The sequence below is a fragment of the Malus domestica genome, chromosome 11, assembly GCF_042453785.1.
Source record: "Malus domestica chromosome 11, GDT2T_hap1".
NCBI classification, from domain to species: Eukaryota; Viridiplantae; Streptophyta; class Magnoliopsida; order Rosales; family Rosaceae; genus Malus; species Malus domestica.
This window is the reverse complement of record NC_091671.1, coordinates 7575191-7635673: the sequence shown is the minus strand read 5'-3', so window position 1 is coordinate 7635673 and position 60483 is coordinate 7575191. Positions and strand designations below refer to the sequence as shown.

General features: G+C 36.0%; 5 protein-coding genes across 10 annotated transcripts; all 5 read left to right on the top strand.

Annotated features, from left to right (window-relative positions):
• The first annotated feature begins 15493 nt into the window (after positions 1–15493).
• LOC103449528 (tropinone reductase homolog At1g07440-like) lies at positions 15494–17988 on the top strand. 2 transcript variants are annotated; one of them, XM_070807755.1, is made up of 5 exons: positions 15494–15674; positions 15858–16065; positions 16308–16524; positions 17110–17216; positions 17661–17988. In XM_070807755.1, the coding sequence occupies exons 1-5, from the start codon at positions 15601–15603 to the stop codon at positions 17847–17849; spliced, it is 795 nt and encodes a 264-aa protein (XP_070663856.1). In that variant the 5' UTR covers positions 15494–15600; the 3' UTR covers positions 17850–17988. The 2 variants fall into 2 exon arrangements, with proteins under 2 accessions (XP_070663856.1, XP_070663858.1); XM_070807757.1 differs by having other exon boundaries at positions 15517–15674; positions 15858–16029.
• Positions 17989–33274: 15286 nt separating this feature from the next.
• On the top strand, positions 33275–36167 carry LOC103412975 (tropinone reductase homolog At1g07440-like). Its single transcript, XM_017326172.3, has 5 exons — positions 33275–33466; positions 33651–33858; positions 34133–34349; positions 35155–35261; positions 35843–36167. The coding sequence occupies exons 1-5, from the start codon at positions 33393–33395 to the stop codon at positions 36029–36031; spliced, it is 795 nt and encodes a 264-aa protein (XP_017181661.1). The 5' UTR covers positions 33275–33392; the 3' UTR covers positions 36032–36167.
• A 4148-nt stretch (positions 36168–40315) lies between these two features.
• On the top strand, positions 40316–42952 carry LOC103422717 (tropinone reductase homolog At2g29330-like). 3 transcript variants are annotated; one of them, XM_008360777.4, is made up of 5 exons: positions 40316–40558; positions 40738–40945; positions 41572–41788; positions 42058–42164; positions 42582–42952. In XM_008360777.4, exons 1-5 carry the CDS (start codon positions 40485–40487, stop codon positions 42768–42770), a joined length of 795 nt encoding a protein of 264 aa, XP_008358999.3. In that variant the 5' UTR covers positions 40316–40484; the 3' UTR covers positions 42771–42952. The 3 variants fall into 3 exon arrangements, with proteins under 3 accessions (XP_008358999.3, XP_070663854.1, XP_070663855.1); XM_070807753.1 differs by having other exon boundaries at positions 40324–40558; positions 40738–40909; XM_070807754.1 differs by having other exon boundaries at positions 40490–40557; positions 40735–40945.
• A 1769-nt stretch (positions 42953–44721) lies between these two features.
• LOC103422716 (tropinone reductase homolog At1g07440-like) lies at positions 44722–46980 on the top strand. 3 transcript variants are annotated; one of them, XM_008360776.4, is made up of 5 exons: positions 44722–44926; positions 45108–45315; positions 45591–45807; positions 46068–46174; positions 46605–46980. In XM_008360776.4, the coding sequence occupies exons 1-5, from the start codon at positions 44853–44855 to the stop codon at positions 46791–46793; spliced, it is 795 nt and encodes a 264-aa protein (XP_008358998.1). In that variant the 5' UTR covers positions 44722–44852; the 3' UTR covers positions 46794–46980. The 3 variants fall into 3 exon arrangements, with proteins under 3 accessions (XP_008358998.1, XP_070663853.1, XP_017184281.1); XM_070807752.1 differs by having other exon boundaries at positions 44771–44926; positions 45108–45279; XM_017328792.2 differs by having other exon boundaries at positions 44824–44925; positions 45105–45315.
• A 5308-nt stretch (positions 46981–52288) lies between these two features.
• LOC103412852 (tropinone reductase homolog At5g06060-like) lies at positions 52289–58775 on the top strand. The gene is made up of 5 exons (XM_070807751.1): positions 52289–52432; positions 52962–53172; positions 56044–56263; positions 57718–57824; positions 58313–58775. The coding sequence occupies exons 1-5, from the start codon at positions 52344–52346 to the stop codon at positions 58499–58501; spliced, it is 816 nt and encodes a 271-aa protein (XP_070663852.1). The 5' UTR covers positions 52289–52343; the 3' UTR covers positions 58502–58775.
• The last annotated feature ends 1708 nt before the right edge of the window (positions 58776–60483 follow it).

The window sequence follows — 60483 nt, the reverse complement described above, 5'->3', positions numbered from 1 at the left end:
AACACTATTTATGAAACTGAACGGTACTATACTATTTGTTGGTTCGGTTTCATAAATAGTGCCTAGTTCTTGGTCCAATTTCATATATAGTGCCTAGTTCTTGGTCATGTTTCATAAATAGTGCCTAGTTATTGGATCCAGTTTCATAAATAGTGTATAGTAATTGGTAAAGTTTCATAAATAATGTCTTTTTCTTAGTCCGGTTTCATAAATAGTGCCTAGTTATTGGTCCACTTTCATCAATAATGCCTAGTTCTTGGTCATGTTTCTTAAATAGTATATAGTTCTTGGTCTGGTCCAATTTCATAAGTAGTTTCCACTTATTGGTTTAGTTTTAGGAAAAATGCCTAATTCTTAGTTTCGTTTCATAAATAATGTCTACTTATTGGTCCAGTTTCATAAATAGCATCTACTTATTGGTCAAGTTTTCTAAATAATGCCTAATTCTTGGTTCAGTTTCATAAGGTTTGAAACTTAGACCTTGCTTGGTCTTATAAAAGCACCCATTGCACTGAAAATGATGACTAACACTATTTTTAAAAATGAACCAAAATAACCCACACTATTTCTAGAACTAGAGCAAAATAACTAATACTATTTCTAAAATTGAACCAAAATAACCACAATCCAAAATAACCACACTATCTTTGGAATGGAACAAAATAAATACTATTTCTAGAAATATAGCAAAATAACTCACACTATTTCTGAAATTAAACTAAAATAACACATTATATTTCTAGAACTACTACAAAATTACTCACTATTTATGAAATAATTGCAAAAAAGATATAATTTGATATAAAATCTCAGCTCAATCCCTGTAGGTCTTTGAATCTTATGAAGCAAGGTCCAAAAGACACAACACTATGTAATAAATTCAAAATTAACTGAACGAGTACGAGGATGGTGCTATAAAGATGACCGTAAATTTACTTGTAACTTATATATAGATGCCTCCCTAGTTTGTAATTGCAAATTTATGGTGGTCAAAATCATAATTGATATATTAGGGTCAAAATCATAGCAATAACTATAATTTGTTAGAAATTCAAAATTTTCATCCAATACACATCAATTGTTAATTTGGGCTGAGATTAAAAACCTTAGTCAAATTTAAAAATTAGGAAATTTGCAAAAATAAAGAACATAAATTAAGAAATTAGGTGGTGGTGAAGGGTTGGTCGGTTGGGATGGAAGGAGAAATGGAATTGGGATAGGAACAAAAGGGGATTTGGACTTAAAAACCTTAGCCGCCGCAGATACTTCTTGTCACAACCCGTCCCGAATTACTTTTATCGATGGCGTGAAATGTCGATTTAGCCCTTGAGCGTTGGGTCGTGAGTGTGTGAAATGGGCCAATCATTTTAAGTCCTAATTGTTTGGACCCAATTAGAACTTAGATTTTGGACCCAATTAGGACTTAGATTTTCCTTGTTTTTAGTTGGTGACCTAAAATCTAGACCACACACACCCACATCACTGCCATTGACCTCTCTATCTTTTATTCTCTCGGAATTCATCCATTTTCCGTACACCTTGTACGGACAACCCTCAAACCCTTCAACCAGTCACAGATCGAAGACTTGAAGGTTGGTTTTGTGTTCCTTGTAAGCCCAAGAACACATTGATACCCTTAGTTGGTCGAGAGGACGTCGGGATCATGAGAACCAAGAACGTCCGATTTGATGCATTGTTCATGCACATGTAAATGTGAAGCTTTCAGTGGATTTTAAGCTCACAATGAGATTTAGAAGGTCTTCACGAAGCTCGGGGTAGCTCGCTTGGTAGTTTTGGACGTCAGGATTGTGAGTTTCAAGTTTGGCCGGTTTCTCTCGAATTTCTCAAGCGAGATCCCGTGATCTTTGAGGATTTAAACAGGTAAGGAAATTTTCTACAAGTTAAGAGCTTCAATTTGGTACTGGTTTCATGAAATTTGGATGAAGAATGACTGAGATATCAAGGTTTAAACATTTTCTAGTTTTTCGGCGATGGCGACATCGACGGCCGGCGAGGTCCACCGGAGAAGACAGAAGAATATTCCGTCAAAGTTGACGAAATATTCTTAACGGAAAGTAACGACGTCAGGTAAAGTTGATGGAATATTCCTTTATTTTGATGAAATATTCCTAACGGCAATTAAGGTTTCCATTAGGGTTCCATACTTATGGCCGCATGTATTGCCGTGCACTTGCCGGCGCGTGGGTGATCAGAAAATTATTTTAAAAATATGGGGATGTTCGTGAGGTTGTGTAGATCACGTTGGTATATTCAAACACCCCATTTGAGCAATGTATGAGAAGTTATTAGTTAGTTTTGGTTATGTGGTTTAAATTAACGTTTTTATAGTTATTTCACATATAGGGGAGACTTATCCCGAGGACGAGCATGGTCAAGGGTGACTCGGGGGCTACGACCCTTCGACATACCAGTGAGTGGGCTTTTGGTTTTTAGTAAATATTTATATACTTGATATTTTCCTAGAAAAATGCATTTAAATGAAGTATGCCTTGAATTACCATGCATATAACTTTATGTCCAGCATGTGAGTTAGTATATGTTGCATAATATATAACTGTGGTGCTGTGGACGCTCAGGTAAGCACAGGTGAGTTATTTAATGTGAATATGAATAACGGTTGTGATTAATTGAGAAACATAGAGCTCATAAACCTGCACCTAGGGTGATTGTGATTTAGCCAGAGATATGACACATGCCTATATATATAATGTCACCTCCTGCACCATATGCTCACATTGGATCCAATTTAGGTGCACAGTCTTGTTGTACAAACCATCATAGATGGTTCCGACTCGTAGGTGACTAGCGATTTATCGCCCAGCTATTATGAGAGCGTAGTATTGAGCATAACTATATTACACCCAGTTTTGTCGTATAGACCCTTTTAGTGGTTCCAACTTGTGTGCAGTGCAGTGTCGTATAGGTCATTGTAGTGACTCTGGCTAGATTGACTAATGAGCTATGAATTTAGCCGTACAGACTTCTACAGGGATTTTTGCTAATATGTTATTTTCTATGAAATTATTCTCACACGAGTTACTTATTCTGCTTATATCTTGGCATGACATACTTATGAATATGATTATGTGAACTATGATTTGAGATATTTATATATACATTTATGCATATGCTTATATTCTATTTCTGGGAAAATTATACATGTTTTACGGCGAGGGGTTATAACTTTTGAGAAATGATATGAATTTGAAAACATTTTTTTTTGCCCACTCACGTTTTTTGTTTTGCACCCCTCCAGGTTTTAGGTTAGCTTGCTGTTGGTGGCGTACGAGGATTTCTGCGGTTCTGACATAATAAAATAATTGTAGGACATCTTCTGGTACTGTATAATTTGTACTTGTCCTACTGGGCTACACCTATACTTTCTAAGCTTTGATTAGGAGTATTTACACTTGTATCTCACTCTTATCACTTCCTGTTTATTAGTGCACTTTAGTAGCTTTTGGTTTTTATTTATTTGTATAATTCTTATTTTTATTGCTTTCGCACTGTGCACATGGCTACTTCACCTTCACATAACGGCCAACATGCCTTAATCTCAGTCGGGGTGTGTCAGTTTGGTATCAGAGCCTAGGTTTAGCAGTCCTATATAGTTCATGAATATTCTATCCTTGTGATGTCTTCAGTCAGAACTATTCCACCTCGTAGAGAGCCCCGTCACTCAGCTGAGCTTAGTTTCCCTGATATTGCTCAATTTGGGGAAGCTATAGCTAATACCATTCAGTCTTCGCTCCGTCCTCCTCAAAGGACACCTTTTGAGACTGTGTATAATCTGAAACTGAATCATTTCATGGGAAATGAAGGACATGAGGGAGCAGAGAAGTGGCTTAATCATATCGAGAAGACTTTCTTGATGATGCAGAGTCAAGGGAACCTTCATCTTGATAGGTGGGTCGAGACAACTACCTGGTTTTTAGGGGAGTAGCTTGCATCCTGGTGGAGACAGAAGTCTTACCAGTTGACCCCAGCGGAGATTGCGGACTGGGAAGTATTTAAGCAGTTTTTTCAGAAAAGGTTTATTCCCCCAGAGTATATTGATCGCAAAAAGCAAGAGTTTACGCATCTGAGACAAGGGAAAATGTTGGTGAATGAGTATTACAAGAGGTTCATTGATTTGTTGTGATATGATCCCGAGGTTGCTGCTAATCCGGTTGAGATGCTCCGTTGCTTCAGGTTGGGTACTAAGAAGAACATGCCCAGTGAAAGTGAGGTTTATGAGGTTTTATGAGGAGTTTTATGAGGTTATACTGCGGATTGAGGACTCAGAGAACATGCCTAGTGAAAGTGAGGATGAAGAAGAAAAGAATGGGAACCAGAGACGAGATGATAAAGGTAAAGGTCAATTATCTCAGGGACCTCGTAAGACCCAGAGTTTTAAGAGAAGCGATGGCAGTTCCAACTCTTCTAGTGGAGGTTTGAGTTCTAATATGCAGATGAGAGGTGGTAGATTTTCTGGAGGCCCGAGATTTCAAAGATAGAAGGACTTTGGTGGTTTAAGTGCTCCTTTATGTTGCAGGTGTAATAATAGGCATTTTGGGGAGTGTAGGAGAGGCAGCAATGCATGCTATACTTGTGGACAGATAGGGCATAAAGCTGCTCATTGCCCTCAGAATCAGCAGAGGCCCCCCCAACAACATTTCTTCCCACCACATGCGCCGACCCAGCAAGCTTCAGGACCTAGTGGTTATGCCCAAATTGAATGAGGAGGTGCTTATCATTATCAGGGCGACGCCATTCCTTATACTTCAGGACAATATCAGTACTCTCAGGATCCTCATTATCAGGGTGGTTACCCTCAGTATCAGGAGATTCTATGCCATATCAGCCACATTCAGCCGGTGGATCCCAGTGGTACCAAGGGGGACAACCCCAGCAGGTAGAGATTGCTGCTAACAGTGCAAGATCTTTGAGGCAGTCCGGTTAGCCAAGACATGGACGAGATGTTCATGCTAACAGAGGTTGTGGGGGACGACAGCAGAATCAGGGACGTATCCATAACATGACACTGCAAGATGCTCAGAACAATCCTGATTTAATCATGGGTACGTTAAATATTCTTGGTCATTTTGCTAGAGTATTGATTGATTGTGGTGCTACGCATTCTGTTGTTTCTCATACATTTACTCAAATGACGCAACCTCATCTTACACCTTTAGGATATGATTTAGAGTTTTATATGCCTAGAGGGGATAGATGTTTTGTGGATCGGGTATATCCAGGATGTCCAGTGATGGTGGAGGATGTTATTATGCCAGCTAATCTTATGTCGTTGGATATTGTGGATTTTGATGTAATTTTGGGCACTAATTGGTTGCACTATAACCGTGCCAAGATAGATTGTTATGGAAAGACAGTCACATTTCATCGTCCTAGATTACTTGAAGTTACCTTTGTAGGAGAGCCTAGCGGGGTGAGACATGGTGTTATTTCAGCCATGAAAGCCAAAAGATTGTTGTCGAAAGGTTGTCAGGCATATTTGACTCATGTGGTGTTGAATGATGATGCTCCTAGCAGTGTGGAGGATGTGCGTGTGGTTAGGCAGTTTTCGAATGTGTTCCCTGATGATTTGCCTGGATTGCCGTTAGATAGAGATGTGGAGTTCGTTATTGATCTACTTCCAGGTACGAATCCTATATCTTTGACTCCCTATAAAATGGCTCCTGCTGAGTTGAGGGAATTGAAAGTTTAGTTACAGGAATTGGTTGATAAAGGATTTATTCAACCTAGTACTTCATCCTGGGGAGCTCCAGTCTTATTTATGAGGAAGAAAGACGGAACCTTGAGGCTGTGCATTGATTACAGGCAATTGAATCGGGTAACAATTAAGAACCGTTATCCATTGCCTCGTATAGATGATTTATTTGATTAACTCCGAGGTGCCTGTGTATTCTCTAAGATTGACTTGAGGTCTGGTTATTACCAGTTGAAGATTAAGAATAAAGATGTCCCTAAAACAGCTTTCAGGACTCGTTATGGTCATTATGAGTTTCTGGTGATGCCATTCGGAATACTCTAAGACTAAAGCAGAACATGTTTGACATCTTACCTTGGTGTTGAAAAGTTTGAGGGAACACCAGTTATATGCTAAGTTTAGCAAATGCCAATTCTGGCTAGCAAGTAGCATTTTTGGGACATGTTATATCAGCTCAAGGTATTCGAGTGGATTCTTAAAAGGTGGCAGCAGTGGAGAATACGGAACAACCTCGAACCATCACCAAGGTACATAGTTTTCTTGGTCTAGCAGGCTATTATAAACGGTTCATTAAGGATTTTTTTAGTGATTGCTTTACCATTAACGAGGTTGACTCAGAAAGATGTTAAGTTTGAGTGGGATAATAATTGTGAACAAAGTTTTCAACAGTTGAAGTATTATCTCACTCATGCACCTGTTTTAACACTCCCAGATAATGGTGGTAATTTTGAGGTCTACAGTGATGCTTTTTTGAATGGTATGGGTTGTGTATTGATGCAACATGGTAGGGTGATTACTTATGCTTCAAGACAGTTGAAACCTTATGAGAAGAATTACCCTACTCATCATTTGGAGTTAGCAGCTATCATTTTTGCTTTGAAGATTTGGAGACATTATCTTTATGGTGAGAAATGTAAGATCTTCACAGATCATAAGAGTCTTTAGTATCTTTTCACTCAGAGGGATCTAAATCTTCGGCAGCGGAGGTGGATTGAGCTACTTAGTGATTATGATTGCACGATTGAGTATCACCTTGGTCGTGCAAATGTAGTGGCGGATGCACTTAGGAAGAAGGCTTCAGCTAGACTTAATGCCATCTATGATTGTCACGTTCCTCTTTTTACAGATTTGAGGTCCACTGGAGTGGAGTTAGGAGTGGAAGATCGAGATGAAGCCTTACTTGCTAATTTTCAAGTTAGGCCAATTTTAATTGATCGTGTGCTCGAGGCCCAAATGAATGATGAAGAGACACATGAAATAATTCAACCAAGGAATCAAGGGAAAAAGAAAGATTTCAGGATTCGAGAAACTGATGGTATGCTTATACAGGAAAGCAGGATGTATGTGCTGAATAATGTAGAGTTAAAGAAAGAAATCCTTGATGAAGCACACATTTTGGCATATGCGATGCATCCAGGAGGCACCAAGATGTATCATACCATTTGACCATTTTATTATTGGCCGGGTATGAAAAGGGAAATTGCTGAATATGTGAGTAGGTGTGCCATTTGCCAATAGGTTAAAGCTAAAAGGAAGAAGCTGTTTGGATTGATGCAGCCGCTTCCCATTCCACAATGAAAATGGGAAAATATTATTATGGATTTCGTGTACAAGCTCCCTCGTACACAAAATGGTTATGACGGCATTTGGGTGATAGTTGATTGGCTTACTAAGTCAGCACATTTTATTCCAGTGAGGGAAAAATATTCATTAAGCCGATTAGCTAATTATTCATATCACAAATTGTGAAGTACCATGGCCTTTTGGTTAATATTATCTCAGATCGGGATTCTAGATTCACTTCTAAGTTTTGGATAGCATTCCAGGAAGCATTTGGTACGAGATTACTTTATAGTACGACATATCATCCTCAGACAGATAGGCAATTTGAGAGGACCATTCAGACATTAGAAGATATGCTGAGATCTTCAGTGTTTCAGTTTGGCGATGGTTGGCATGATTGTTTGGATTTGATAGAATTCGCCTACAACAACAGTTACCATTCGAGCATTGGTATGGCACCATTTAAGGCATTTTACGGGAAATCTTGTCGTACACCTTTATGTTGGTCAGAGGTTGGCGAAAGAGTTTTAGTGGGCCCTGAGATTGTGGACGAGACTACTCAAAATGTTCAGGTAATTAAGTCTAACCTGAAAGCGGCCCAGGATCGACAAAAGAGCTTAGCAGATAGGCATGCCACTGACCGGAGGTATAATGTAAGTGATTGGGTATTTATGAAACTATCACTTTGGAAAGGTGTTGTGCGATTTGGAAAGAAAGGCAAGCTAAGTCCTAGGTACATTGGACCGTATATGATCACCGAGTGAGTCGGTGAGGTTGCTTACAGGCTTGAGTTGCCTCCAGAGTTGTCCAAGGTACATGATGTGTTTCACGTTTTGATGCTTCGTCATTATGTTACAGACCCTTCACATGTGATTCCTCCTCAACCATTGAAAATTAATCCGGATTTGTCTTACGATGAGGAACCAATGACTCTTTTGGATTGGAAGGATAAGGAACTAAGGAATAAGACCGTGCATTTAGTGAAAGTATTATGGAGAAATCATTCAGTGGAAGAAGCTACTTAGGAGACAGAGGATCGGATGAAAGAGATGTATCCATGCTTGTTTTATGACTATTAGTGGATGTAATTGTTGTATATAATTTCAAGGATGAAATTTTATAAGGTGGGTAGATTGTCACAGCCTGTCCCGAATTACTTTTATCGATGGCGTGAAATGTCGATTTTTCCTTTAAACGTTGGGTCGTGAGTGTGTGAAACGGGCCAATCATTTTAAGTCCTAATTGTTTGGACCCAATTAGAACTCAGATTTTCCTTGTTTTTGGTTGGTGACCCAAAATCTAGACCACACACCATTGCCGTTGACCTCTCTCTCTCTCTTCTTCTCTCAGAATTCATCCATTTTCTGTACACCTTGTACGGACACCCCTCAAACCCTTCAACCAGTTATAGATCAAAGACTTGAAGGTTGGTTTTGTGTTCCTTGTAAGCCCAGAAACACATTGATACCCTTAGTTGGTTGAGAGGACGTCGGGATCGTGAGAACCAAGAACCTCCGATTTGATGCATTGTTCATGCACACATAAATGTGAAGGTTTCAATGGATTTTAAGCTCACATGGAGCTTTAGAAGGTCTTCACGAAGCTCGGGGTAGCTCGCTAGGTAGTTTTGGACGTCGGGATTGTGAGTTTCAAGTTTGGCCGGTTTCTTTCGAATTTCTCAGGCGAGATCCCGTGATCTTTGGGGATTTAAATAGGTAAGGAAATGTTCTACAAGTTAAGAGCTTCAATTTGGTACTAGTTTCATGAAATTTGGATGAAAAATGACTGAGATATCAAGGTTTAAACATTTTCCAGTTTTCCGTCGACGGCCGGCGAGGTCCACCGGAGAAGACAGAAGAATATTCCATCAAAGTTGACGGAATATTCTTAACGGAGAGTAACGGCGTCAGGTAAAGTTGACGGAATATTCCTTTATTTTGACGGAATATTCCTAATTGCAATTAGGGTTCCCTGTGCGTGGCCGCGCGTATTGCCGTGCACTTGCCGACGCGTGGATGGTTGGAAAATTATTTTAAAAATATGGGTATGTTTGTGAGGTTGTGTAGATCACGTTGGTATATTCAAACACCCCATTTGAGCAATGTATGAGAACTTATTAGTTAGTTTTGGTTATGTGCTTTAAATTAACTTTTTTATAGTTATTTCACATATAAGGGAGACTTATCCCGAGGATGAGCGCAGTCAAGGGCGACTCGGAGGCTACAACCCTTCGACATACCAGTGAGTGGGCTTTTGGTTTTCAGTATATATTTATATACTTGATATTTTCCCAGAATAATGCATTTAAATGAAGTATGCCTTGAATTGCCATGCATATAACTTTATGTCCAGCATGTGAGTTAGTATATGTTGCATAATATATAATTGTGGTGATGTGGACGCTTAGGTAAGCACAGGTGAGTTATGTATTGTGAATATGAATAACGGTTGTGATTAATTGAGAAGCATAGAGCTCATAAACCTGCACCTAGGGTGATTGTGATTTAGCCAGAGATATGGCACATGCCTATATATATATAATGTCACCTCCCGCACCATATGCTCACATTGGATCCAATTTAGGTGCACAGTCTTATCGTACAAACCATCATAGATGGTTCCGACTCGTAGATGACTAGCGATTTATCGCCCAGCTATTATGAGAGCGTAGTATTGAGCATAACTATTTTACACCCAGTCTTGTCGTATAGACCCTTTTAATGGTTCCGACTTGTGTGCAGTGTAGTGCCGTATAGGTCATTGTAATGACTCCGACTAGATTGACTAATGAGCTATGAATTCAGCAGGGGTTCCGGCTAATATGTTAGTTTCTATGAAATTATTCTCACCTGAGTTACTTATTCTGCTTATATCTTGGCATGGCATACTTATGAATATGATTATGTGAACTATGATTTGAATTGAGATATTTATATATACATTTATGCATATGCTTATATTCTATTTCTGGGAAAATTATACATGTTTTACGGCGAGGGGTTAGAACTTTTAAGAAATGAAATGAATTTGAAAACATTTGTTTTTACCCACTCACGTTTTCTGTTTTGCGCCCCTCCAAGTTTTAGGTTAGCTTGCTGTTGGTGGCGTACGAGGATTTCGGCGATTCTAACATAATAAAATAATTGTAGGACATCTTCTAGTACTGTATTATTAGTACTTGTCCTACTAGGCTGCACCTAGACTTTCTAAGCTTTGATTAGGAGTATTTACACTTGTATCTCACTCTTAGCACTTCCTGTTTATTAGTGCACTTTAGTAGCTTTCGGTTTTTATTTATTCGTATAATTCTTATCTTTATTGCTTCCGCACTGTGCACATGGCTACGTCACCCTCCCGTGACGGCCAGCATGCCTCGATCTCAGTCGGGGTGTGTCACTTCTCCTCCACCACATGCCAGACCGTCGGGTGGTCCTTGAAGGTCCTCACAACCAATTTCTAGACTTTCGGAGGGTGTATAATTTCTCTAAGAGCAGAGAGTAGAAGAGCCACCAAAAGTTATATGATCTTAGTTAACGTGAGGGGCAGGGTTGTAATTATATTGAAGTTTTTAACGGGCTGCATTTTCTTTCTGTTAGGGGTAATTTTGGAACCTTATTTTTGAACATTTTGGGCTTTGTAATTCAGCCCGTATAGAAATTGGGGGCCTGTCCTTATGATATTTTTTTTTTTGTCGAAAGATAAAACTTTATTGAATTAAATACGAATCGTTACATGCTCATCTTCTGCTAGAATATTAAACAAAAATTCAGGTCCTAACTCATCTCAGCCAAATCTCCCGCCATGCTTAACAACATACGCTGCTATCGAATGGGCTGCGCGATTACATTTAAGGTGCTTTTGGTTAAATAAAACTATAGACTGGTTTTTGATTAAAATAGTCTTAGTCCATACCATTTTCATTAAATCTCCCAAGAAATTAATATATGGGTACAAACTAAAACTGAATAGAAAATTGACACAATTTAAAAAAAAAAGGTTGCAAATTAAAATGGGTACAAACTAAAAATAAAAATATATGATACAAAATCTAGCCATAATTATAAATATATCAAATGTAACGTTTCTAACCCTAAATAAATAATTTATAAATAAAATTTAATTATCTTGATATGTAAAATATTTTATTATTGAAATAATTAATGATGTTTATTAAAACTAAGAGGCCTTGATTAAAAATTGAAAAGGAATAAGATTTCAATCAATGTTGTTGAAAAATGAGAGATGAAAACTTAATTCCTCCCCTTAATTGAACTTCTAGCCTCACATCTAATTCAATCTCATTCCATCTACCCTCTTAATTGTCTATTTGTAAACCTGCAAAGCAAAAGAGGAGTGAGCTAGAACAGCTAGGGATGGGCAAAATACTTATGGGTTTGAATAATCGCGGTTACCCGCCCATTTAAAGTTCACTGTTATGGTTATGGGTAACCATTTAGACGAACAAACGGTTATGGGTATAACTGTTTATCCGTGAAATTTAAATTGGCGGTTATGGGTATTACCCGCAGTTATAACGGGTATCTATTGGTTATGGGTATTACCCACGGTTATACGAGTATTTATTTACCCATTTAATTTAATATATGTAAAAATTAAAAAAAAAATTATCGCAAGGATTTTGAGGGGTTTTAGAGAAATTTAAATAGGTGGTTATAACGGGTATTTATCGGTTATGGGTATTACCCACGCTTATATGGGTATCTATTTACCAATTTAATTTAATATATGTAAAAATTAAAAAAAAAATTATCCCAGGGATTTTGAGGGGTTTTAGAAGTAGGCTCTCTCTCTCTCTCCCCCCTCCCTCCTCTAGTCCGGACCCTCTCCTTCCCAGCTCCACTGCAAGGATTTTAATTATCCAAGGGATTTTGGGTATGCTAAAATTCTAAGTACTGGTTCATGGTGTAGGCTCTAGCCATGAACTCTTTCCTGCAAAGTGCAAATGCAATAACAACACACACACACATATATCTATATATATATATATATATTAATACAAATTACACAATATAATTAATCAATTAAAATACACACAATCATCCAGTTGATCTGGTCACCATGTCTGTATGTGCTATCAATAGAACATCTGCGACTTGCAATCTTGATAGTTGATATGATGATATATCACTTTGTGAATATGATCTCGTAAACTATTATTTCAATATTGAAATTGTATGAGGACTTAAATAATTAAAATATAGAAATGCATGATAAAATGTACCTATAATGGTGCTTAATTGTCAGAAAACGAAAATTATGACAAATTTTTTTTTTGTAATTTTCAAGTTGTTAAAAAAAAAAACATGCAAACGGGTGAAAAAAAGGTAAATGGGTAAAAAAAGGATAAACGGGTCCAAAAAAACGGGTAAATGATTATGGTTATGGTTAAATGAGTAAATGTTTATGGTTAAATAGGTACACGGTTATGAGTATGGATAACCGTTTATAAACGGTTATAGTTATGGGAATAACCGTTTATACAATTATCCAACGGGTAAACTATTATGCGGGTATGAACATAAACGGTTATAGGTAAATAACCGCGGTTACCTGCTCGCCATAACTGTTGCCCATCTCTAAGAACAGCTCAGTAAATACATAATCTTTTAACAGTAAATTGACCAATTAGAGTATAAGAGATTAATATATTTTTAAAAGATTAAACGGGTAATAATACAAAGTAAATGAAATTAAAAGCGCTCCTTAACAAATAATTATCATTCAAGTATTTTTTGAAAATTCAGGTGGTCACATGGGAATCTGACGGTGGTGGTGGTTTGATGATTGTGGTTGTTTGATTTTGGTGGAGCTGGGCAGAGTGTGGTGGTGGTCGTCTGTGTCGTATGCGAGAAAGGGAGAGGTGAGGCCGTGGTCCACGATCGTTGAGGAGGAGCTCAGGGGGATGGTCCCGGAGTACATTGTCGAGACGATGTTGCAGGTAGGGGGATCGTCACCTGCATTGGGTGGAGAGGAAGATGAAGATCTGAGCTTCAAATTAAAAATAAAATAAAATATTTAATGATATTGCAAATGATTTCTAATTTTTACATTAATAATAATTAATTTTTTTTTCTTTTAATTTGTTTTAACCATGGGGCACAAATTTGGACTCAAAGTTAATAGAATGTAAGCTCTGCACTTATCACATTATCACTTAACGACTTATTAGACAAATTGATTAACGGTTGTATGGTATTAGTATGAAATTAGAAGTATTTTATTTAATCTTTTAAAAGGAGAGCAGCGAGTGGAATTTCAACATCATCCTGTCACTATTGTATTATTCATCAACGTTGATGAATTGAATTTAAAACATGTTGTGTGGACCTAGAATTCATCTTCATGTGCTGGACTACCCCGTGACAATTGAATCGGAAGTTGTATGAAATTAAAAGACTGTGTACGAATTGCTTAGTTTGCCACATCAAACAAGCAAACAAAAAGTTGCAAGTTGCTGAGGATAAATTATTAGTGGACAGCAGGAAATCTTACTTTTCCCTGGCCACCATAATATCAACTAATAATTGTCGACCTATCTATCTTTTATATAGAAAGCGAGGGCTCCAATATGGAGTCACGTCACGCATACTGATAAAATTTTGGGGTCATGCGGCTTCAACAAAAAATGAATAGGACCAAAATGCCCATCAGCCAAAAACATTCAAAATCAATCCAAAATAATATATCAAATCATGTAAGGGTAATTTGGTAATTCAAAAAAGCCTTATGCACGCGCGTGAGCACGTGCATGGAGGCTAGTTATATATAAAATTGAGATGAACAATGTATGAATAGTGCATGTCACGCATCGGGACAAAATTTTGGGGTCACCCCATTCAACAAAAATATTAGGACAAAATTGCCCCTCATCCAAAAAATCTAAAAGCAACCCAACATAATATATCAAATAATGAAGGGGTAATTTGGTAATTTGGTCATCATAAAATATAATATAAATATAAGTGGGAAGAGAGAAAAGAATAAAAAAAAATGAAAGAATAAGTAAAAGTTGATGGTGCCCATGTGAAGGGGAAAAAAATATAATAAAAAAATAAGAAAAATCATGAATATTGTATTTAAAACATTTTAAGATACGCGTAGTGCTGATGATAAATTAGTAAAGTTTTTTTTTATTTTAAAAATTAATATCTTACAATAGGCTAGCAATAATGTGATTCAATCAGATGTTGTGAATGGTGATTTTGGTGTCACCAAGCCGTTCAAAACATCTTAAGAGGCATGTAATGCCGGTTATAAAAAAAATCTTTCACATGCTGATAATAATAAGATTAAATTACATTAAATTAGTTGCCAAATAATTTTTTTTAAACAAACGATATTATATACACTAAGAGAGAGGGGGTTGGCATAACAAAGGTCTCTCACACGCGAATAATAATGTGATTAACATAGTTGTCAAATGGTTGTTTTTTTTTTAACAAATGACGTTATCTACACTAAAGGGGAGGGGGTGTGCTTAGCCTCACAATTAGCTAGCAATAATGTGATTCAATCAATTGTTTATTAAATATTATTTTCTCTATTCTTAATGTAAATTTTATAGAAACCGATTTTATTATGTGAATTCAGCTGCTTTAATTGGTTCATGAGGGGTTTCTTCTAGCATAATCTAAAATTATTCATTTACTTCAAATATTTAACTTTCCTTTTGAATTAATTTTTTTATGTTTTTTTTAATTAGTACCTCACAATTAGCTAGCAATAATGTAATTCAATCAGTTGTTTATTAAATATTATTTTATCTATTTTTAAACACGTTCAAAACATCTTAAGAGGCATATAATTCTTAAAAGGCATGTAATGCAAGTTATAAAAAAAGTGTTTCGCACGCAGATAATAATGTCATTAAATTAGTTGTCAAATGATTGTTTTTTTTTAACAAACGATATTATCTACACTAAGAGAGAGAGAGGGTGAGTTTAGCCTCACAATGGGCTAGCAATAATGTGATTCAATCAATTTTTTATTAAATATTATTTTCTCTATTCTTAATGTAAATTCTATAGAGACCGATTTTATTATGTGAATTCAGTTGCTTTAATTGGTTTATAAGGGGTTTCTTCTAGCATGATCTAAGATTATTCATTTACTTCAACTATTTGACTTTCGTTTTGTTAATTTACGCATATAAATACATTTAAAATGTCTAAATCACGCGTAGCACATTGTGATTCAAAAAATGCATTCCGCACGCACTCACACGCGTGCATGAAGGCTAGGTTGTATATATATAGGCAGACAGGGAGATTAGACAGCAGATAGAGATGAGCAGCAGAGAAAGGAGATGGTCTCTTCGTGGAATGACAGCTCTTGTCACTGGTGGAACCAAAGGAATTGGGTTAGCTTCTCTAAATTTGGATACTCAAGAACATTAATCTTCTTTTAGTTTCAATTTTCCTATACATGCAATGCAATATTCATTTTATTTCTCCACTTATCCCATGTTTTCTTCTCTTTTAGAATTATGGGTTTGAATTATTTTTTTACTGCTGTTTGTTAAATTAGTTTAGTATTTATTTAGGTATGCGATAGTGGAGGAATTGGCAGGGCTGGGTGCGATTGTGCATACTTGTTCCCGAAATGAAGTTGACCTTAATGACTGCCTGAGTCAGTGGGAGAAGAAGGGTTTTCAAGTCACTGGCTCAGTCTGTGATGTGGTGTCTAAAACCCAAAGAGAGGAGCTTATAAACAAGGTCTCATCACTCTTTGATGGCAAACTTAACATTTTTGTAAGTAAATGACTGATCAATTGAAATAACACATATGCATGAATCATTAATCATCATTACTCTTTCATGGCAAACTTAAGATCCTCGTAAATATTTCTTTTTGTTGTAGACGTTTCAATAATTCGTAAAATTGTAGGTTTGTTAAAACTCAAAGATGTACACGTTTCGTGCATTTTTTAATAATACATATAAGCTAAAATTGTTATATTATGCTAAACCTTTCCAATAATGTCTTGTTATAGATAAACAATGTGGGGACTGTCGTACCGAAAGCAACGCTGGAGTACACAGCTGAAGATTACTCATTCATAATGAGTACCAATCTTGAATCTGCTTACAACTTGTGCCAACTTACACATCCACTTCTCAAAGCTTCAGGAGTTGCTAACATCGTTTTTTTGTCCTCTATTGCTGGTGTGGTCTCAGCAGGTGTTGGATCTATATATTCTGCCACTAAAGGTGCTTAGTTAATTTCCCTATGTAATTTTGACCTTTATAAAATAAAATAAAATAAAATAAAACATATTTTGTTTATTATTTGTAAAAAAAAACTTCATTCAAATCCTTATCACTTTTAGACTAATACCTTATATAAGATTAAAAGCTAATTTTGTGCACAACATGAATTTCGTGTTAACAAAGTAGACACAAAAGGAGCCGATAACACACCAATACAAAATTAATACACTCACGAAGAAATACTCACAAAAAACCTCACCAAGGAGACACTTATCGACAAAAATGCTAAGATGAAAAATAAATAAGCAACAATCGATAAGAAGATGAAGGAGACAGGCTAGAAAAATGAGCAGAGGGCTTGCCACTGCCTCCAGTCGGAGCAAGAGGCTGGCGACTATGAAGTTTGAAGATTTAGGGTTTGGTAAGAGGAGAAAGAGGAGCAGCTAGTTTTTTTTTTATTTTTTTTTATTTTTTTTAAACCATAAGAGGTTGAGACGAGAAACCCCTAAAATTTGATTACATTGTTTGGTGTGTGATTTTTAATGTTTGACAAAAGTGTGGCTTTTCCTTATTGTATCTCATCAGGTGCAATGAATCAGTTAGCAAAAAACTTGGCATGTGAGTGGGCGAAAGATAACATAAGGACCAACAGTGTGGCACCTTGGTTCATCACGACTCCCCTCGTTGAACCTGTAAGATTATCCTGGTCACGTTCTTGTGCATGCTGTTTATTTTCATTTTTTCTAATACAATCGATGTTCTGGAAGGAAAATCGAAATTGAATTTAAGATATATGAGTGAATTCTTTTAACTACTTGTATTACAATCATCTCATAACTTTAAGCCAATCAGTATTTCATTGATGAGACTGCCAAAAGTCCATAGGCAAAATTAGAATAAAAAGTTGGGGTTTGCCAAAAGTCCATGTCTTTTGTTTATTCAAGTATAGGTTCAATTTTAGACCTGACTTGTTTACAGCAAGATTTTTGGTGAAAAGTTGACAGCAAGTTTACATCATACTTCTAGTCTTAATTAATTTGTTTACGAAGAGCTTGACCAATTATTAAGATCATCGGTAATATATGTGTCCTACACATTCATTCTCGTTTCATCCATTATCTCTTCTATGCACGCAGTTTCTCCGAGATGAAAAGAAATTGGAGATGATAAACTCTCGGTGCCCCTTAGGACGTCCTGGAGAGCCAGAGGAGGTGTCTTCCGTGGTAGCATTTCTATGCCTACCTGCAGCCTCTTACATTACTGGGCAAACTATTATCGTCGACGGCGGGGTGACTGTCAATGGCTTGCTCTTCCAAGGAGCATAACTTGGAAACAGTTCTAAAAAAAAAAAATCTCGTATCTAGTAATTCCAAAGTGGTGTGCTTTTATTGTATGTGAAAACTGGTGACATCATTAATGTTCTAATTAAATCAGAAAATAAAAGATTGTCAAACATTTGGTCTATTGACGTTTAGTTTCGCTATATTGGAAGAGCTTTCAAGCCTAGATTTTTTTTAGGGTAAAATTTTTGCCAAGACAACAAAATTACAAAGAAAGAGATCCAATTACATTAAGCACACAGCGTGGATGTAGACCTTCAGAGTAACGCAAAAATGGCCCAAAACAAAGGTTTGAGCTCACCACAAAAGAAAAAACCGCAACAAATCCTAGCAACTTGCTACTCCACCACTGCCAAAACGCCACCAACCCACCATCTCAAACCATCGCCCTCAATAGATGCCTGAGATCGGCCGAAGACAACCCCAAAACGGGATGAAGAGAAGACTCCAACATCCTTCAAACAACACACCAAGATTGCCAGTTCATTGGAAATGATCTACATGTACGATTAGAACAATAAAAAATGCTTCTATAATATGTTCAAACTTCAAGCAGTAGGTAGTACTAGAAGCAGGAAATTCAAATAAATAGATTTTATTGACAAACAACAAAACTCCTCAAGAAGCATCGCACATCCTCGCTTTCCTTACAAAGCCGATCATAAAATTAAGGGAGTTTTAATGAAAAGCCAGTGGTACTATTCACTTTAACGAAAAATCATATTTTTACATTAAAAAGTCAATCCTTGTACTATTCACTTTTTTCTTTATTTTGTCCTTATCTTTAAAACTCAAAGTTTTCAAGCTATTTTCATTAGTTTTCCATAAAATTAATTTTCTGGATTACTGGACGGCATGTCTCTATCAATGGTCAACGATACAAGGTTTTTTTTTTGTTCTTAGAAAAAAAATTAAGATAGGAATCTTATTATGTTTCATGTAATAATATGTCCCTTTTTTTTTCTTTTCATGCAATTAAAAATTAAAAAATAATTATTTTAAGTTGTGAGGTGAACTTAGATGAGAGATGTCAGAAAAACGCTTTAAGCACCATCAACTGAACCCTCCAAAGATTACATAAATGTGGTTTGGACAACTTGCTCATCAAGTATTCTCAAAACTTCATATGTCTAGCTTGTTGTAGGGCCCGTTTCCAATTCAAAATGCTTTTTAAATAACTAAAGCGCTTGCAAACATGACAATGTTAATTAAAAATAGTTTAAAATGTGTTTGGTTTAAAAAGTACTTGAACTGTTTGTGGAAGAATAACATGCTATGCAATTTTTGAGATCTTGTGAGCATTAAACTCATTATGTTACCATTAACAAGATTGCATTAAGAAAATGTAGTATTTGCTAAAAAATTAACCAAAATGACATCGATCTCATTCTGGACGTGGTACTGTAAACACAAAGTTCTCTCCCACTCTCTAATACTTTCCATTTGTTTTCTAGCTCCAAAATTATAGTGTATGATTCACCAGTGTTATGAATCAAATTCAGAACGAGTTTTATCGAATACGAGTTTAGAATTCGTCCTAAACTACTGGACCATCGTGTAATGATTGAATAAGAAGTTGTACGAAATAGAAAGACATTGTACGATGTTGAAAATGGATGAAATATAATTTAGTCAAATTCAAATTGGACAATCAATTTGCATAGTGTGTTTTTTTTTTTTTTTTGAATAATCGGAAAATATCATTCACTAGGGCCAAAGCCAAATAGGAGTACAGAAAGCCACCTTGGGCAAACAACATCAGAAATAAACGGGACTAAGGGAAAAACTACGACACGTATGCACCCCCCCCCCCCCCCCAATGTCACCTTAATCACATCTAACAAAAGCTAAGTTGGAGGGCAGGGTAGACCATCCTTGTTCAGATTCCGAATAAACGAAGATGGGGGTCGTTGAACCCAGACTAAGTCGCATATCTCCGCTCCAACATGCGACACCACAAAATCCGCCGCTCTATTGGCTGATCTCGGTACCCAAGACCATTCACACAAACTGAAATCCGCACCTTCTCAACAAATCTCCCACTTGGTCTGGAAAACCTCCCAGTTGCCTTGGTCAATACTTCCATTCAGCCAAGAGATGAGCTTATAAACAAGGTCCATCGCAACTCCCGAGGCCGGATCTGTCTTCAAGTCAAAAACCCAAAGAGAGGAGCTTATAAACAAGGTCTCATCACTTTCTGATGGCAAACTCAACATCCTTGTAGGTAGAAGACTAATTAGTTAAAATAACATATGTGCATGAATCACGAATCATCATCACACTTCCATAACAAACTTAACATCCCCTCGTAAATAAATTTGTTTGTTGTACACGTTTCAAATTTCATTAATTCGTAAAATTGTATGTTTTTTAAAACTCAAAGATCTACACGTATGTATGTACTTTTTATGTTTAATACACATAATTTTCTTGCATTTTTCAATAATACATATAAGGTAAAATCGTTATGTTATGCTAAACCTTTTCAATAATGTCTTGTTATATATAAACAACGTGGGGATTGTCATACCGAAAGCAACTCTAGAGTACACTGCTGAGGATTACTCATTCATAACCAATCTTGAATCTGCTTACCTCTTGTGCCAACTTTCATCCTCTTCTCAAAGCTGCACGAGCTGCTAACATTGTTTTTTTTTTGTCCCCTACTGCTGGTGTGGTCTCAATAGATGTTGCATCTATATATTCTGCCACTAAGGCCCTGTTTGGCAGATCGGATAAAGGATCGAATAGGACTAGTTATACAGACGTGGGTGTTTGGCGTTCACTCGTACTAAATAAGCGCCAGATTAATTTAACTGGTCTGTTTATTTAACACAGTATACGTCGGATTAATAAAACCAACCAAAATGCTCGGATTATTAGTTGGCCTTCTCTCTCTCTCTCCTTCTCTCGGCGTCATCGTCCTCCCCGTCACCTTCTTTCACCATCGCCGTCCTCCCCGTCGCTTTCTCTCACCGTTGTTTTCTGTCGCCGTCACTTTCTCTCGCCATCTTTGCTCTCCTAGTCCTCGTCTCCTTGTGGCCTTCCTCATTGCCTACTCGTTGTTCTCCCCTGCAACTGGGTCTTGCAAAGAAACATGGTGCGGCGGAGAGATGATTTCAATTTGGGATTCTTCCGCAACTGGCTGTTTGAATTTATTTGGGATTCTTCTGCAATCGGGGAAGAAGAAAGGAGAGAGAGGGAGGGAGTTTGGGGGGGGTGCGACAAAGAGATTTGGGGAACAATTATTTGGGATTCTTCTGTAGTCGGGGAAGAAGAAGAAGGGAGAGAGATTGAGGGAGTTTGAGGGGTGCGGCGGAGAGATCTGGGAACAAAAGTGATGGTTTCTGTTTTGTTTTTTAAGTTTAATTTTTTTTTTTTTAAGTTTGATTCCTCCTATCCGGTATAAAATCAAACACAGTATAAATAATACGGTTATTAGTCTGATACTACACCAAACACTCGACTAATTTACTCAGTACTATCTGGTGGCTATTTATCATATCTAATAGAAATAGTCAGTACAGTCCGAGCTGCCAAATAAGACGGTGCTTATAGTTAATTTCCTTATATAGATTTCGACTTCTATTAAAATTTTGAAAAGTATCATATATTGTTTATAATTAGTTAAAAATTCATTCAAATCTTTAAAAAAAAAAAATATCACTTTTAGACGAACACCTTATAGCAGATTAAAAGCTAATTTTGTGTGCAACACAATCAATGAACCAATTTCAACAAAGTTGCACAGAAGAAGCCAATAACATACGAACACAAAATTAAAATAATCATGAAGAAGGACTGAAAAAATCTCAACAAGGAGATATTTATTGACAAAAATACTTAGACAAAAAATAGATAAGTCACAATCTATGAGAAGATAAAAGAGGGAGGCTAGCAAAATGGGGAGAGGGATTGCCACCGGCCTCCAGTAGGAGGAAGGGCAGCGACTATGGAGTTTGTATGTTTAAAGTATGGTAAAAGGAGAAAGATGAGCGTAGGCAAAACAGTGACCACTAGATACGCACAAAAACATTGAATATAGTCTTTCCCCAAATATAAGTACATATATCTCAAAATCATCTTCATAGCATATAGTCATCCATCATATATACTATAAAGAAGTGTGTAAAAGCATGTTCGTAAGCAGTATACAGTCATCCATCATATATACTACAAAGAACATCAGTTCGATAAAATATGATAATTCAAAATATTCTTAGTAAGCATAATATCTCATAAAACGTTTCATAAAATGAATCATTAAATCATGCTTGTCATGTGTGCATTTCTACTATTAAAACATTCATTTTAAAAAGGGGTCCACTCACAGATACTTCACCGTCGAAAAGCCACGCAAACTAAAGAAGACAAAAACACCACAAATAATTACCCCTAAGCACATAAAGGGTCCAATTAATAAAACTCTATTCAAACGATTGAATTTGGGAAAACAAATGTCAAAAATGGATCCAGGATGTCGAAATTAACCTAGGAGGGTTCCTAAACAAAACCCGAAAAAGTCAACAAAAAGTCCACTTTGACCGGTCAAAGTCAAAGTCAACAGTCAACGGGTCCGGGTCTGTCAACGATTTCGGGTCGAACCGGGTTGGGCTTCAGGCTACCGGGTCGGAGGCCCAAGGGCCTGCCTCTCTTTGGGTTGGGTTTGATTTACACGTGCCCTAAAGGCCCAACTTCCACACGACCCAAAAGCCTGCTTTAAAGGGTTTGGGGCTACAAGGGTTTGGGCTCTGATGCAAAGGCTCAAAGTCCAAATCCCACACGACCCTAAGGCCTAGGTTCGAAAGGATTAAAGGGTTTTCAATTGGGCTGGGCTTGAAGCATGACCCGATTGTTTTTGGATTTTTAAAAGAAAACAAAATAAATAAAAATAAAAAGGGTTTAGGTTTAAAGCTCACGAGCCGAAACCCTTTGGTCATGGGCTAAGGGTTTAGCAAGCCAAAGGCCTTAGATTCCTCGGCCCAAGGGCCTTGGCTACCTGTTCTTGCTAGGGAAGGAGGCCGGAGCTTCCCAAGCTTCGGTCGACATTGTTGCTTACACCTAAGACTCGATCTAGGTACCAAAATGAAATAGAGACGAAAGGGAAAAAATTGTTACCTCTTAATCATCGTGGAATAGTCGGAGGTGGCCAATTCCTTGCTCAAAACAATTGGGTTCGCTGGAGTCTGGGTTTGGGTGCCCTCTAGGTGTCCCGTTTCTTCACAGAGACGAGGGAGAGGGATAATGCTACCATGGTAGATGTGGTGGTGTCGCCGTCGTCGTTGCTTTCCTTGATTTGGGTGTGTTGATGTGTGAGTGAATTAGGGTGAGGGAAATAGTCTGAGGGATAGAGGGTGAGTGTGTGAGAGAGAGTGATAGAGAGCTGAGAGAGTGAGTGCTCGAGGAGAAGATAAAGGAAATGGGTAGGGATCTGCCAAGTGGCAAGTGGGGAAGAAGGGAACCGGGGACAGAAAATTAAGGGTGGTCCCCATTGGTCACACCATTTAAGGTCCAAAACAAACCTCTTTCAAACACATTTTTAAAACCAAAGTGAAATTACGAGACTAACCTTCCGTTCCGTAAAACTCACAAAATAAATTGAGACGGGTTGTCATAATCTACCCCCATTAAATAAAATTTTGTCACGAAATTTAAAATAACTTGCTACACTAAAAAACTTGAAAATAGGGAGAAGAAAATATATATGTATAGAAGAAATCAAGTCAGAGCAGTTGTAGAAAAGGGAAAATGCCACACCATCGTGATCAGGTTGCAATGATTCCATCTTTCGTGCCTCCAGGCTCATACTTTCTTTCCCCATCAGTGTAAAAGTAGAAAACATACTTTATAAAGATATAAAGTCGAAAACATCAAAAATAAGTATGCAAAATATGATAACGTCAAAATAGATAAGTAATAACATAGAGGTCGAATAATTCGTATTGAACTCAACAGTGAAAGTGGAAATAACTCGACCAATTTTTGTTTAACTTCAGAAAACACGTACAACTATAATATGTAAGTTAAAATACTTGTACTAAAAACCAAAACCGAAAATGAAAGTGGGTTTCACCCACGTATATGTAACGTCATGTACCACGAGAAAAATTGTCTTTGGGTCGAGCCCCAACGATGACTACTCAGTAATATCTACCGTAGATGGGTCTACCTGCCCACATGCTTAACGGATCCAACGAATAAGCTATCGATATCACAGTCAGCTCCCCACGATATCAACCACCCATTATTGTCTCAGTAAGCAAGCAGTGATTTCTTAAGGGTGCATAATTTCTCACATCATAAATTCGATCCTCCAGATACAAGTTCGCAAAAATCCCTTTGTCAACAGGTGTTGCCTGTAAAAGTTCTCGTACCATGTCGCCAAAAGTGCCAAAATACCATTTTGCTCAGCAACATGAGAGTGTGAAAAGATCATTTGATTCTCGCCTTGACCGTGATGTGGTACCATTCCAGAGCGCACCAATCAAATCTACTAAAAGTGTTTTGACATCCACGTACTCAAGAACAATAAGGTCTTGGAGTGAAACATTGGAAAGATGCGTTGAAGCGCACACATCTCCTTATCTTGCTACAATTCATAGGCATCATATCATTGGGAAAGAACTACTAAAGTACGATATGATGTTCATGAATTGCAGCAAAATAATGAGTGGTGACTATTCATTTATGCGTGAAGATAATGATTGATGATGCAATTCGCTGACCACCTGCGCTATAATCTTCATCATTCTCTTACTAAAAGACGACTCAAAGCTCACATCTACATGGAAGTCTTTCCGGTAATTCTGGTAAGCTTGTGAAAAGGTTACACTCCTAACATTCCTGTCTGAATCGATATGAAACTGGGCGTACGCATCCACAAAAACACACCTATTAATATAACTTGTCAATCAACTTCGTCCAGCAACTCGTGAAATAATTTGATGTTTTGAACCTCCTGACAAATTTATATGATTTTAGTAGATTTGGCTTTTCAGGTTTTCTAATCCAATACGGTCTTACTAGATAATTGTTCGATTAGGTTTACATGATCAGAATGGGCTTGGCGGGAAGGGTAGTAAAAAACATCAGTACGACAGTATGATCTAGTTTTACATTGAGGAACAAATAACCAAGGAAAGTGAAGATGCAAAAATAGAAGTCACTGTTTATGATTATTTGGTTAATCATCGCAATATGCAATTGCATTACTCTGCTGATCTACCATGCCTCATTATTAGGAAGCCAAAACATTCAACCTATATCCCCTTTGAGCTTTGTGTGTTTTTTCTACCGAGGTATTCAGCAACTACGCTTGCACAATCGAGGTGGTACACAATAGTGCAGTTGACATTTCTATACTCTAGTAAAAAACAACGTTCGAATAATTTGATGTGAAGTTGACAGTCAAAGGTTAGGGGACTTGACTTCGCTATTGGAGTAAGCAAGAAAGTTATTGATAGAACAATCACCGAGAATTGTTCTAAAGATCCACAAGAATTTTCTCAGTGGAAACGAGTCCAAGAACATTGATTCAATCCCACCAAACTACCATTTACTAAACTTCGTAACAACTAGCGTTTACTCATTTTCTCTAACACGAACTTTCAAGTAATTTCCATAAGGATATGACTCTGCCCGCCATTCCTAGGGTACACATGTCGCAGAGTCCAACACCGCTTAGATTTCCAGTTGGTCTTAACCAACTCGTACCACTAAGATTTTTTCATTTCCCAACATTCCGATGAAGATCCGACTCTGCTCCCAATTCCTAGGGAAACACATGTTACAAAGTGGCATCGTCATTTCGGATCTTCAGCTGGTCTTAACCAGACTTCCTCTTAATGAGATTTCTAATTCACGTCACTTTAATGTAAAAACCAACGAAATAATATAAAATTAAATGAATGAAGGAATGGGTCCTACACCAAGAAGACTTGAAGATGCCGATGCGGAAGTGCCTTGATGCCGGGATTTTACACCTCAAATCTAAGTCCTGAGGGGGTGCAAAACAAACAAGAGCGGACCAAGTTGATATACATATAAGAATGAAATAATTATCAACATACTAACCCCTAAAGGTTTATGGAAATTCAATAATATAATATGTAATAGGTTTCTGAAACCCTAGCATGCCATAAAACCTTAAATATCACGTATATAATGTGCTAACTAGTGGTATCAATATCGCCCGAAGGCATAGAGAACTCCTCATTTAGAACATTTCCTTCAGAACACTACATTTGCCAAACAGGCACCAACTTACGCCCAGCCGAAGCCAATATAAGTATCATTGCCCGTAGGTAGAACAGTGACCACTAGATACACACAAAAACATTGAGTATAGTATTTCCCAAAATATAAATACATATATCTCAAAATCATCTTCATAGCATATAGTCATCCATCATATATACTATAAAAAAGTGTGTAAAAGCATGTTCGTAAGCAGTATATAGTCATCCATCATATATACTACAAAGAACATTAGTTCGATAAAATATGATAATTCAATATATTCTCAGTAAGATAATATCTCATAAAACATTTCATAAAACTTAATCATTAAATCATATTTTTCATGTATGCATTTCTACTATTAAAACATGCATTTTAGAAAGGGTCCAATCACAGATACCTCGCTGCCGAAGAGCCACGCAAACTAGTTAAGATGGAAACACCACAAATAATTGCCCCTAAGCACATAAATGGTCCAATTAATAAAACTATATTCAAACAATTGAATTTGGGAAAACGGACATAAAAAACGGTTCTAGGACGTCGAAATTAGCCTAGAAGGTTTCTGAACAAAACCAGAAAAAGTCAACAAACCAAAGTCAAAGTCAACGATCAATGTTGACTAAGTTAACGGTCGAACCAGTCAACGGTTAACGGGTCCGAGTCGATCAATGGTTCATGGGTTCGAGTTGGGATTAAGACTACCGAGCTGGAGGCCCAAGTTGGATGGCCCAAAGGCCTGTCTCTCTCTGGGTTGGGTTCGATTTACACAGGCCCCAAAGGCCCAACTTCTACATGGCCTGAAAGCTTGCTTCAAAGGGTTTGGGCTCGGATGCAAAGGCCCAAAGACCTAATCTCAAACGGCCCTAAGGCAAGGGTCTAAAAAGGTTAAGGGGTTTTTAAATGGGCTGGGTTGGGCTTGAAACCTAGCCCGATTGTTTTTGGGTTTTTAAAAGAAAACAAAATAAATATAAATAAAAAGGGTTTGGGTCTAAAGCTCACAGGCTGAAACCCTTTGGTCTTGGGCTAAAGCTTTAGCGGGCCAAAGGCCTTAGTTTCCTCGACCCAAGGGCCTTGGCTACCTATTCTCGCTGGGGAAGGAAGCCGGAGCCTCTTGAGTTTCGGTCGACGTCGCTGCTCACACCTAAGACTCGATCTAGGTACCAAAATGAAATAGAGACAAAAAGGAAAGATTGGTTACCTCCTAATCATCGTGGAATGGCCGAAGGTGGCCGATTCATTGCTCGAAACCCACTGGGCTCGCCGAAGTCTTGGTTTGGGTGCCCTCTAGGTGTCCGGTTTCTTCACAGATATGAGGGAGAGTGCTACCACGGTGGATGTGATGGTGTCGCCGTCGCCGTTGCTTTCCTTGATTTGGGTGTGTGGATGTGTGAGTGAATCGGGATGAGGGAGAGAGGTTGAGTGTGTGAAAGAGAGTGATATAGAGCTGAGAGAGTGAGTGCTCGGGGAGAAGAGAATGAGAAATGAAGTGGGTAGGGGTTTGCCACGTGGCAGGCGGGGGAAAGGGGAATCAGGGACAGAAAATTAGGGGTGGGCCCCCTTGGGCACACCATTTAAGGTCCAAAAGAAACCCTTTTCAAACACATTTTTAAAACCAAAGTGAAATTATGAGACTAACCTTCCGTTCCGTAAAACCCGTAAAATAAATCGAGACGGGTTGTGCAATGGCAATCTTTGAAAACTCCTCCACAAGGAGTAGGACTGGAATTTCCTTTGGACAAACCATCTGTATTAAGTTTAATCCAAGGAAAGACCAAAGCACAGGATGACTAGTTGAAGCCTTGCCAAGGATAGACTAGTGCCTTGAGAATAAGTAGGAATAAACTTCCAACCATGAACGATCCCAAAATTGATAGACATGCAAAGCCGATGAAAATAGATTGGGTGACCCTAAAAAATAAACCTATTTTGAGATTTCCAAATAGTCAAAATAGTATAAAGATTCGAAAAAATCCATAGATTGTGCAGTTGTTAGGAAAAGGGCTTACGTAGGCATCCCAAAAAGCAACCAGAGAATCTGAAAAAGACATAGAGATACATAATTGACATGCTAACCACCTCCAAAGCTGCCTAGATAGCCGGCTACCGTTATTCTAAACATCTTAAATCGCGTTCAATATATCTTTTGTTTATTCATGTATAGGTTCAATTTTAGACCTGACTTGTTTACAACAAGTTTTTTGATGAAAAGTTTACAGCGAGTTTAGATCATACTTCTAGCCTTATTTATTATGTTAATGAAGCGCTTGTAATATATGTGTCCTACACATCAATTCTCTCTTCTATAAACGCAGTTTCTCGGAAATGAAAAGAAATTGGAGATGATAAACTCTCGGTGACCTTTAGGACGTCCTGGAAAGCCAGAGGTTGTCCTCCTTGGTAGCATTTCTATGCCTACCTGCATCCTCTTACATTACTGGGCAGACTATTATCGTCGACGGCGAGGTGACCATCAATGGCTTGCTCTTCCAAGGAGCATGACTTGGAAATAGTTCTATATGTATGCATATGTAGTAGAAGAGACAATGCTTGAGATCAGGGAAAAAATATATATCTTATCTAATTCCAAAAAATCTCTTAACGCTAGTTTGGACGGAACAGTGACAGAAAGACATTGATTTGCGGGACTAATATTCAGTGATTACATTGATCGATTTTCAATTTTAGAGACCATCATGATTGAGGGATCAATTTCATGGACCATTTGTGATAAAAATCCTTCGTTTGTTTTTTTTTAAATTTTAAATAAAATATTAAATGATCTTGCAGATGATTTTCTAATTTATACATTATTAATAATAAAACTTTTTTTTTAATTTGTTCTAACTTGTGGCATAAATTTGGACTCCAAATCAGTAAAATATAAGTTCCAAACTTTTCATTTTATCACTTAATCAAATTTGACGGCTGGTATATAAAAATTGAGAGAGGTATAATATTGAAATTGGACGAAAATTTAAGGTTACCCAAATTCAAATTCAAGGACAATCATTTTGCGTCGTTTGTGACATGATAACAAGCAAACAAAAAGTTGCAAACGTCCGTGGATGAATTATGGATTTGAATTATTTTTCTACTGGCTAAATAGCTAAAATGGTCTCTGTGATTTGTATAACTTATCACTTTGGTTCATAACATTCCAAATCAATAAAAGTGATCCCTGAGATTGTCCACCATCCATCATTTTGATCATTCCGTTAAAAACTCAATTAAGTGTCCCAGAGCTTTTAGCCGGAAGTTTGGGCAATTTTGAAAACTTCGTAACTCAATCGTTTCTTAGCCAAATTCAACCTATAATATATCAAAATGAAGATAAGAAAGTGTAGAATAAAATTATACCTATTTGGAAGCCCAATGATTTCTAGAGATGGCCGGAAAATAGTCTCAAAGTTGACTGGTCCGAGGGAAAACTGAAAAACTCGCTGGAAACTGGGTAAACTTTAAACGTTCATACCTTCTTTAATACTCAACGAAATCAAGTGATTCAAAAACGAAAATCATACTTCTCGACGAGTCCAAAATAAAAATTAATTGAACTTCTAGCCTCAAAACTAATTCAATCTCATTCCATCTACCATTTTGATTGTCTATTTGTAAACCTGCAAAACAAAAGAGGAGTGAGCTAAAATCAGTGTTCTAAAAAACGGTTGAGGCGGCCGCCTAGGCGGTGCCTGGGCGCTAGGCGGCGGTGCTTCGCCGCGATTAACTCAAAATCGTTTCATAAATTGGCAAGGTTTGTCCGGTTCGTGCAAGTGGATGAGAAGCATGGGACGGGGGAGTAGGAGGTGGATTGGGTCGGATCGAATGTCTTGTTATAGTCCCGGGTTTTGTTGCTGTGAAGCCAGGAAAGCTCGCTTCTGGGGTCGATGACCATCGAAACATTCTGCGGCGGTGTTCCGACTGCGACGGTGACTGTGAGGGTGACATTGTGGTGGAAAGGAAGCTTGTTTGAGGACTTTGGGAGGGACCCATATGTAATTTGTTGGGTTCTGAGGGGTAGAATGAGTGGTGGAGCTGAGAAGATTAAGAGAAAAGATTGGAACTTTAGAGATGGATTTTGGATGGAGTTGCAGAATGTGCAAAGTTTCATGGTGGAATTAATAGAGTTGATGGGGGCAGAACTGGAAGTTACTTGGCAGCTAGAAGAGAGAGAGACAGAGTGAGCGCCTTGGAAGCAGAAAGAAGCTCGGAGAAGAAGCGAGAAAGGCTACTGTGGAAATTTACAGAGCAACAGAAGAAGAGGAAATGGAAAAATAGAGTAATCAGAGAAGGAGAAGAAGAGAAGAAGTAAAAAATTTCAAAACATTAATGGGGCTTTCCTCTTTCCAAGGCAGAAGAGGAAAAGAAAACCCAAAAAAAATAATGTGAGATCGCTTTCCAAGGCATAACTAGCTCCACCTTTTGAATCCTACCTGATGTGAGAAAGTGGAGGTGGAAGGGAGGTGTCAAACCTCTCACACGTGGATTTTATGAACGACCATTTGATTTTTAAATGTTTATGAACTACCAAACCCACTTGGTGGGGTTTTTAAATATTTATTATTTAAAAATTAAATACTAATTATTTAAAAACTAAATATTCTTTTTATATTTTATCATTCTTTTATTATCTTATCCATGAATTTCATACAAATATAATTTTTTATGTGTCAATATGCACTTATCTACAAGATATATAAGAAATTTACCTAAATCCACCTAAGCCGCCTAGGCACTGGCTCGTCGCCCGACTAGCGCCTAGCGTTTTTTAGAACCTTGGCTAAAACAGCCAGTAAGGACATAACTTTTTAACAGTAAATTGCCCAATTAGAGGATAAGAAATTAATATGTTTGTAAAAGATTAAACAGGTAATAATGTAAAGCTAAATGAAATAATCGCACTGCTTAATTATCATGGTCACATGGGAATCTGACGGTGGTGGTGGTTTGATGATTGTGATTGTTTGATTTCGGCGGAGCTTTTTGGTTTGATGATTGCAGGGAGGGGGATCGTCACCTGCATTGGGTGGACAGGAAGATGAAGATCTGCGTTTCAAATTTTCTTTCTTTTTTTTCTTTAATTTTTAGATAAAATATTAAATGATATTGCAAAACACAAGATTTTTTCATCAAAAGGCTTCTAGGCGGTTGCGAAGTAATGGTTTGTATGGTTTGTTTGATGACGATGGGCAGTGGCAGGAAAGCAAGGATGGCATGGCTGCGGTAATAGTTAATTATTTTCAGAAGTTGTTTGATTCCACGGGTCAGGTTGATGCGTCTGCTGTTCTTCGCACGGTTTCTCCAAAGGTGATGGCTGAGATGAATCAAGGGTTCTTGGTACCGTTTTCTGATGACGAGAACAAGAATGCTCTTTTTCAAATGCACCCCATTAAGGCGCCTGGACCAGATGGGATGACTCTGGGATTCTACCAAAAACATTGGCCTATCGTTGGTCATGACATCTATGAGGGGGTTCGTTCTCTCCTTTCTTCAGGAAGTATGATGAGCAAAATTAATTTTACGCACGTTACTCTTATTCCTAAGAAAATGGACCCTACTTTCATGTCTCAACTTCGCTCAATCAGTTTATGTAATGTTATATATAGATATGCTCCAAAGTTCTCATGAACAGGTTGAAGTTGGTGTTACCTGACATTATTTCGCCTTCCCAAAGTGGGTTCATCTCGGGTCAGTTAATTTCCAATAATTGTTTGGTGGCTTCGGAAATTGTTCATGCTATGAAAACAAAGAATAGCGGTTGGAAGGGTGTGATGGCTTTGAAGCTAGATATCAATAAAGCATATGATCGTATTGAATGGTCTTCCCTTGAGCAAATGATGAGACATTTGGGGTTTGCTGAGGAATGGATTAATTGGATTATGATGTGTGTTACTACTGTGACTTATTCTTTCAAGTTTAATGGGGATCCTGTGGGATTCGTACACCCAAAACGAGGGATTCGGCAAGGGGATCCATTGTCTCCGTTCTTGTTTGTAATATGTGCAGAAGGCCTCTCGGCTTTGTTGGATGATTGGGAAGCTCAAGGCCAGATTCATGCTATTAAGGTTTGTAATGAAGCTCAAGGCCAGATTCGATGCAGGCGGAAGTTGCTGCAGCACGGGAAGCTGCTGTTTTTGCACTTTAGTGGCGTGCTGACCAGGTTATATTGGAAGGTGATGCGCTGCTAGTAGTTGCTGCAATCCAAAACAATGCAATGGCTAACCATGTACCGTTTGCGTTATTATTGGAAGACACCAGGAGGATTATGCAGTCCTTTAAATCGTGGAAAGCAGGCTTTGTACGATGAAATGCAAACTCGGTGGCTCACCGACTAGCTAGATTCAATTTAACTTTGGATCATCCGGTTTCGTGGTTTGAGGGACCTCCTGATTTAATTTTTGATCTCTTGTTGGAGGATGGTGTTCACAGTTAACATTTGGTTGTTTGGAATTTAGTCCTTATTATTTTATGCGAGACATACTCTTTTTACATTATTTGGGTTACTTACCGGTAAGGTTTTTATATAGGCCCTCTGTTAGCACATTTTCCCTATTTGTACGTTGTTCTAGTTATTAATGAATAGTGTACTCCTTTAAAAAAAAAATGATTTCTAATTTTTACATTATTAATAATTATTATTTTTTCTTTTAATTTGCTTTAACCATGGGGCACAAATTTGGACTCAAAAGTTAACAAAATGTGAGCTGCACTTGTCACATCATCACCTAATGACTTATTTGACAGATTGACTAACGATTGTATGACATTAGTACCAAATCAGAGGTTGTATTTTATTAATCTTTTAAAAGATAAGCACTTGGTGACATTTCAACTTCTCTTTGGCCACCATTGTGTGATTCATCAACGCATGCAATCGAATTCCAAACGTGTTGTGTGAAATATGAATCTGAAATTTATCCTCAATTATTGTACTTGTAACGATTGGATTGGAGGTTGTAACGATTGGATTGGAGGTTGTGTGTAATTGAATGACATTGTACGATTGGATGAAATATAATTTAGTCAAATTCAAATTGAAGAACAATCAATTTGCATACTTTGCCATATCAAAACAAGCAAACAAAAAGTTGAAAGTTGCAAGTTGCTAGTTTCCAAAAAAACAAGAAAAAGTTGCAAGTTGCTGAGGAGAAACTATTTGTAGGCGGCTGGCACGCTTACTTTTCCCTGGCCACCAAAATAAGACTTATAATCATTATCGATTAGAAATATAAAATATAAACCACTAAGTATTTGCAGAGAGCAGACAGGGAGAATAGAGAGCAGATAGAGATGAATAGCAGAGCGAGGAGATGGTCTCTTCGTGGAATGACAGCTCTTGTCACTGGTGGAACCAAAGGAATTGGGTTAGCTTCTCTAAAGTTGGATAATTAAGAACGTTAATCTTTTTTTTAGTTTCAATTTTTCTTAAACACGCAATACAATATTCTCTTTATCCGTCCAATTGTCCCTTGTTTTTTTCTGTTTCAGAATTATGGGTTTGAATTATTTTTTACAATTCTATGCTAAATTAGTGAAGTGTTTATTTAGGTATGCTATAGTGGAGGAATTGGCAGGGCTGGGTGCAATTGTGCATACTTGTTCCCGAAATGAAGCTGACCTTAATGACTGCCTGAGTCAGTGGGAGAAGAAGGGTTTCCAAGTAACTGGCTCAGTCTGTGATGTGGTGTCTAAAACCCAAAGAGAGGAGCTTATAAATAAGGTCTCATCACTTTTTGAAGGCAAACTTAACATCCTTGTAAGTAGTAGACTGATCAATTGAAATAACATATATGCATGAATCATTAATCATCATCACGTTTTCATAACAAACTAAACATCCTCGTAAATATTTCTGTTTGCTATAAACGTTTTAATAATTCGTAAAATTGTACTTTTTTTTAACTCAAAGATGTACACTTACGTATGTATTTTTTACAATTGATACACGTAATTTTCATGCTTTTTTCAATAATACATACAAGCTAAAACGTTATGTTATGCTAAACCTTTCCAGTAATATCTTGTTATAGATAAACAATGTGGGGACTAGCATACTGAAAGCAACGCTAGAGTACACAGCTGAAGACTACTCATTCGTAATGAGTACCAATCTTGAATCTGTTTACCACTTGTGCCAACTTTCACATCCTCTTCTCAAAGCTTCAGGAGCTGCTAACATCATTTTTTTGTCCTCTACTGCTGGTGTGGTCTCAATTGATGTTGGATCTATATATTCTGCCACTAAAGGTGCTTATAGTTAATTTCCTTTTATAATTTTGACCTTTATAAAAATAAAAAAAATAAACATATATTGTTTATAATTTGTAAATTAAAAAATTTAAAAAAAAAAAACTTCATTCAAATCCTTAAAAAATTCACTTTTAGACTAATACTTTATATAAGATTAAAAACTAATTTTGTGCGCAACATGAACTTTGTGCGCAAGACATGCAGCAAACCAACTCCAAAAAAGTAGACACAAAATGAGCCGATACCCACCTATATAGAAAGCCTTTAAGGGAAGGGATCCCTATTTTCCAAAAAAAAAAATAGGGACACCCTCTTAACCGTTAGATTTAACTTTAATGAAATTCTGTGGCCTGTGATTTAATCTCAACCACAGAATTTCATTAAAGTCAGATATAATGGTCAAGAGGGAGCCCCATTTTTTTTTTAAATAGGGATCTCTTCCCTTAAAGGGTCTGCACCCATATCAACTTAAAACACTCATTAAGAAATACCCACAAAAAATCTCACCAAAAAGACACTTATTAATAAAAATACTAAGACGTAAATAAATAAGCAACAATCTATGAAAAGATAAAGAAGAGAGGCTAGAAAAATGGGGAGAGGGATTGCCATCGGCCTCCAGTCGAATCAAGAGGCCGGCAACTATGGAGTTTGAAAATTCAGGGTTTGGTAAGAGGAGAAAAGAGGAGTGGCTAGTTTCAAAAGAGGTTGAGATGAGAAGCACCTAAAATTTGATTACAATATTTTTGGTGTGTGATTTTAAATGTTAGACCAAAGTGTGGCTTTTCTTATTGTATCTCAGGTGCACTAAATCAGTTAGCAAAAAACTTAGCATGTGAGTGGGCGAGAGATAACATAAGGACCAACAGTGTGGCACCTTGGTTCATCAAGACTCCCCTCACTGATCCTGTAAGATTATTCTAATCACGTTCTTGTGCATGCCTTTTATTTTCCTTTTTTTAAATACAACAGATGTTGCTGCAGGAAAATCAAAACCGCATTTAAGATACATGAGTGAATTCTTTGAACTTCTTATATTACAAGGGGTGTGCTATCAACACACCTCTTATGGATTTATGTTCTTTAATCTTTTTTTAATTTATCCGATTCGACGGTCGCAAATTAAAATGATGTGTAAGAAGTAAAAAAAAGTATGTGAATATCACACATCATATTACAATCATCTCATAACTTCAGGCCAATCCGTATTTCATTTATTAGTCTGCTAAAAGTCCATAGTCGAAATTGGAATAAAAAGTTGGGTTTTGCCAAAAGTCCATATGTCTTTTGTTTTTATTCATGTATAGGTTCTTAGACCTGACATGTTTACAGCAAGTTTCTGGGTGAAAAGTTTACAGCAAGTTTAGATGATACTTCTAGTCTTAATTAATTTGTTTACGAAGGGCTTGACCAATTACTAAGATGGTCGCTAATATATGTGTCCTACACATCCATTCTCTTTTCATCCATTATCTCTTCTATGCATGCAGATTCTCCGAAATGAAAAGAAATTGGAGATGATAAACTCTCGGTGCCCTTTAGGACGTCCTGGAGAGCCAGAGGAGGTGTCTTCCTTGGTAGCATTTCTATGCCTACCTGCAGCCTCTTACATTACTGGGCAGACTATTATCGTCGACGGCGGGGTGACCGTCAATGGCTTGCTCTTCCAAGGAGCATAACTTGGAAACAGTTCTAAAAAAAAATCTCGTATTTAATAATTCCAAAGTGGTGTGCTTTTATTGTATGTGCAAATAGGTGACATCATTAATGTTCTAATTAAATAAGAAAATAAAAGATTGCCAAACATTTGGTCTATTGACATTTAGTAGCGCTCTATTGGAAGAGCTTTCAAGCCTCGATTTTTTTTAGAGTAAAATTTTTACCAAGACAACAAAATTACAAAGAAAGAAATTCAATTACAATAAGCACACAACGCAAATATGAACCGGTTGGAAAATATTATTATTTAGATTTATTTTAATATTTGATATTTTGAGCTTAACCCGTTAGTATTAGGGTTTCGTTTCCTTGCCTATTAGGGTTAGATTACTTTTCTATATATATGGTATTTTGTAACACTATAGAAATAACAAATTATTCACAATGTAGTCTCTTAGGTTTTGTAGCCGTTCCTGCATTCTCAGTTAATTTAATAATATTCCTATTATTCTTGTTAGTCTTGTTGCACTCTGATATTCAACTTGGTTTTAGAGCATGTTTGATTCTTCGGGATCTAATCTACTTCTGTTTGTTCGTATCAGTTTTATTTCTTTCCAGTTTCCATTCGTAGATTTTTTACGTTTTCTGGTTTGGTTTTCAGTTTGTCCTTGGTAGTCTTCAAGAAAGGAAAAAAAATTCTGTTTTTGAAAAAAAAAAAGAATTTGGTGAATTTGTCTCACACCCAAATTTGAAAATGCTTCATCGCACTAGGATTTCTGCATTCCCCAGCCCCACCTTGCATCTGGATCCGTCCACAACCGTACACCTGTGAAAAAAAAAAAAAAGAAAGGCTGATGTTGCTGGTTGGTTCGCACATAAGAAAAAAAAGGAAGGACGAAGGAAGGAAAACAAAAAGGGGGGGGGGGAGAAGGAAGGAAAAAAAAATTTGGTTGTTTTGAGGTTTTGTTGCCCGTGTATTCTTGCATTGGGTATGGTATTGGAACTTGGCATTGGGCATGGTATTGGAATTTGGCATTGGAAATCGGCATCGACATCGACATTAGCATTGCCATCGACATCGGCATTAGCACTGGAATTTGAAGTCTTGCATCCACATCTATTTTAGCAAACTCATGTCGTGTACCGCCATGAGTTTGACGGGGGTCTTGGAAAATATTATTATTTAGATTTATTTTAATGTTTGGTATTTTGGGCTTAGCCCGTTAGAATTAGGGTTTCGTTTTCTTGTCTATTAGGGTTAGATTACTTTTCTATATATATGGTACTTTGTAACTCTATAGAAATAACAAGTTATTAGTCTCTTAGGGTTTTGTAGCCGTTCCGGCATTATCAGTTAGTTTAATAATATTCTTATTATTCTTGTTAGTCTTGTTCGTTGCGCACTCTGATATTCAACTCAACCTTCAAAGTAAAAGCAAAAATGGCCCAAAACAAAGGTTTGAGCACAAAAAAACCGCAACAAATCCTAGCAACTTGCTACTCCACTGCCAAAACGCCACCAACCCACCATCTCAAACCATCGTTCCCAACAGACGCCTGAGATCGGCTAAACACAACCCCCAAACTGGATGGAGAGAAGATTGCGACATCCTCCAAACAACACCACCAAGATCGCCAGTTAATTGGAAATGATCGACATGTATGATTAGAACAATAAAAAATGCTTCTATAATCTATGCAAACTTCAAGCAATAGGTAGTAGTAGAAGCAGGAAATTCAAATAAATAGATTTTATTGAGAAGCAACAAAACTCCTCAAGAAGCATTGCACATCATCGTTTTCCTTACATGGCTGATCATAAAATTAATTTTCTGGATTACTGGACGGCATATCTCTATCAATGCTCAACGATACAAGTAATTTTTTTTTTGGTTCTTGGAAAAAAAATTAGATAGGAATCTTATTACGTTTCATGTAATATGCCCCTTTTTTACTTTTCGTTCAATTAAAAATTAAAAAATAATTAATTTAAGTGGTGAGGTGAACTTAGATGATAGATGTCAGAAAAATGCTTTAAACTGAACCCTCCAAAGATTACATAAATATGGTTTGGACAACTTGCTTATCAACTATTCTCAGAACTTCATATGTCTAGCTTGTTGTAGAGCCTGTTTCCAATTCGAAATGCTGTTTAAATAACTAAAGCAATTGCAGAGACATGATAATGTTAAGTAAAAATAGTTTAAAATGTTTTTGGTTTAAAAGATACTTGGAAGTGTTTTGCGGAAGACAAACATGCTACGCAATGTAAAAAAAAAAAAAAAATACTTTCAAAGGGAGCCATATTTTCATCCCATCAGACCGAGATTCTTACGTATAGTCGTGGGAATATTTAACTCATTCTGTGACCCTTAACAAGATTGCATTAAAAAAAAAAATTACATTTTATCTCTTTAAGTTTGAGATCGATTGTAACTTCTTACAATATTTTTAAAATATTTTAATTTCATACATTTACTTATCATTTTATTTCAATTTCATATATATTGTTATCTTACAAACATTTTAATTTCATGCATCTACTTATCATTTTATATCAATTTCATATATACAATTAAATGATGACGTGACAAATATGAGATCTACATTTATGCTGACATGATTGCTAAATTTATGCCATGACAAACAAATTAATTTTTTATGCATTTAAAATATAATAATTTACACTTAAAAAATAAAAAAAAAACTGAAACCCATCTTCCCCACCTACCTTCTTCCTCTCCTCGACTCTCTTCACCTACCCTCCCATCCAAAAAAACCACCCGCAACCGCCCCCCTTCCCCTTCCCCGCAACCCAAACCCACCCCTTCCCGCCCCACCCCCACCTCCCCCGCAACCTCCCCCCCCCACCCCACCCTACATCTTCTCGAGCAACCTCGCCGCCTTTCTTTCTCCAAACTCGTTTTCCTCCTCCTCTTCAACCCTTAACAACTTCAAAAGCTCCAAATTGATGAAATTGTGTTCATTTTATGAATTCCTTTGATTTGCAAATTTAAAAAATTGTAAAGATTTTGAAAATTTCATTTCAACTCCATTTAAAATTGACGAAATAGGATCTGGGCTTGAAGCCCCCTTTCACCACGAAAATAGAAAATAAATGAGGATTTGGCTTGATACAGGCGCTAGACGGTGCTAGTGGATGCAGGTGCAGTACAAATATGGTAAGGGTACCGGCTTTTTTGGTTACATCTGCTCGAGGCAAGCAGGTCGGGCTTGTGGATGCAGGGGTCTGGGCGCGGTGCGGTGGTTCAAACAGATTGCGGCAGAGGTCATCGCGACAATCAAATGGCAGCTCTTTGTGGTTCATCGGGTCTAATATCGTAGCGGTGGTTCAGAACAGATTCGTGGTTCAGAATCGATCAGGTGCGGCAGTGGTTTGGGCTTCAATCAGATTTATGGTCTGGGTTTCAGTAGCGGGTCGATATCTGGTTGCAGGTCCTTGCGTGAATGGATAAGGGCATGTGCGAACGATCCGTGAAATTTGCCCATGGCTGATCGTACATGGGGCTATGCCGATAGAGAGATGGAAGCTGTGCGCGTTTCTCTTTACGGCTAGGGTTTCGTAGGTGCGTTGGTGGTGGTGCTGGAGGAGGAAGAGGGTGATTGCCCAGATGCCCTTTTCAATTTTTGTTTGTTTTTAATTATAATATAAATTGATTTTTTATTAAATAATCCTTTTTTATTATTTTCTTATTCACATGGTGCAAAGTTGAGAATCATGTCATCATTTACCACATTATCATGTAACGGTTGACTTAACAGATATTTTAACGGATGTATAAAACTGAAAATAAAATATAATTAAATGTATGAAATTGAAATGTTTTAAAGATGTTGTATAAGGTTGTAATTTATACCATACTTGATGGGGTAAAATGTAATTTAACCTTAAAAAATGTGGAGCAAGAAGAATTGTATGCCTATAAACAATACTCTCAATGATATGTCTATTTGCTGAAAAATTAACCAAAAAGACATCGATCTCGTTCAGGACGAACCGTAATACCTTCCTTTTGTTTTCTAGCTCCAAAAGTATCTTTGCTTTCTAGTTCCAAAAGTTTGTTGAAATAGTGTTCTTTAAACTTTGATTCTTTATAGTGTATAATTCATTAGTGTCACGAATCAAGTTTTCAAAACGAGCTTTATAGAATACGAGTTTAGAATTCGTACTGAACTATTGAACGATTGAATCGAAAGTTGTATGAAATAGAAAGTCATTGAACGATGTTGAAATTGGATGAAATATAATTTAGTCAAATTCAAATTGGACAATCAATTTGCATAGTTTGCCACGCCAAAACAAGCAAACAAAATGTTGCAAGTTGCTGAATGAATAGATGGCACGCGTACTTTTCCCTGGCCGCCAAAATATACAATAGTTATCCTATCGAAAAGAAATATAATAAAAACCACAAAGTATTTGCATAAAGATAGATTAGAGAGCAGATAGAGATGAATAGCAGAGAGAGGAGATGGTCTCTTCGTGGAATGACAGCTCTTGTCACCGGTGGAACCAAAGGAATTGGGTTAGCTTCTATATTTGGATACTTAAGAACATTAATCTTCTTTTAGTTTCAATTTTCCTATACATCCAATGCAATATTCTCTTTATTTCTCCACTTGTCCCATGTTTTCTTCTGTTTTAGAATTATGGGTTTGAATTATTTTGTATTGCTCTATGTTAAATTAGTAAAGTTTTATTTAGGTATGCGATAGTGGAGGAATTGGCAGGGCTGGGTGCAATTGTGCATACTTGTTCCCGAAATGAAGTTGACCTTAATGACTGCCAGAGTCAGTGGGAGAAGAAGGGTTTTCAAGTCACAGGCTCAGTCTGTGATGTGGTGTCAAAAACCCAAAGAGAGGAGCTTATAAACAAGGTCTCATCACTTTTTGATGGCAAACTCAACATCCTTGTAAGTAAAGATTGATCAGTTGAAGGGCTGGTTTGGTATTGTTGTGTTTTGAAAAAAATTGTTTCTGCTATGCTGTGAGAATAAGCAACTGTAAAATAAAGCAGTAGAGTGTTTGGTAAACTTTTTTGTAAAAGTACTTTTAAAAAAAAAAACAATATTATAGTGTTTGATAAACTTTTATGTAAAACAGATGTGAAAAAAAAACTGGTTTTTCAAAGCTAGGTTTTGCAGCTTTGTGTTTTTGGTTTTTTTTCACCCAAAACTGTGAAAAAAAGTTGAAGCTGAATGTTTACCAAACATAAAAAAGCTGGGAACTTTTTTTGATATCTACTTTTTTCAGAATCACCTCAGTACCAAACCAGGACGAAATAAGATATGTGGATGAATCATGAATCATCATCACACTTTCAAGACAAACTAAACATCCTCTCGTAAATAACTCTGTTGTACACATTTCAAAATTCAATAATTTGTAAGATTGTAAGTTTTTTAAAACTCAAAAATGTGTACACGTATATATGTACTTTTTACGTTTAATACACATAATTTTCATGCATTTTTCAATAATACATATAAGCTAAAATCGTTATGTTATGCTAAACCTTTACAATAATGTCTTGTTATAGATAAACAATGTGGGGACTAGCTTGACGAAAGCAACGCTAGAGTACACAGCTGAAGATTACTCATTCATAATGAGTACCAATCTTGAATCTGCTTACAACTTTTGCCAGCTTTCACATCCTCTTCTCAAAGCTGCAGGAGCTGCTAGCATTGTTTTTTTGTCCTCTACTGCTGGTGTGGTCTCAATAGATGGTGAATCTATATATTCTGCCACTAAAGGTGCTTATAGTTAATCCTTATATAGATTTCCGACTTTTATTAAAAATTGAAAAGTATCATATATTGTTTATAATTAGTTAAAAATTCATTCAATTCTTTGAAAAAAATATATCACTTTTAGACTAACACCTTACATCAGATTAAAAAATTTAAAAGTATCATATATTGTTTATATCACTTTTAGACTAACCTAAAATTTGATTACGCTGTTTTTGGTGTGTGATTTTTAATGTTAGACCAAAGTGTGGCTTTTCTTTACTGTATCTCAGGTGCAATGAATCAGTTAGCAAAAAACTTAGCATGTGAGTGGGCGAAGGATAACATAAGGACCAACAGTGTGGCACCTTGGTTCATCACGACTCCCCTCGCTGAACCTGTAAGATTATTCGGATCACGTTCTTGTGCATGCATTTTATTTTTATTTATTTTTAAATACAATCGATGTTGCGGCAGGAAAATCAAAACTACATATAAGATACATGAGTGAATTCTTTTAACATCTTATATTTACAATCATCTCATAATTTCAAGCCAATTCGTATTTCGTTGATGATTCTGCCAAAAGCCCATAATTGAAATTAGAATAAAAAGTTGGGTTTTGCCAAAAGTCCATATGTCTTGTTTATTCATGTATAGGTTCTTAGACCTGACTTGTTTACAGCAAGTTTAGATCATACTTCTAATCTTAATTAATTTGTTTACGAATAACTTGACCAATTATTAAGATCGTCGCTAATACATGTGTCCTACACATCCATTCTCTTTTCATCTATTATCTCTTCTTTGCATGCAGTTTCTCCGAAATGAAAAGAAATTGGAGATGATAAACTCTCGGTGCCCTTTAGGACGTCCTGGAGAGCCAGAGGAGGTGTCTTCCTTGGTAGCATTTCTATGTCTACCTGCAGCCTCTTACATTACTGGGCAGACTATTATCGTCGACGGCGGGGTGACCGTCAATGGCTTGCTCTTCCAAGGAGCATGACTTGGAAACAGTTCTGCATGGATACATAATTGCATATGCAGTCGTAGAGACAGTGCTGCAGGTCTGGAAAAATAAAATCTCGTATCTAATTCTAAAGTGGTGTGCTTTAATTGTATGTGAAAATAGGTGACATTAATTTATAATTTAATATGTAAATAAAAGATTGCCAACCATTCGGTCTATTGACATTTCGTTTCACTCTAGTAGAAGAGCTTCCAAGTTTGGAAAATTTTTTTTTGTTGTTTATTTAAAGGATAAAATTATTATCAAGACAACATAATTACAAAGAAAGAAGCTCAATCACAATAAGCACACAACATAGATGTAGGCCTCCAGAGTAAAGCAAAAATGGCCCAAAACAAAAGTTTGAGACCACCACAAAAGAAAAAAACCGCAACAAACCCTAGCAACTTGCTACCCTTCGCCGCCGCTAGAACGCCACCAACAAACGCCTGAGATCACGCCAAACCTGATGAAGAGAAGACTCCAACATCTCAAAGAGCACCACCGAAATCGCCAGTTCATTGAAAATGATCGACATGTATGTATGATCAAAACAATAAAAAATGCTTCTATAACATGTTCAAACTTCAAGCATTAGGTAGTACTAGAAGCAAGAAATTCAAATGACTAGATTTTATTGAGAAACAACAAAACTCCTCAAGAAGCATTGCACATCATCTTTTTCCTTGGCCCCTCAAAGATACAACAAGGCTGATGACATGTTCCTATCAATACTCAACGATACAAGATTTTTTATGTTCTTAGCAAAAAATTAAGACAGGGATCTTATTATCAGTGACAAAGTCAGCATAAGATCATTGGTTGCTCTTGACCCAACAAGTTAAAAACCTTCATGTATATTTGTTTGCGTATTATATTTGACCCCTATAAACAACTAAGGCAAACGAAATTTACAACCTCCTCCTCCTACTTCTTCTACTTTATTCTATCACATTTGTCTTCTTTCTCTCCTCTTGTGTGTGATTCTATTGTGACCACCATGTGCTCAATGAAATACCTTAGTTGACAAGTCTTAACAATCTTCAACATTACTCCACGGCATCTTGCATCCACCATTGACAAGCCTCTACAATAATAATAGTTGTCGACATACGTTAGCATAAGCTTTCGGTATATGTTGGCAGGAATTGGTAGGTGCCTACTAGGTGCTCGACGAAATACTCCAATGAAGCTTTTTTAGTTGATATGATGACCCTACATTCATGTTATATGTCCCTTTTTTTTCTTTTCGTACAATTAAAGATTAAAAAATAATTAAACTTAAGTACTGAGGTGAACTTAGACGAGAAATGTTACAAAAACTCTTTAAGCAACATCAACTGACCCCTCCAAAGATTACCTAAAGATGATTTGGACGACTTGCTCTTTAAGTATTCTCATAACTTCATATGTCTAGCTTGTTACAGGGGGCGGTTTCCAATTGAAAGTGCTAGTGAAATAACTAAAGCCCTTTTAAATATGATGATGTTAAGTAAAAATAGTTCAAAATGTTTATGGGTTTAAACAATACTCTCAATGACATGTCTATTTGCTGAAAAATTAACCGAAAAGACATCGATCTCGTTCAGGACGAACCGTAATACCTTCCATTTGTTTCTAGCTCCAAAAGTATCTTTGCTTTCTAGTTCCAAAAGTTTGTTGAAATAGTGTTCTTTAAACTTCAATTCTTTATAGTGTATAATTCATCGGTGTCACGAATCAAATTCAAAACGAGCTTTATAGAATATGAGATTAGAATTCGTCCTGAATTATTGAATCACTGTGTAACGATTGAATCGAAAGTTGTATGAAATAGACAGTCATTGTAAGATGTTGAAATTGGATGAAATATAATTTAGTCAAATTCAAATTGGACAATCAATTTGCATTAGTTTGCCACGTCAAAACAAGCAACCAAAATGTTGCAAGTTGCTGAATGAACAGATGGCACGCGTACCTTTCCCTGGCCGCCAAAATATACAATAGTTATCCTATCGAAAAGAAATATAACCGAAACCACAAAGTATTTGCATAAAGATAGATTAGAGAGCAGACAGGAAGATTAGAGAGCAGATAGAGATGAATAGCAGAGAGAGGACATGGTCTCTACGTGGAATGACAGCTCTTGTCACCGGTGGAACCAAAGGAATTGGGTTAGCTTCTCTAAATTTGGATACTTAAGAACATTAATCTTCTGTTAGTTTTAATTTTCCTATACATCCAATGCAATATTCTCTTTATTTCTCCACTTGTCCCGTGTTTTCTTCTGTTTTAGAATTATGGGTTTGAATTATTTTGTATTGCTCTATGTTAAATTAGTAAAGTTTTATTTAGGTATGCGATAGTGGAGGAATTGGCAGGGCTGGGTGCAATTGTGCATACTTGTTCCCGAAATGAAGTTGACCTTAATGACTGCCTGAGTCAGTGGGAGAAGAAGGGTTTTCAAGTCACTGGCTCAGTCTGTGATGTGGTGTCAAAAACCCAAAGAGAGGAGCTTATAAACAAGGTCTCATCACTTTTTGATGGCAAACTCAACATCCTTGTAAGTAGAAGACTGATCAGTTGAAACAACATATGTGCATGAATCATGAATAACCATCATCACACTTTCAAGACAAACTAAACATCCTCTCATAAATAATTATGTTTGTTGTACACATTTCAAATTTCAATAATTTGTAAAATTGTACGTTTTTTAAAACTCAAAGATGTACTTTTTTACGTTTAATACACATAATTTTCATGTATTTTTCAATAATACATATAAACTAAAATCGTTATGCTATGCTAAACCTTTTCAATAATGTCTTGTTATAGATAAACAATGTGGGGATTGTCGAAGCGAAAGCAACGGTAGAGTACACAGCCGAAGATTACTCATTCATAATGAGTACCAATCTTGAATCCGCTTACAACTTTTGCCAACTTTCACATCCTCTTCTCAAAGCTGCAGGAGCTGCTAACATTGTTTTTCTGTCCTCTACTGCTGGTGTGGTCTCAATAAATGGTGCATCTATATATTCTGCTGCTAAAGGTGCTTATAGTTAATTTTCTTATATAGATTTCGACTTTTATTAAAAATTGAAAAGTATCATATACTGTTTATACTTAGTTAAAAATTCATTCAAATCTAAATATCACTTTTAGACTAACACCTTAAATCAGATTAAAAAATTGAAAAGTATCATACATTGTTTATATCACTTTTAGACTAACCTAAAATTTGATTACGCTGTTTTTGGTGTGTATTTTTAATGTTAGACCAAAGTGTGGCTTTTCTTTATTGCATCTCAGGCGCAATGAATCAGTTAGCAAAAAACTTAGCATGTGAGTGGGCGAAGGATAATATAAGGACCAACAGTGTGGCGCCTTGGTTCATCACGACTCCCCTCTCTGAACCTGTAAGATTATTTGGATCACGTTCTTGTGCATGCCTTTTATTTTTATTTTTTTTAAATACAATCGATGTAGCGGCAAGAAAATCAAAACCACATTTAAGATACATGAGTGAATTGTTTTAACTTCTTATATTACAATCATCTCATAACTTCAAGCTAATCCGTATTTCGTTAATGAGTCTGCCAAAAACCTATGGTCAAAATTAGAATAAAAAGTTGGGTTTTGCCGAAAGTCCATATGTCTGTATAGGTTCTTAGACCTGACTTGTTTACAGCAAGTTTTTCGGTGAAAAGTTTACAGCAAGTTTAGATCATACATCTAGTCTTAATTAATTTGTTTACGAATAGCTTGACCAATTTTTAAGATCGTCGCTAATATATGTGTCCTACACATCCATTCTCTTTTCATCCATTATCTCTTCTATGCATGCAGGTTCTCCGAAATGAAAAGAAATTGGAGATGATAAACTCTCGATGCCCTTTAAGACGTCCTGGAGAGCCAGAGGAGGTGTCTTCCTTGGTAGCATTTCTATGCCTACCTGCAGCCTCTTACATTACTGGGCAGACTATTATCGTAGACGGCGGGGTGACCGTCAATGGCTTGCTCTTCCAAGGAGCATGACTTGGAAACAGTTATGCATGTATACATAATTGCATATGCAGTCATAGAGACAGTGTTGCAGGTCTGGAAAAATAAAATCTCGTATCTAATTCCAAAGTGGTGTGCTTTAATTGTATTTGAAAATAGGTGACATTAATTTCTAATTAAATAAGTAAAAGATTGCCAACCATATGGTATATTGACATTTCGTTTCACTCTAGTAGAAGAGCTTCCAAGCCTGGATTTTTTATTTTTTTTATTTTTTGGTTTGTTTAAAGGATAAAATCATTACCAAGACAATATAATTACAAAGAGGCTTTTTATTCAAAATGGTCTTTGAGATTTGCATCATCCATAAGTTTGGTCCCTAAGATTGTCCACCATCCATGATTTTGGTCCTTCCGTTGAAGCTTTTGGCCAGACGTTGGGGCAATTTTCAAAGCTTAGTAACTCAATTATTTCTTAACCAAATTCGACCTGTAATATATCAAAATGAAAATAAGAAAGTATAGAATAAGATTATATCTATTTGGAATCCCAATGGTTGCCAGAGATGGTCGGAAAATAGCCTCAAAGTTGACTGGTCTGAGGGAAAACTGGAAAACTCGCCGGAAACTGGGTAAACTTTAAATGTTCATAACTTCTTCAATACTCAACAAAATTAAGTGATTCAAAAACAAAAATCATACTTCTCGACGAGAGGAAGAGAATGGTACCCTTTTCAACAGACACTTTCGAGCCATTTTACGGCCAAACCACGACAAGTTAGCCGTTGAAAAAGGTAACATTCTCTTCTTCTCGTTGAAAAGTATGATTTTTGTTTTTGAATCACTTGATTTCGTTGAGTATTGAAGAAGTTATGAACGTTTAAAGTTTACCTAATTTTCGGCAAGTTACCGGCAAGTTTTTCAGTTTTTCTTCGGACCAGTCAACTTTGAGGCTATTTTCTGACCATCTCTGGCAATCATTGAGCTTCCAAATAGATATAATCTTATTTTACACTTTCCTATTTTCATTTTGATATATTATGGGTCGAATTTGGTTAAGAAACGATTGAGTTACGAAGCTTTAAAAATTGCCCAAACTTCCGGCCAAAAGCTTCAGCGGAAGGACCAAAATCATGGATGGTGGACAATCTCAGGGCTACTTCTATTGATTTTAAATCTTAAGGACCAAACTTATGGATGATGCAAATCTCATGAACCATTTTGAATAAAAAGCCTTACAAAGAAAGAGACTCAATCACAATAAGCACACAACATAGACGTGGACCTCCAGAGTAAAGCAAAAATGGCCCAAAACAAAAGTGTGAGGCCACCATAAAAGAAAAAACCGCAACAAACTCCAGCAACTTGCTACCCTCCGCAACCGCCAGAACGCCACCAACCAACCATCTCGAACCATCGTCCCAACAGATGCCTGAGATCACGCCAAACACGGCCTCCAAACCTGATGAAGAGAAGACTCCAACATCCTCCAAAGAGCACCATCGAGATCGCCAGTTCATTGAAAATGATCGACATGTATGATCAGAACAATAAAAAATGCTTCTATAACATGTTCGAACTTCAAGCATTAGGTCGTACTAGACAAAGTCAACATAGGATCATTGGTTGCTCTTGATATCAACAACTTAAAAACCTTCATGTATATTTGTTTGTGTATTGTATTTGACCCCTATAAACAACTAAGGCAAACAAAATTTACAACCTCCTCCTCCCACTTTTTTTTTTTCTACTTTATTCTATCACATTTGTCTTCCTTCTCTCTTCTTGTGTGCGACTCTATTGTGACCATCATGTGCTCGATGAAATATCTTAGTTGACAAGCCTTAACAATCTTCAACATTACTCCGCGGTATCTTGCATTCACCATTGACAAGCCTATAAAATAATAGTAGTTGTCGACATACGTTAGCCTAAGCTTTTAGTATGTGTTGGTAGGCATTGGTAGATGCCTACTAGGTGCTTGATGAAATAGTCCAATGAAGCTTTTTTAGTTGATATAATGATCCTATTATTTGAAAATTCTAACTTCACCATTGCTTATTACGTTAATGTAATATGTCCTTTTTTTTCTTTTCGTGCAATTAAAGATTAAAAAATAACTAAACTTAAGTGCTGAGGTGAACTTAGACGAGAGATGTTACAAAAACCCTTTAAGCAACATCAACTGACCCCTCCAAAGATTACCTAAAGATGATTTGGACAACTTGCTCTTCAAGTATTCTCATAACTTCATATGTCTAGCTTGTTATAGGGGGCGGTTTCCAATTGAAAGTGTATTTGAAAGAACTAAAGCTCTTTTAAATATGATGATGTTAAGTAAAAATAGTTCAAAATGTCTCTGGGTTTAAAGAGAACTTGAACAGTTTTCTGGATTAAGCACGTGCTATGCAATTTTTGAAATCTTAAAAAAAAACAAAAAAAAAACACTTGTATTTATATTAAAAAATTCGATATGGTTAAAATAAAAAGAAAACTAATGAAAAGGGCTTGAAAATTTTAAGTTTTAATGATAAGGACAAAATAAAGGGTAAAGTGAATAGTACCATGATTGACTTTTTAGTGTAAAAATGTGGTTGTTCGTTAAAGTGAATAGTACCGGGTGCTTTTCGTTAAAGTTCCCTAAAATAAAACCGCTTCTAAGAAAAAATACTTTTAATAAAAAAATATTTTCAAACGGAGCATAGTTTCATCCCACCTGTTGCCGAGATTCTTACGCATCATCGTGTGAGTATTAAACTTATCGTTTGACCATTAACAACAGATTGCATTAAAAAAAATACAAGGTAGAATTGTATGCCTTCAGACAATAGTCTCAATGACATATCTATTTGCCAAAAGTTAAACCAAAAAGTCATCGATCTCACTCTTGATGTGGGACTGTAAACACACAAGTTCTCTCCCACTCTAATATTTTCCATTTGTATTCCTGTTCCAAAAGTATCTTTGAAATAACGGTTCTTTATGTACCGTTTGGTACGTGGAACAGGAACGGAATGGGATGGGACGAGGCGTTCCGTTTCACGTTTGGTGGGCCTAAAACGGATGGAACGCGCTGTTCCACGAGACGAATTTTGGGTGAATTTTCGTTCCACCTCACCCCTAGAACGACTCGTTCTACATCCGTGGAACACAAAATTATAAAATCTCCGTCTCCTTTTTCTTCCTCTTTGTTTCCATCCGAGGGCATCTTTGCTCCCTCTCCGTTTCGTCCCGTCCTGTCCCGTCCCGTCCCGTCCCATTCCGTTCAGTCTCATCCGGTTCCGTCTCGTCCCATCTGCGTACCAAACGATACCTTAATTTCCAATTCTTCATGTGTTGCATTCTTTCATATTTTAAGCTAATCGCCATTAGTACTATCCACCTAAGAAATGAGATTTTGAGTTTAACTCTTGGAAATAATGAGTTTAATATCAATTTATTATGCTGACTTGGAGTTCCCCACTAATAAGCATCTGACACCTATCCTTCTACTTCTTAAGTGACACTAAAATACCCATTTTACCCTTATATTCATTTCACAAAATAGTTAAATAATTAAAAAAAAATCGAAGTTGTGGGGTGAGCTCCAACGCTTTCCTGCAAATCGAAAATACCCATTTCTCCATCTCCCATCCGCATCCCCATCCCCCATACCCATTCTCCATCCCTCCACGGTTCCACCAGTCCACCCATCCTGCCCTTCCGCATCATCTCTCTCCCTATCTCTGTCTTTCTCTCTCTCTCTTCCCTTTTTTATTTCTTCTCTTTCCTGCTCCAGAGTAAGAACAAAAACGATGTCGGCGAACTCCGGCTGATAGATCGAGATTGACGACAGCATATCTGAGTTGGGTTGCCGCCGTCAATCTCTGGGTTCCATGTAGAGGTAAGAGCAGAAGAGAGAGGGGAAAGGAAAGAAAGAGAAAGTCGAACAGGGAGAAGGATGATGATGCCAGAAAAATCACCGACCGGTGATGAAGGTGGGTGCGGGTGGTTCGGCGTCGTCGTCATGCTCGGGAGACCTTGATGTCATTTTTGAGTTTATTTTAAAATATTTGTCAATTTTTAAATTTACAAGAATAAAATATACAGATATCAAATGTTCATGGAATTCCCAGTCAGCGTATGTGACAGGTACCTGGAAAAACTTCTCAAGAAAGAGAAGAAATATATCATGGTATACTATGAGAATTTTGTAGTATTTCTAGAACATGAACTACTACATTATATACGACATAACACAAGTGGTAAGAGAAATAATTTTAAACATTTCACCTTTATACCATGACATATAGTATATTCAATTATATTCCAAAAACACTGAAAAAGCTCTTATATGATACATTATATACTATTGTTTTTGCAATTCCAAGGGAGCCAATGTTTTTTTCTAAACTAAATTAGAAATGGCAAAGAAAAGTTACGATCCGTTACTCTTAAAAAAAGAAGATTGGATTTTGCGACCTTTGTCGGTAGAATAAAAAGCTAGCCGGGTCTCTTTCTTTTGTTTCTTTAAACAGCCAGGTCATAATCAGATTTTTATAAACAAAGCGAATCAATGCGATTTAGTTTGTCCCTATAAAACCAGAATAAAAAATTGGATATTGAGTAGAATTTCGATTTCGATTTGTCACGCTTAGCAAGGTGCTGTTCAGATTTGAGGGATGCTAGTCACGTTTTATTCAACAGGAAGGTGTTGTTTAGATTTGAGGGATGCGAGCTATATCACTTTAATCTTCTCATTTTACTTTTTATGTCTCATTTTTATTATACAATGTTGCTTCATGATGGGAATTATTTCTGAAAAAGTGGTCTACATGATAGATATTTCGATCATCAAGTAATATTGCAACATGAGAAGAAAAGCCAAAAATATAAAAAAAAGATCTAAGTGATAAGCTTGCTAATATTCCCCTTCAAATTATTTAGTTTCACAGTGCTATTAAGGTAAGAAAGTGAAAAAATAATAATTATTTGGCACATTGTATATTCAATTAATTAACTCGTAAATAAAAAAATTATGAATTAGTACGCATAAGCTAGTGTGAGGTTCAAAGAAAATGAAACATACATAGTTGTCACACTTGGCTCTGAGTTCAAGAAACACTTCTATCAGATGACTTTTAAAAACACTTCTGTTAGACAATTTAGGCTGATCATATAATCACATAATACTGTCGCCATGAGGAAGGTTTAGATTTAAATTTTTTCTCTCTAAGTTGAGCAAGATTATAGAGTAAATGAAGTTGTGATGATTTAAATTTTCAAAATCTAGTTGTAATTTTACATGCAGTGATGCAGAGAATAGTCCCCCACAAAAAAATCTAGTTGTAATTTTACATGCAGTGATGCAGAGAATAGAATCCCCCACAAAAAAGGTAAGAGAGAGAGAGAGAGAGAGAGAGAGAGAGAGAGAGAGAGAGAGAGAGAGAGAGAGAGTATATCTCAAATTTAGGCGCATGCACTTTTCATGTGTTTTGCATGTGTTAGCACGTGTTTTACGGTACATTATAACAAGTAACTAGTTCATTTCTAATATAAAAAGTGCACGGATGGAAGTGGGATGAATTGAGAGAGAGAGAGAGAGATGGCGAATGCAGAGATCAATGGCAGAGGTCGCAGATGGTCTCTTGAGGGAAAGACTGCTCTTGTCACTGGTGGAACCAAAGGGATGGGGTTAGTCTTCTCTTTACTTTTTGTCACTCACGTTTGTGTTTTCCCAGCTGATAAGTGCATCTACATTGCTATTTCATTCCAGTTTTTGGTTGATACAGAGCAAGAAAATCAATTGATACCATAGATACCAATGACACAAATTTTGAACTCTACAACCCTAACAAATAAGGCAGTTTTTTTTTACCCAGAGGCCATACCCGTTGTTCCACATTTCCATTTAAACATGTTTATGCGTTTTTACTGACCAAATCTAGCGACTAGCAACACAACCATTTTCTAACCTAGATATTCTACAGTACTCTGGATTGTCTCTTTTAAGTGCTGGATCTTTGGTAAAAACAAAAGAAAATAAGATTTGGCGGTTAAAAATTTCAGAGCACCAGTGTATCTTTGTCTAACCTAACGTTGCTAGAAAGTTTGAGAGAAGAGATTTGATGAGTGTGTAATGGATCTATTTTTTTTTTTTTTTGGAAAAGCGTGTAATGGATCTTTACACTGCGATAAATGTACGTAATGTGTTTATTATTAGGTGTGCTATTGTGGAGGAACTGGCGGGGCTAGGTGCAGCTGTTCATACTTGCTCTCGGAGTCAAGGGCAGCTGGATGACTGCTTGAGTCAATGGAAGGCCAAGGGTTTTCATCAAGTCACTGGTTCAATCTGTGATGTGTCTTCAAGAGCACAAAGGGAGGAGTTAATAAACAAGATCTCATCACAATTTAACGGAAAACTTAACATCCTTGTAAGTACTCTATATTTATTAATTAATTTCTCAGTTTAATTTGTTGTACTAATAGTTTATAGAAAATAAAGTCATGATGAAACTCAAATACCTACTAATTAGTTTTAGGTTTAACATTTTTCGTTTGATTAGAGATTTTTTTTTTTAATTGTTGTAAATAGCTGTTTTATTAGTTGAAACTCAGCAATGCATGCACAAACCTTGAGCTAGAGAAAGGAAACCAAAGTCATTCATTATTACGTTAAAGTTTAGTTGGGTTTCTTGTGAATATATATGTATTTAATACAGGCGTTATCTGAGTAATTATATTAAATATATATAAGTATTTAATTTAAATATTTATTTTTTTAAATTCTAAAGATAAAATGTGCATTTTTCCTTTTTTGGTAAGAGTAATACTAGGAAGATCAATTATTTTTGTTCAAATCTTATGCACTCATTTTGTTTATAACATTTCTATGGCCTCTATTATTCATTGACACGTATAAATAAACTTATACCTCATTAACTTTGTTGTCGTCAAACAAAATGGTACATAATATTTTTTTTAGCCAAATTTGCAAACCATGTGATGTGTCACCAATAAGAAATAAACACGTTAATTAATAGTTAAGTATAATCTAATCATCACTAACCATGTCATATAGATTACAAATTTGATTTAAATTAAGGGAACTATTATTAGCACTCCACAAATCTTATTATACACTCCTCCCAAGTGTATTTATCTTTCTAATTATAGAAAATTTGAAGTGAAAAATGAGATTTTTAGAATGCCAATAATAATTCCTTAAATTAATACTCCCACTAGCATTATCTTCTTTTCGCTTGATAATGGAAAGGGGAAACGAAAGAGATTATTTTTAAGGGTGAATTGCCAATTTAATCTCTGAATTATCACATCAGTGAAAATTAGGTTCCTAAATTATTTTTTCAGAAAAATTAGTTCTTGTATTATAAAAATCTGCCAATTACATTCATAATATTATATTCAAAGCTACTATATTCAATTTTCCATCAATTTAAGTCACGTTACTTACATGTGATACACATTAGAGGGTAGATTGGTAGTTTTCCATAAAGAAATAGTGTATGGAGTTAACTTTGGAAGGTAAATTGGTAGTTTTTCATAAGAAATAATGTAAGTTAACTTTAAAGGGTAAATTAGATGTTATATTTACAACCTATATGAAATGTGAAGGGCTTATAGGCAAGAAAATGACGGTATTACACTCTAAAGTGTGTCAAGTGACTTAAGTTGAAGAAAAATTGGACAAAATAGCTTTGAATATAATAGTAGGGATGAAATTAGCAATTTTTAATGAATTTAGAGACTTTATTTACTGAAAAAATAATTCAGAAATCTAATTTTCACTTAAGTAATAGTTCAGAGACTAAATCGGCATTTCATCCTATTTTTAATATTATCAGTCTGCTTTTTCAACAGATATGATAATATATTAATATTTCTGTTTTTATCTTTTATGAAAGATAAGATAATACTAATATATTAATATTTCTGTTTTCAAAAGATAAGATAATGCTGTTATCAAAGACAGGTGAGAATCCCGTTCGGTTCCCCTCCAGACCTCCATGCTTAATACTCAATAAAGGAATTCTTTTATTGGAAAAAATTTGTTGAATTATTAAAAAAAAAGAAAGATATATATTCATTAAAATAACTTTATCTTCCATATATCAGCAAAAACAAAAAAAAATTATTTCTTTATATAAAGTGATCATCTAGGGCTGCAAATTAGAATGTTGTTTCTAATTCCAACACTAAGATTTCCAAATTCGAACCTGAAATTTCTAAATCCGAATATTTTGTGAAAAATTGGAAAATCGGAAAGCATTTAAAGATTTCGAGAATTCTGAATTTCCGATTCAAATTTTTCCAAAGTATTTCAAACTTGTTCCAATATGTGGGATTCTTCAATTTAAAAATTAAGGTTGAATTACTAGTGTACCCCTGTAATTAATTTGTCATTCATTTGTAGTCCTAACTAATTAATGAAGGGATTTTAATGTTTCATCATCTTGGTGCTCGTAGGGTGTTTTTTGCAAGGATCGAAAATAATGTTTTCAATTTCCGTTTCGAAATTTCGGAATTGGACCGGATTACAATTTTTAAATTCAGAATTTTAGGCATATTTGGAAATATCAGAATTCGGTAATTATGAAAATTTTAGAACATAATTTGAAAATTCATATTTTATATAAGTTTTCGAATATTTTTTTAACTTTTGCGTACCTTCAGTTTATTGTTCATTCTTAATGCTTATGTATAAATTTAATTAATTTTGTAGTATACTATTATACTTATCCTTATTAATATATAAGTGTATGTTTTATATGAAAACAATGAACAATGTATCCAAAATTAACAATAAGATACAAAAGTTGATTACAAGATATATAATTTGACTAAATAATTTTTTTTCTTCAAAGTGCTGGGTATTCAAGCGGCATGCCAAATATCATAATACAATGGGGTAAATGATATATGTTTTCATGCTTCTCCACTTATTTTATGATATGTGGAGTACCCACTTGAATATGGTGCACACTAGAGAGATTTCTCCATTCTATGAGTCATTATTGTGCCTTTCCTAACTCAATTGCAATAACTCCATTATAAGCAACGCATAGTGGACTACATGGTTTTATTTTGAAAACGGACAAGAAAAACTTCATGAATTTAATCTAGAATAATATAAAAAGTCGTAGCATGTCTGCAATATATATCCTTTTTTTTAATTTATGAATTTAGCTTCTACGTACGTGAACCTAAAAATCCACTTCTAGCATTTCATGAACACTTGGGCTATCAGCTAGCTAATCATCGTGCTCCCCAATGTTTGCCTGTAGATAAACAATGTGGGAACTTCCGAATCAAAACCAACAGTTGATTGCACAGCTGAAGATTACGCATTTGTTACAACTACAAATCTTGAATCTGCTTACAATCTGTCCCAATTTGCGCATCCTCTTCTGAAAGCTTCAGGAGCTGGTAACATTGTTTTTGTATCATCTATTGCTGGGGTGGTATCAGTTGCAGGGATTGGAAGTGTATATGCTGCGACTAAAGGTACTGTTTTTTCAGCTAATTACAATATATTGCTTCAAACTTTCTTATAGAAATTTTTTCTTACGAACAAATGATTATAAAAAAGAGATCGTGTGATGATCTTTAGAGCTAGTTTGGTATTGTTGTGGTTTTTTTTTTTAAAATAACTTATTAAAAAAAATCTAGAACATCAAAAGTGTTTGGAAAAACAAAACAAAACAAAAAAATTGTTTTTTCAAATAACTTTTGTCAATGACAGTAGAAAAGCAAAAGCATGGTAGACCATGACATGTTTTTATTTTTTCAAACCACAGTAATCAATGCCCATTTAATGAAATTTTCAAATGACAAGTATACCCTCCACATATTTTACAAAATCACAATCTTTGCACCTACATTATTGTCTTTGACAGTAATTATATCACATTAAATACCATATCTTTTTTAATCATTTAACATATTCACAACAATTTATATAAAAGTTTACCAAACATTCAGACACTGTTGTTTGTTAAAAGCATTTTTACAAAAAAAAAAAAAAAAAAAAACCAAACACACAACAGCTTTATTTTATTGCTGTTTATTCTCACAGCACAGTAGAAACATATTTTTTTAAAAGTACAGTAATACCAAACTAGGCCTTAGACCATACATATAAACTGTAATATAGGTAGTGAAAATTGAGGAAAATTACTTGTTGGAAATTAGTTATTTATTTTATTACTATTTATGGTTTTCTTGTGAGTCAAGATAAGATTTCTTGTCCGTTAAAGATTATGGTTTTGCCTTAGTTTTCACTTTATATAGTAATGCTTGTATTTGTTATTATTAATGAGTCAGTCACATTGTAGTTTTTTAGTCGTCATGCCAATCTTTTTCTTCAATTAATAATATTATATTTGTTTATATATAGTCAATGTATTCTTCCGTTTGTTAGCCCCTTCGTTATTCGTATTATTTTCAACTTTACTAAACCAAACACAAGCATGGCATGATCATACTGATAGACCTAAATAAGCATATCGATGTGTTTGCTAATATACGTATGTTGTTGTATGTCGATCAATTAAAATCTTGCAGTCACCTTGAACACCAGTAACCTGCTTTAATTATGACCGTTGTGTTAGAGTGTATGAGTTAGTGAATGTAGGATTGTTACACTTGTCATAAGATTAGAAGGTATGTTTGTTATGTAGTTAAGATTGTTGTGTATAAATAGTATTGTACCTTGTATTACTTGGTCATTAAGAAATAAGATACACATTTCTCTTCTCTCTCTCTCTCTCTAGAAACTGTTCATCCTTACATACATCAAAGATCTTCAATCAATATTGGTTAACATGGTATCAATCGCGATGAGGAGGTTTCTAACAATAATATGATGGATAAATTTTTGTTTTTCATTTATGTAATTTCATTTTTAACGTCATTGTGTTATGAAAGCTTGTGACTCTTCTCTCTTAATTTATATTCAGGAGCAATAATTTCGTTGGCAAGATCCTTGGCTTGTGAGTGGGGAAAAGAAAACATAAGGGTCAACAGTGTAGCACCTTGGTTCATTCGAACACCCCTCTCTGCACCTGTGAGATCTCTAAACTCATAGTCTTCATATGCTTGCAATTTTAACAACTTTTAAGTTTTTTTCCTTTTTTATAAGTTTTGCTACTTCGGTAGGTATGTACATTATTTAGAAAGGTTAGTTCTTCCAGATAAGTATACTATATAAGAGTGGTGCTCACGCATTTTAATATAGATAAGTCCTACATACAATGTTACAATGCACAGCAAAGTCTTCAATTTTATGTGACTGAATAGCACATAGAGCATTGATGTGATCATATATGTAGCGTGTGTATAATCATAGTAATGCACCTAATTATCAAACTACCAAAATCAAAATCAAATCTAAAGAAGTCATCTCCTAAAAAAAAAGATGCTCATCTTATTCGTTCAAAATTGAGGCAAGTGAGATGCTGACATGTATGCATCCCTAGAGTAGAAAATTTGATGAGCAACTTTGGTTGACCTAATGCATTTACACATATAAGCTTATCTTTGTTTTCTCCACAGTTTCTCAGTGTGGAGAAATTTTCGAATGCGATCAACGCCCGAACCCCTTTAGGACGTCCTGGAGAGCCAGAAGAGGTTGCAGCTGTGGTGTCCTTTCTATGCCTCCCAGCAGCTTCTTACGTAACTGGGCAGACTATTGGCATTGATGGGGGAATGAGCGTCAATGGCTTCCCTTTCCCAGAACCATGAATTCGAAATAGCACATACAAATGTGTCATAATCCAAATATAGCACTTGTAGGTGGCGCTAGTGCTAAATACCACAGATGGTGAATAAAATCTAGGTCGAGTGATTTCAATAAGAGTACTTTGGCTACTTTGGTCATTTTGTGTGTTTTTTTTATTTAAAAAAGATAATTATGTTGTGGCGTAAGAATGAACAACTGTTATATGTATTAACACGTGAGTGAGTCTTTCGTAAACAATATTTTCATAAGTTTAATTTACATTTTCTTTTTCGATTATCCTGATAGAACTTAATAACCGCGACATCAGTGAATGAGTGCATGTCTTCCCACAATTTTAGCGTACAGAGATTTGTGAGCCAATGAATTAGAAAGCAAATTCCAAAAGAACTTCTCAAAACATCTGCGCTCCATTACACGTCTCCATACTAAACTCATCCATGCATTATAAAGTTGCATATCACATTAGCATCCTTTTTTTTTCATTTTTTTTTAAAAAAACCCAAGATTATGAGAATTGTCAATAACCCTCTTGATTTCCCCTTCATTAATCAGCCTAAATTACACGGCTTGATAGTGTGAAAATGGGTCCAAACAAGCATATGGGCTGAGCGTGTGAAAATAGGTCCAACAAATATTTAGAAGAAAATCAATTCAAGGAAAGGCAATGACTTTCACACTCAAAAATTGTTAAAAGAAAGTTCTAATGTTACCCTAAAGATTTGACGTCCAAACGAATAAAAGGTTGTTTTCAGCCTTGATTAAGTGCATAATAATATGTTGGTTGAAAATGATGGATCACCTATTTACATGTGGAACAATGCTTCGCTAGTCAAGCATGAGTAAGAATTCCTCCTCAAAATTCTGTGTTCAAATTACAAACTTTTGTGCTTAAGATCAAAAGCATTTATATTATTAATCACATTATAAAGATCATATCTACAAAAATTAAATTAAAATCAAAGTTGTTTAGTCAATCAATTGTAGCAAATACATAGACGGTTTGTAATACTTTTATCAATTTTGTTCATCTGTTTTTATACAGTTTAATGACTTAAACAACCTTAATTTAAATTAATTTTTTGCACAGACGATCTTTTAGAGTTATTTTTGATATAAAAATTTTCATCATAAAGACGAAGTTTGTTGAATTGACAACGAGTAATTTAGAGTAGAAACTCCTACTCGAGCCAAAAATTATTCTTACATGAGGTTACTTTCATGGTGAAGAGGACGCAGTGGATACAAAGAGAATGATGTGTCTTAGTTCAAGAGAGTGACCCATCGAGTGAGCAACAATAAAAAACACATACATGGCCTAACAATAAAAAAGTCAAATAATTTTTAACCCCACGATACACGATGAATGGCTAAGATGTAGGGATCCCTATGATCCCCACAAAGTAGATCCATATAGGATCCAATTCCATTAAGGGCGCGTTTACTAATCTGTAATCAGATTGAGAGGAATTGGATTAAGGAGGAATTGAAATGAGGTGGAATTAGAATCAGATTCCTGATGGAGTTTTTTACTAAAACTGTCTGGAATCGGAGTAGGAATGATGTTAAGTCCATATAAGTTGTTTACTAATTCACTTCAATCGGAATTAAAACTAGTTTAATTACTAAATTGTCCTTACACAAATAAATTATTTTAATTAAATTTATATAATAAAATTCATCTATATCTTAATTAAATTAAATTTCTTAATCATATTCCCTTCTCCACCCAAACATGCCAATTACCAAATCCACCCCCTTACGCCTCCATAGCCCACCCTGCCTTTCCTTGCACTGCTCTTCACCCCCCACCTTTCCTTGTCCAATTGCACTGCGGTCTCGTTGCCGTCTCATACCCCAACTATCTTCAGCTTCCCCCTCTTATTTTTCCATCTACTTCTCATCTCCTTCCATCTCTCCCCAACCACACAGCCACTAGAATATACCCAATAACCACCATTGCAACTTCAATTCCAGGTGTTAGAGT

Coding starts and splice junctions, on each gene's coding strand:
- LOC103412975 (XM_017326172.3), top strand. CDS start 33,393: ATGAATAGCAGAGCGAGGAGATGGTCTCTTCGTGGAATGACAGCTCTT. Junction 33,859..34,132: donor AAGGCAAACTTAACATCCTT/GTAAGTAGTAGA, acceptor ATCTTGTTATAG/ATAAACAATGTGGGGACTAG. Junction 34,350..35,154: donor TATATATTCTGCCACTAAAG/GTGCTTATAGTT, acceptor ATTGTATCTCAG/GTGCACTAAATCAGTTAGCA.
- LOC103412852 (XM_070807751.1), top strand. CDS start 52,344: ATGGCGAATGCAGAGATCAATGGCAGAGGTCGCAGATGGTCTCTTGAG. Junction 53,173..56,043: donor ACGGAAAACTTAACATCCTT/GTAAGTACTCTA, acceptor GTTTGCCTGTAG/ATAAACAATGTGGGAACTTC. Junction 56,264..57,717: donor TGTATATGCTGCGACTAAAG/GTACTGTTTTTT, acceptor ATTTATATTCAG/GAGCAATAATTTCGTTGGCA.
- LOC103449528 (XM_070807755.1), top strand. CDS start 15,601: ATGAGCAGCAGAGAAAGGAGATGGTCTCTTCGTGGAATGACAGCTCTT. Junction 16,066..16,307: donor ATGGCAAACTTAACATTTTT/GTAAGTAAATGA, acceptor GTCTTGTTATAG/ATAAACAATGTGGGGACTGT. Junction 16,525..17,109: donor TATATATTCTGCCACTAAAG/GTGCTTAGTTAA, acceptor GTATCTCATCAG/GTGCAATGAATCAGTTAGCA.
- LOC103422716 (XM_008360776.4), top strand. CDS start 44,853: ATGAATAGCAGAGAGAGGACATGGTCTCTACGTGGAATGACAGCTCTT. Junction 45,808..46,067: donor TATATATTCTGCTGCTAAAG/GTGCTTATAGTT, acceptor ATTGCATCTCAG/GCGCAATGAATCAGTTAGCA. Junction 46,175..46,604: donor CGACTCCCCTCTCTGAACCT/GTAAGATTATTT, acceptor CTATGCATGCAG/GTTCTCCGAAATGAAAAGAA.
- LOC103422717 (XM_008360777.4), top strand. CDS start 40,485: ATGAATAGCAGAGAGAGGAGATGGTCTCTTCGTGGAATGACAGCTCTT. Junction 40,559..40,737: donor GGTGGAACCAAAGGAATTGG/GTTAGCTTCTAT, acceptor AGTTTTATTTAG/GTATGCGATAGTGGAGGAAT. Junction 40,946..41,571: donor ATGGCAAACTCAACATCCTT/GTAAGTAAAGAT, acceptor GTCTTGTTATAG/ATAAACAATGTGGGGACTAG.